The sequence below is a fragment of the Rhinoderma darwinii genome, chromosome 2 (genome assembly GCF_050947455.1).
Source record: "Rhinoderma darwinii isolate aRhiDar2 chromosome 2, aRhiDar2.hap1, whole genome shotgun sequence".
Classification (NCBI taxonomy): domain Eukaryota; kingdom Metazoa; phylum Chordata; class Amphibia; order Anura; family Rhinodermatidae; genus Rhinoderma; species Rhinoderma darwinii.
Window position 1 is genome coordinate 81,695,415 of NC_134688.1, and position 72,089 is coordinate 81,767,503.

The 72,089-nt window shown below is 41.1% G+C and overlaps 1 protein-coding gene across 1 annotated transcript; it reads right to left on the reverse strand.

Moving 5' to 3' along the window:
• Positions 1-16,242: 16,242 nt before the first annotated feature.
• On the reverse strand, positions 16,243-21,580 carry LOC142740674 (keratin, type II cytoskeletal cochleal-like). The gene is made up of 9 exons (XM_075850086.1): positions 21,080-21,580; positions 20,460-20,689; positions 19,984-20,044; positions 18,855-18,950; positions 18,544-18,708; positions 18,298-18,423; positions 17,437-17,657; positions 16,706-16,734; positions 16,243-16,490 (listed from the first exon to the last, which is right to left on the reverse strand). The coding sequence occupies exons 1-9, from the start codon at positions 21,578-21,580 to the stop codon at positions 16,243-16,245; spliced, it is 1,677 nt and encodes a 558-aa protein (XP_075706201.1).
• Between the last annotated feature and the right edge of the window lie 50,509 nt (positions 21,581-72,089).

Below are 72,089 nucleotides of genomic sequence, written 5' to 3' on the forward strand. Positions count from 1 at the left end.
TACTGCGGCATGCGGATGGGTCTTTTCTATCTTGGTTCCAATTTAGTGTAGTGTTTAAACGCTGTTTTCTGCAATCGGGATACGTGCGGCTGAGTATTCTTCGCATTATTTTCGTATTGGCGCTGCTACGGAGGCAGTGAGATGGGGGTTGGATGATGCAGGGGTTCAGCGTATTGGGAGATGGGAGTCTAACTGTTTCCGCACTTATGTTCGCCCTCATCTGATGTAATGCTGTTAGTTCTGCTAGGTTGTTGAGTTACGCTACTGTTTTATGGAGTGCGAGTTTGGATTCTAAATGTATGCATGTGTTTTTCTCTCTTTACAGGTTCACGCCCCTGTCTTGTGTGGATCTTTGGGCACTCCTTTGTGTATTGGGGTGCCCGGAGGGCGGATGTTCCCCCTGATGGCAGCCAACTTAGGATTACGCGGGACGACGCCGTCCTGCATTGGTTAGGGTTTCGAGGCATGGTCTGGAACAGGGTTTTGCCCCAATTTCAGGTTTATACACAGCTAGACCGGGTTCCTGGGATCCTAGTGCTGCATGTTGGGGGGAATGACTTGGGTGTGCACCCATTTCGTGATTTGGGGAGGGATGTTAAGCATGACTTGTTGTGCTTATGGGCTTTTTACCCGGGCTTGATCATAGTGTGGTGGGATATTGTGCCAAGAAAAACATGGCGTTTGGTCCGATCTGTTGACAGACTTAATAAGGCCCGAATTAAGGTGAATAGGTCTGCGTTTGTGGCACGAAACGGAGGAGTTGTGGTCAGGCACAGGGATCTGAAATCAGGGGAAGGGTGTTATTGGAGACAGGATGGGGTGCATTTAAATGAGGTTGGGATGGATTTATGGAGTCTGGCCCTGGCAGAAGGGATTGAAAGAGGGGTGTTGGTGTGGAGGAGCTCACAGTCTTGAGGTGGTCAAGGCCTATTTTGCAGTGGCGGGGGGAGTCCTATAGGTTGGTCAGTAAAAACTGGTGTGGGGGTCACATCAGGGGTATGCGTCCCCGAAAAAATATGTGGAAGGCTTCTTATGGTGTTACCCCTTTGAAGTGCTTTATGGTCAAAGCCATCTGCAGAGGTGAGCGGTGTCTCCGAGCCGGGTTATGGCTGGAGGTAAAAACAAGTGGTGGTGGCAGATGGCTATTTCTAATTTGCAGTAACCCCAAGGGCTTCCCCAGGTCATGTTATTGGTGTTATATATATATATATTGACCCTGTTAAAGGTTTGTTTTATGTGTATTTTGGAAGAATTCCAATTTTGGGGAATTCTATGTTAATTTGGTTAGCTTGGTTATGAAAATTTTTATTTTCTGTAAATTAATAATAAACGGCTGCTGTGGCCATTAAAATCCAACCTGAGTATCATGTGTTGTTCTTTATTAAGGGGGTCAAAGTAAATGTTATATCACACGACTCTACTTATCCAAGTCATGTACTGTAAGGACGGTCCAACTATCCCCGATACAGTATCTCCGGCTGAGGATAAGAAGAATTGCATACATTGGAGTTTAAAGTGTAGCTAAACGTTTGACAAACTTCTGACATGTCAGAAGTTTGGATTGGTGGGGGTCCGAGCACTGAGACCCCCACCAATCGCTAGAACGAAGCAGCTGAAGCGCTCGTGTGAGCCCCCACAGATTTGTATCTGTTCGGCTTTTTCCGGAAAGCCGATGTATCGGAGTACGGGCTCATAGATTTTCTATTGAGTCCATACACGATACATTTATTTCCGGAAAAAGCCGAACAGACACAAAGCGGTTGAGCACTCACACGAGCGCTTCAGCTGCTTCGTTCTAGCGATTGGTGGGGGTCTCAGTGCACGGACCCCCACCAATCCAAACTTCTGACATGTCACAAACCCGATTCCCACTCTCAACAAAAATGCATGGACGTTACAGAATGAGTTTGTTTGTCCTTAAATGCTTGGGTGGTGGTGGTACATGGGCCAGGGGTTGAAATTGGGTTGCTGACACTCTTTCTTGCTCGCAGTGGGATCATTTCCGTCAGCTGGCGCAGGGAGCGGATCGGATCGACAAGGCTTGCCCAGATCATCTATGGGAGCTGGTTTCACTGCAGCAGAAGCATTAATTGAGCGATCGTTGGCAAGGTCTACGTGGGTGTCATATATGGCTGGCTGGGCTCAATGGGAGCTTTGGGTGAGATCGTTGGGTGACGTCCGGTCAGACCGGGTACAAGTTGGTGGCTTTTTTGTATTGGCTGGGGGACGCGTATGAGTCTGTTTTTTCTGTGTCTAAAGTGAACAAGTTTGTGTCCGCTGTAGCGTTCGGCTTAAAATTACGTGGATTCAAGGCTGTGACCAAAGAATTTTTGGCATGTCAAGCGTTGAAAGGGATGCGGAGGGGGAGAGTGTCGGTAGATAGTAGGCGGCGAGTTTCCTTCCGGATTCTTTGCTTGTTAGGTACGGTGGTGGAGGCTTTCTGTAGTTCGGGGTTTGAAGTTCGGTTGTTTCGCCTGGCTTTTTCTTTAGCCTTTTTTGGGGCTTTTAGACTGCGTGAATTGGTCTCTCCGAGTGTGTCGCGTTTGGGCGGCTTGTGTCAGGATGACGTGGAGTTATTTGCTGATAGGGTGGAGACTGTGCTGCGTCGGTCGAAAACGGATCAAACAGGCAGGGGCAGGAGGATTGTGTTTGCTATTGAGTTTTCGGTGATGTGTCCAGTGCATTGTTTTTCTGCTTTTGGAGTACAGGTCGGGTTAGCGGGTCTTCCTTTACTGCGGCATGCGGATGGGTCTTTTCTATCTTGGTTCCAATTTAGTGTAGTGTTTAAACGCTGTTTTCTGCAATCGGGATACGTGCGGCTGAGTATTCTTCGCATTATTTTCGTATTGGCGCTGCTACGGAGGCAGTGAGATGGGGGTTGGATGATGCAGGGGTTCAGCGTATTGGGAGATGGGAGTCTAACTGTTTCCGCACTTATGTTCGCCCTCATCTGATGTAATGCTGTTAGTTCTGCTAGGTTGTTGAGTTACGCTACTGTTTTATGGAGTGCGAGTTTGGATTCTAAATGTATGCATGTGTTTTTCTCTCTTTACAGGTTCACGCCCCTGTCTTGTGTGGATCTTGGGGCACTCCTTTGTGTATTGGGGTGCCCGGAGGGCGGATGTTCCCCCTGATGGCAGCCAACTTAGGATTACGCGGGACGACGCCGTCCTGCATTGGTTAGGGTTTCGAGGCATGGTCTGGAACAGGGTTTTGCCCCAATTTCAGGTTTATACACAGCTAAACGTTTGACAAACTTCTGACATGTCAGAAGTTTGGATTGGTGGGGGTCCGAGCACTGAGACCCCCACCAATCGCTAGAACGAAGCAGCTGAAGCGCTCGTGTGAGCCCCCACAGATTTGTATCTGTTCAGCTTTTTCCGGAAAGCCGATGTATCGGAGTACGGGCTCATAGATTTTCTATTGAGTCCGTACACGATACATTTATTTCCGGAAAAAGCCGAACAGACACAAAGCGGTTGAGCACTCACACGAGCGCTTCAGCTGCTTCGTTCTAGCGATTGGTGGGGGTCTCAGTGCACGGACCCCCACCAATCCAAACTTCTGACATGTCACAAACCCGATTCCCACTCTCAACAAAAATGCATGGACGTTACAGAATGAGTGAGACTGTGTCCACTGAAAAGTTGGGATGGGACTTTATTGCTCTCAAGATCGATGGTGTCCAAGCTGGTGCAGTAAAAATTAATTTTGTTAAAATATCTTAAAATGGCAAACAAACATTTTAATCTACTTTGCTTTCAAACACTCCTCCGTTTCCCCGCCGTTGGTGTCCATGGATCACTGCCGCTTGTTTATTAGAGGACAGTGTGACCATGGAGAGCAATTATAGCCACTGGATATTTCCATCAATTACACAATTTAAATATTTCTCCACCTTGTAAAGGGAAGAGAAACATAAATTAACCCTTTCCCGCCGCAGCCATTTTACAGATATTCACTTTTTTTTTTTCCTTCTCACCTTCCAAAAGCCATAACTTTTTTATTTTTCCATAAATATTGCCATATGAGGGCTTGTCTTTTGCGGGACGAGTTGTAGATTTTCACAACACTATTTGTTGTACCATATATTATAGTGGGAAACTGGAAAAAAAATATATGCTGGGTGGAATAGGAAAAAAACTGTGATTCCTCAATCTTTTGGGTGGTTTTGTTTTTACGGGTTCACCATGCGGTACAAACTGCATGTTATCTTTATTCGGCAGGTCAATACAATTACTGCGATACCAAATTTCTATTGTTTTTTTAATGTTTTACTACTTTTACAAGGAAAAAATTATTGTTAAAAATAAAATTTGAGTTTTGCCGCCATATTCTGAGAGCTATAACTTTCACATTTTTCCGTCGATTTAGCGGTATGAGGGCTTATCTTTTGCGGGGCGCGCTGTAATTTATATTGGTACCATATTGGTATACATGAGACTTTTTCATCACTTTTTATTTCATTTTTTGTGGGAGATGAAGGGACAGCAGACTAAATAATGATATATTGTAATAGTTCAGACTTTTATGGACGCGTCGATACCAGTTATGTTATTTTTTTTTTTTAAATTGACGTGCTTGAGAGAAAATGGGAAAAGGTTTTTTTTTTAACTTTTAATTACATTTTTTTATTTTATTTATTAAAAAAAACGTTATTTGACTGTTTTTTACTTTTTTTACTGGTCCCCCTAGGGGATTTTAACCAGCGATCGTTAGATCGCTTGCACGATATATTGCAATACTAATGTATTGCAGTATATCGTGATTCTGACAGTTTACTATAAAGCCCTGCCGGAGGCGGGGCTTCATAGGAGTACAAAGAGGACAAACCTGGGGCCTTCATCAGGCCCCCAGGCTGCCATGCCAACCAATGGCACCCCCCGATCTCGCCGTGGGGGGGATCGTTGGAACGATACGGGGGTCGCTCCCCTGATTTTAGTAATTTAAATGCCGCGGTCACTATTGATCGCTACATTCAACGGGTTAAACAAGCGGGATCGCGCTCAAGCGGGATACCGCTCATTACCCGGAAGTGTTGGCTGAAACACACAGTCAACACGCTCCATACTCCCCCACCCGGTGTGCGCCAAATATAAACGGCGGATGTCGGGAAGGGGTTAAAGGCTAATATCTGATTTTATATTCCCTTCAACAATGCCTGGAGCTATTTAGCAAAGTCTTAGGATGTACTTGATTTCTCCAAGAACAACTTTTTCTATGTAGTTTTCACTTAGACTGAAACAATAATATTAATATTTTGTCGAAAATTTTGAACACAAATCTTTGGCACAAATGGTTTTACTCATTAGTCATGTCTCACACTCAAAGAACATACAGAACATAGTTTGAAATATTTTTGTTTCCTTTTTTCTTTTAATTTAATTTCAGTTAGCAAACAATGGGCTTGGCCAAGATGTGTTTGCCAGAGGCAACAACAATCATAATTTACTCTTCCAGACAAATACAATCCCCTCCGGCAATTATTTAATCCTGACATGTAAAAAAGAAAGAAAGCTTGATTTATTGACAACTGTGAGATTAGGAGATTAAGGGAATGTTCAGATCACACTGTTAGAAGCCTGCACCTATCAAGGATTGTTTTTTAAGAGATCTGTAGTTTACATTGTTTAAAAACACAAAGGATACATAATATATAATAATTATATAATAAAAAATATAAGAATTATATAAAATAACAAAATAAATAAAAAATAAATAAATAATAAATAAAAAATGAAAAAATAATAAAGTATTGAAGATGAAAATAAATATGAGAGAAAAAAGTGACAACATGTAAGATGACCCAAAAAATTAATGTAATATATTGTATAATAGGGGCCCCTATTATACATTATATTTTTTATTATATAATTATTATATATTATGTATTTCTCATTATTTATTTATTACATTATTATTTTTATTTTTATTTATTCATTTTTTCATGTTTATTTATTTATTTATTATTTTTTTCATAAATATTTCTTTATATTTTTTATTTTTTGTGTTTTGTTTTTTGTTTTCGTTTTTGAAGCTCTTGCTGGCACAATTTTTGTTTAGTGTCACATTTATAAATATTTATTCATTACTATTTTTCATCATTTGTTGATGTTGCACATTATCTTACACTATGTTATTTATTCCTATTTGTCGTTATTACTACAATTGTATATATGACTGTATGCGCTGGACAATATTATCAGTGTATGACATTTATCAATATCTATGTACCTATTCTGATCTATTGGCCATCCTTACCCTTTCGGGTTATTCACCATATTAGCCCCACTCCTGTCATTCATTTACTTGTCTTGTCACTGTCACTTCGGTTTCCTTAGCTGTGGTATGTGCACAGACGCTGGATTGCGCATGCGCCGTGCGACCCACATCCGGGAGTGCCGCCTAGCGTCTGACGTTGTCATGGTGACTCTCAGTTGAGGTCATCATGCGGCGCCTGGTCATCTGACGTGCGGCGCGTCCCGGGATGTGTGTGTCGTTTGGTGGGCGTGTCCAGCGCCAATTTGCGCCCGCCACAGCTGATGGTAACCTTAATCCTTTCCCATATAAGCCCCCCTGATTTTAGGTCACTCAGCCTCCTGACGAAGCCGGTCTGCTTGGCGAAACGCGCGTCAAGGCATCTTTCATCCTTCCTTCTGGGTCGTCTGTTCCGCTCCCCATCATGTCTCAGGGTATGTGTTGGCTTCGCTTTCCTGCATGACATCATTCCTGTTCTTTCATGTATTATTACAGGTTCACCCTGCCTTACCATCTCTGCCCAGGTATTGTGTTGGGATTCTATACAGCACACTTATACTTATTAGATGCATAGATATTTCCCATCAGATGCATAGATATTTTTCCTTATCTCTTCATCTATCTGGGCACTGCCATTCTGTATGCATGATCATTTCCCTGAGGGTTATTTGAGCGGTCTTTTGACTTCCCTAGGTTGGCTGACTCTGCATGTTCATGGTCTTTTACATCTGACCGCACTGTTTTTTATCTCCTTATGTGGTCCATTCGTTGTTTATATTCCGTTATACTTGTATCATTTCTAAATAAAGATTGTTCATTTTTTCTATATTATATAGTTGACTATCATTCTTAGGGCTATGTCCCTTTGTTGTTCGCTTTTGGTTGTCTACTTATATTAAGGGACCCCTTTTCATGCCATGCCATTGCTTTGGTTTGAGGTTTTTGTAGGTTTTTCAATTATTCTTGTCTGTTTTGCAGAAAATACCTCAGGATATATGGATTTCAGGAAACGAGATAAGGATTGGATTATACGACTTGGTACCATATTTGGAGAGAATCCAGTAGTAACTACAGAGAGTAGTAATACTAAGGGCTTGAAGCTTAAAATTCGTGATCTTTTAAAAAAACGTATTAAAGTTTGGTGGAACAAAGCAGCGTTAGAAAATTATCTACAGAGAGATATTTTACCTCGAGGTCTACGTCTGCAGGTTTTCCCAACCTTAGATTTTGAGGACCCCTCATTTGTATCCAAATGGGAGGAATCCCTTACAAGATGCTCCCGTACGCTCATTGAACTGCTCATTGGAGCAGATCGCAGAACCCTTGATTCCTTGGAAAAGGAGATTGATCTCCTCAAAGACAAAATACATCAGTCCCTTACTAAAGAAGAGATCGATGTTTTTGATAAAAAACTTGAGGAAGAATTGGTCAAGTGGGAAAGAGAGATACAAGATCTTAAAATCAGAAAATTTCAACGAGATCTGAGCGATTTCCAGTCTAACAAAGTATATCGTTGGCACACTAAAAGGGATAGAACCCGCTCCTTTTCCCGCTCTGTATCCTCTACTTCTCTTTTATCTGATGAAGAATGTGGCGGTTTTTTAGACAGACCACAGGCCGCAGGAGATGGAGACCCATTGTCCAACTCCAGAACACCGGCAGTAAAAAGAAAGACCAGGGGGGTGTTCAACAGGGACAAGAGAAACAGGAGGCTCTAAAGGTAATTAATCTTTCCACGCATATCTTATCACCGTCACAAATAGATGTTTTAGAAAGAGGTTTATCTTTCTCTCCTACTGGGAAATTTGATCTCTTCACCATTGTTAAAGATCTGGCCCTGTTCTCTAGGAAGCTCATACTTAAAGGCATGGTGTCGCCCGAAAAACATGTTTTTTTTTTAAAATTTAAACATTTAGTGTGTGGGTGATTAAACATTGTTCAAATTTTTTTTATTTTTTTCGCGAGTCAGGAAATATTATAAATTTTTTCAAATTTATAATACTACCCATTTTTGGTCACTAGATGGAGCTAGTTCCCAAAATTGCAGCATTGCAACATTGGGTTAAAAGCTCTCGCTCTAGTGAGCTCTCAGCATCCCCCCCTCCTTTATCCTGGCTAGTGCCGGGATAAACGAGGGGTTTGAAAGGTTTAACCTCCTACACTGTGTGTTGCCATTTTTTGAGCTAACACACAGTGTAGTAGGTTTACATACAGTAGTAAACACACACAAACACTAACATACATTGAAATCGCTTACCTGCTCCTGCCGCCGCGGCTCCCTCCGGCCCGTCCGCTCCCTTTGCTGCCGCTGTTCCATGTGCACAAGTCCGGAAGCCGCGACCGGAAGTAGTAATATTACAGTCCGGCCGCGACTTCCGGTCCACAGGAAAATGGCGCCGGACGGCGCCAATTTCGAATAGGACTGTGTGGGAGCGGCGCATGCGCAGTTCCCACACAGACGCCGTACACGGACGTGAATGGGACGGGAGCCGTTCACAGTCCCTATGGGACTGTGGCTGCCGTACTCCATGTCTGTGTGTGTCGTTAATCGACACACACAGAAATGGAACAAAAAATGGCAGCCCCCATAGGGAAGAAAAAGTGTAAAAATAAGAAACAGTAAAACACAAACACACAAATGAATATAAACGTTTTTATTACAGCACTAACATCTTTAACATATAAAAAAATTATTTGCCATGACACTGTTCCTTTAAGAAACACTTCAATAGAACTGACTACACGGTTCCTGCTGGTTCTCTGGCCGATAAGCAGGCTTTCGATGCTTTATTATCGCTTCTGGAGGAACAGGAAGAAAGGGTAGACCCCCGCCTTCCCATGCATCTGTGTCGCCGCTCACAATATTTCCCCCCTTTCGCGCTGTGCCCATCAGTGGATATCTTCTTTAAATTGGTCAAGAAAGATCTAGAGGGTATTGTAGATAAAAGGTTGTCCTGTAATCTCAACTTTAATCAAAGACAGGCAATTAGTGAACTTAAACAACTTAGGGATGTGGTTATTAAACCAGCCGATAAGGGGGGTAATGTTGTGATCTGGCCGGCACGGATGTATGAGAGTGAAGCTTTCCGACAATTGGAGATGAGACACTGCTACCAGCGGTTACCATCTGACCCTACCCAGACCTTTAAAAATGAATTGGATACCCTACTACAAAGGGGTGTAGATGAATTGATTATAAATTTGAAATTGAAGGAGGGACTTTCGGTCGACTTTCCTATTAAACCAACATTTTACTTATTGCCGAAAGTGCATAAGAATGCTACCAATCCCCCAGGTCGTCCGATCGTATCGGGGATTGGAGGCCTTTGTGAAAACATATGTAGATTCATAGACTTCTTTTTGCAAAAATGTGTAGAAACCTTACCATCTTATATTAGGGACACCACAGAGATGCTCCAGGATTTAAATGGGCTGCATCTTGATAGTGATATGTTCCTTGTAACATGTGACGTGGAGTCCCTGTATACGTCTATATGCCATGACCACGGGATGCGAGCTTCAAGATATTTTCTTCAGATGACCAACCATGACCCGGATCTGATTGAGTTTGTTTTATGCCTTCTCAACTATGCTTTGACTCATAATTTCTTTACGTTTAAGGACCACCTCTTCCTGCAGCTCCAGGGTACGGCGATGGGGGCGACGTGCGCGCCCTCATATGCCAATTTATTCCTGGGTCTGTGGGAGAGGGACATCGTCCAACAGACTCCGGGTCATGATGGGATACTCCTGTGGTCAAGGTATATAGATGATATTCTGTTCATCTGGCAGGGCTCCACGTCGCAGCTTGACTCATTCCTTAATTCCTTTAATGTTAACGACTTTAACATAAAATTGACGTGGAAATATAGTCAGACCTGCGTGGAATTTTTGGATATTTGCATTACAAAGGATGATACTGGATCCATTTCTACTGACATCTATAGGAAGAAAACCTCTAACAATGCCCTCCTTCATGCTTCTTCTGCACACTATCCAAAGGTTAAGAAGGCTATACCAGTGGGTCAATTTTTAAGGGCTAGGCGTATCTGCTCCAGTGACAGTAACTTTGAGCGTCAAGCATCTGACATGACAGCAAGATTTAGAAACCGTGGCTATAACCAGAGAGACATCAACAGGGGCTATCTTAGAGCGAAACATTCAATCCGAGATGGACTTCTGGTGAGTAAGCCAAAAAAGAAACATGTAGACCAAAACGTCAGATTTATTACCACCTTTAACCCACAATGGACCGAGATCTGCAACATTTTACAAAAACACTGGAGGGTACTACTTACTGATCGTGACTTGGCAAGTGTCTTGCCTAGCTATCCCTCCATTACTTGGAGGAGATCTAAGAACTTAAGGGATCTCTTAACATCCAGTCACTATGTCCCCAGTGCTCTTCCTAATCCCTTCGGTAGTCGTGGTCCCCCTTGGGGTTCTTATAATTGTGGGAATTGTTCCGCGTGTAAATACATCCCACGTGCCTTTAAGTTCTACAGTTCTGACAGAGGCAAAGACTATAAGATCGTTTATCATATCACATGTAATACAGCGGCTGTGATTTATTTCACTATCTGCCCTTGCGATCTCATTTACATTGGTATGACCAGTAGACCTTTGAAGGTACATGTGTTAGAACACGTCAACAAAATTAAATCGGCTGCTAGCGTTAGGGAACTTGATAAACTGCAACCTATAGCCCGTCATTTTCGCGAGCACCACTCCTGCAATCCCAGGGGCTTTGAGGTTCGTGGCATAGATAAGATCTCTTTGGGGTATAGAGGTGGTGATATACGGTCGGCTCTTTTGAGAAGGGAGATGAAATGGATCACGCTTCTTAATACCACGGCACCATTTGGTTTAAATGAGGCCACTAGCTTTAAGCCCTTCCTATAAATTACAGCTATGCCTGAATTTTATTTTCCTAGGGTGGCTTTTTTGTTTTTATTTACATGTATTTTTTGTTTTACAGAGTGTTCATTTATTTGTGTGGGACTATTTCTATATGTACCCTACTGGATTGGTGAAGATATCGAGATTATCATCTAGATCTCCTGTGATCAATGAAGATTCAGACATAACTGCCTGTTATATGTCTACTGTACATGCATTATTTTTATTTTTATTTATTTATTTTTTATTTACTTCTATTTACTATTATCATGTACATTATTTTCTCAGTTTCAGACATATGTGTCTATTACCTATCTAGTGTATGTTTATAATTTGGTACAATGGTCTGTTATGTGTTTTTTGTATATTTATTATTTTTTATGTATATATCTTGGATATAATTTCTTGTATGTTCACTATATTTATATATAATATATTTTATTTTAATATGATATTGGTTGTCATTATTTGTATTTGTATATACTGTATATACGTACATGTATATATATATATATATATAAAAAAAAATTTTTTTTATTTTTTTTTTCTCATTTTTTTAATTAATATATATTTTTTTTTATTATATTTATTATAATGAATTTTGCACTACAAATGTTATACTGTTGTATAATATTTTATATATACATTTTTGTTATTTCTAGCACTTCACTTTTCTCTCTTTTTTCACTTTTCACTTTATTCCATGCCCCTATTATACAATATATTACATAAATTTTTTGGGTCATCTTACATGTTGTCACTTTTTTCTCTCATATTTATTTTCATCTTCAATACTTTATTATTTTTTCATTTTTTATTTATTATTTATTTATTTTTTATTTATTTTGTTATTTTATATAATTCTTATATTTTTTATTATATAATTATTATATATTATGTATTACTCATTATTTATTTATTACATTATTATTTTTATTTTTATTTATTCATTTTTTCATGTTTATTAATTAATTTATTATTTTTTTCATAAATATTTCTTTATATTTTTTATTTTTTGTGTTTTGTTTTCGTTTTTGAAGCTCTTGCTGGCACAATTTTTGTTTAGTGTCACATTTATAAATATTTATTCATTACTATTTTTCATCATTTGTTGATGTTGCACATTATTTTACACTATGTTATTTATTCCTATTTGTCGTTATTAATACAATTGTATATATGACTGTATGCGCTAGACAATATTATCAGTGTATGACATTTATCAATATCTATGTACCTATTCTGATCTATTGGCCATCCTTACCCTTTCAGGTCATTCACCATATTAGCCCCACTCCTGTCATTCATTTACTTATCTTGTCACTGTCACTTCGGTTTCCTTAGCTGTGGTATGTGCACAGACGCTGAATTGCGCATGCGCCGTGCGACCCACATCCGGGAGTGCCGCCTAGCGTCTGACGTTGTCATGGTGACTCTCAGTTGAGGTCATCATGCGGCGCCTGGTCATCTGACGTGCGGCGCGTCCCGGGATGTGTGTGTCGTTTGGTGGGCGTGTCCAGCGCCGATTTGCGCCCGCCACAGCTGATGGTAACCTTAATCCTTTCCCATATAAGCCCCCCTGATTTTAGGTCACTCAGCCTCCTGATGAAGCCGGTCTGCTTGGCGAAACGCGCGTCGAGGCATCTTTCATCCTTCCTTCTGGGTCGTCTGTTCCGCTCCCCATCATGTCTCAGGGTATGTGTTGGCTTCGCTTTCCTGCATGACATCATTCCTGTTCTTTCATGTATTATTACAGGTTCACCCTGCCTTACCATCTCTGCCCAGGTATTGTGTTGGGATTCTATACAGCACACTTATACTTATTAGATGCATAGATATTTCCCATCAGATGCATAGATATTTTTCCTTATCTCTTCATCTATCTGGGCACTGCCATTCTGTATGCATGATCATTTCCCTGACGGTTATTTGAGCGGTCTTTTGACTTCCCTAGGTTGGCTGACTCTGCATGTTCATGGTCTTTTACATCTGACCGCACTGTTTTTTATCTCCTTATGTGGTCCATTCGTTGTTTATATTCCGTTATACTTGTTGTATCATTTCTAAATAAAGATTGTTCATTTTTTCTATATTATATAGTTGACTATCATTCTTAGGGCTATGTCCCTTTGTTGTTCGCTTTTGGTTGTCTACTTCTATTAAGGGACCCCTTTTCATGCCATTGCTTTGGTTTGAGGTTTTTGTAGGTTTTTCAATTTACCATTTATAGTCTGACTTCCCTAAAGACCCTTTTACACAAGTCAATGATCGGGTGAATGAACGTTCGCATGACCGCTTGTTCACGAACATTGCCCTGTGTAAATATGGCGGCGATCAGTCGATGAACGAGCAAACACTAATTCGTTGGCTGATCAGATCTTTTATGCAGCCATAAAAAATGGCTGCTAATCGGCAAAACATTTTCCCGTGTAAACAGGGGATGTGCTGCTAACAAGATTCTAAGTAATTGGAATGAACAATGGTACGTAGTAAAGATCGTTCATTCCCATACTACAATCATTGCACCATTTGAATGGATCAAAAGAGCGACAATTAGTAAGCTGTATTGTCAATCAGTGCTTGCAGAAGTGGTTAATCATGGGCAAATATCTGCCCCTGTACTGTAAAACCAATTTAGGCAGATTCTCAATGTCCTCGTCAGATTAGCAGTTTATCTAAATTACCCGTTCATCCCACAAATACCTCCATATAATGGCATCCGAAGGAATGTGAAAATATGGCGTATCATAGCTCTGTACAATTTGGTCATTTGAGTCCTTTAAATCTTGGAAACTGGCAGTCTTGACCACATGTTGCATCATTGACAGAGGCGTAACGTGAAGCTCCTGAAACCCAACACAAATTCTGTAACAAGGCCCCTCATCTGCCATGTGGCATTTATTATACTAGTGTCTTCTTATATGATAGAAAAGCCTTTCGGCCCCCTCAGACATCAGGATCCGGATGCAACTGTTACCTCTGCACCCCCTATAGTTACGCCCTTGATCAATGGCATATGCTTTCATTCTACAAATGTGACTTTCTCTTTGTTATGTTTTTAGACTAGACGGGCTAGAAACATAATATATAATTACGGCACGTTGTTTTGTGTAAGCAAGGAATGGCAGCACTATATTTTTTAATTTTAGTCCGTCCTTTTGCTGACTAGGTTCTGATCAGCCCTTTAGGTTAGATGGATTTTTCATAAAGTTGTGATTCATTTTTCCTTTAGTTCTAGTTGGTTTTTTTCCTGATACTTTTGAATCTGTATCATATTTACATATATTTTAATACTTCATTGATTCATTCACATTTATTACAACTTGAAGTGTTTAAGATTATTACACATTATTGATATTATTCTGGTGTCCTGAGCTGATACATCTGTTGCAATATGGTAACTGCTTAGCCATCCCCTTTGCTTTAAACCATTGATTTATATGAAAAATGTCACTATATTTTTTGACATCTTTATGCCAATGTTTGGCAACGGGCAAGTCTATATTGATACATAAACCTAATAGAGTTTTTCATATAAGGTTGACTACAATGGGGGGAGCAAAGCAAATAATGAATGTATTACTGTGTACAATTCAAGCTCCGAGCTGTACAAAGCCATAATCCGGGCCCTGTAGAAGTCTATGAGGCCCTACAGTCTGATTTCACATGAAGGCATACAAACGTAGGGGAGAATGTCTTCATAATACGGTGCCATACGGAGACGTCATACCCTACCCCGTGTGCCACTGTACAGACTCTGTTGTCTACATGATGCCTAAGACTGAATTCATCTGTGTTTGATTTGATTCAGCAGGTATTCACCCCAGCAAAAACCAGTGCTGCAAAAATGTGTTAATACATTTAGTTTCGCTCCAGTCTTAGTGTAGTGTGTTTGTTTTTTCCTTGTGACCTTTTCAGATCACAGGATTATGACTGCAAGTTTTAAATGACCATTTTTATGTAATTTTATGCAATTTTTACATGTACATTTTCACCTTTTTTAAGTCAGATTGTGGAAAATTCCTCAAATAAGTGAGCCACAAAAACTATATGGTTCTAAAAGCACCAATCACTGCAATGGAATATTTTTCTTATACAAAAGTGCACTAAAAACTGCATTTACAAAGCAGTATCACAAGTGTTACATTTTCTAGACCATAAAATGACATGAATATGAATGATGGACTCAGAGCTGAATGAGGAAATATTGGTGTTAAAGGGTTTTCACCCATCGCGACAACCCGTCCATACACCTTATAAGGGTACATGGATGTCATAGAGGGGTTCCCCACTGATTGGGTCTCCCTCTATGAGCCAGATCAGAGAGCCACTGTGTATTAGTGGCTGCTACTCTGGTGGATTTGGCCATTCATTTGAATGGCCACCATGTAATGTTACATTGTCATGGTGAGACAACCATTTTACTGAAGTAATTACAATATTACTAATAGTGTACGAGATACAAGAACAATGTCCCATTCGCTCACATGTTATGCTGAGGCAGATATTTTGAGTACATAACTTTGCAAATAATTTTGTGAAGAATAATAATCAACCTGTACATATTGAATTGACAGTGAAGCCATTGATTTAGTTTACACATGGAAGAATTTACTTTATTTGTGGCATAAACATTTGGTAAATCTTTGTATACAGTTTCTCCTTTCAGCCATAACGGTTGTCATGTCTAATTATTGCATGTGTTATCATTATGATATGTGTATGCAGGATAAGCTTGGTCTAATCCCTAGATAAATTGTTGGGACTTATATCAAGGCTTTAGCTAGGGGGGGCTTTAGGCTCATGGGCCCCAGATGGTAGGTATTAAGGACTAGGTACAACAAACTATTCTGCCTTGGCTGCGGTATTAAGATACAGGGCTAGGGAGACAAACTAAAGCACTCCCCCGAGTGAGGAAAAGCCTAGCTATGTCACTGCTTATGTAGATGTACTTAAAACAGGTCATTTCAAATATATCTGACTTATTTGGGAGCACAAAATCAGGATCCGGAAGGAGAAAGATTTCATTACAATGTATTTTTGCAAGCAGGAGGTATATTCTGGGGTATTACAATGGCACAGCCTCTAACTTCTGTAGCTTGACTGGCTGGATAAGAATCTTATGCTGCTGCTGCCGCCACCACCACCACCACCACCGCCGGAGGACATGCCATAGCCTGAGGAGCTACCAGAGCTGAATCCACCTCCTCCATAAAAGCCTCCTGCTCCACCACCTCCTCCTCCAGAACTAAAGTTATAGCTTCCACCTGCGCCACCGCTGCCGCCGCCACCACCACCACCAGATGCCAGGCTTGTTTTTCCACTGACGACAGCTATAAAACAGAAGAATGGTATATATGTTATCTAATAAAATCCATATTGGAAATATATACATAAATACATAAATGGAATAATAATGAGACAATATCTTAAAGTTTGTATAGTATTCCAGTTCATGGTATTATTAAATTATATTCTGCATATACATAGAAACAGGACACAAACTAAAACTGTCTGAAAACAATGTATTATAATAAGTAATACTTACAGATGCTGACAGTGCTGTCTGTAGACAACCTACAAGTTTCAGGGGAAAAAATGGAAATCATTAATTTAAATGACACAATTAATAATCATTTATTATCATTTATTTCCCTTAAAGTGGATATCAAAGACCATTTCCCTCACTCAATGTGTGACAGTTTCCTGTTACTCTTCTCTTTCTATAACGAGTCTACCATTGCAGTAATAGAAATCACCTTCCTGGTGAGTTTGCACACAGCAGTTAATCTGTACAAGCAGAGATGCAGTGTAAAGCATGGAGAGAAGTCAGAGCTACAGACTGATTCTCTGATAAGACATGATGTGGATGGGACATAGCTGTGCCCTAATTGAGTGGAGCTAAAAATCAGCTATGAAAAAACACTAAAGGTAGACATTACCCAAAGCATATTCTATTTAAAAAAAAAATAAAAAAAATAATATATATATATATATATATATATACACACTGTATAACTGAATACAAACTCCATATTTAGCTTTCAATGCCATGTTAATATAATGCCCTATAGAATGTATAGAAGAATACTTCCAGAATGAACAATATTCCCTCATGCAACCCAATGGCTACACTACACATGAAAACAAAGTGATTACAATAATATATTTTCGTCAATCGGGAGCTACAATCTGCAGTAAAAACAAAAATGCATCTAATTTACTTTAGCTTATATGACATATTCACCAACAATAAAATCACATTATAGCAACTCTTACCTTGTCTCTTCTCCTTCAAGCAGTTTCCTATAAGTGGCAATTTCAACATCCAAAGCCAATTTGACATTCATCAGTTCCTGGTATTCACGGAGCTGACGAGCCATCTCTTGTTTGGCACTGTGCAGAGCAGCCTCCAATTCTGCCAGTTTAGAATGGGCATCTTTCAGGACAACCTCACCACGGTCTTCTGCTTCAGCAATGGCTGTCTGAAGTTTAGCGTTCTTAAAAAAAAATACATTTAAAAAAAAGGATTTAATAACAATATAAAACTGCAATTTTTATGGCCTTACCTCTTTATAAAATTTTATTTCTTGCAAATGAGTTCCCTAAATTCTGCAAGCAACACTCTAATCTCCCTAGATTTGCATTCGCATCTGGATGTGCTGGGCATAGTACCGATTTATCCACCCTTAACTTTTTTTGAATTACATTAAGTTATACAATTTGTCATGATTCCAATTCAATATAATCTCGCGACATCCAATAAAGAATGTTATACGTAACGTATATGTTTTTAAAAAAAATATGAGAGTCTATAAGCAATGGATGGCCAAAAGGGCAACAATGGGTGGCATCCATCACAGCCGTCCAAAAAAAAACATATACGTTAAATGAATACACCTTTAAAATGGGAGTCTATGGGCGACAGATGGCTGATGAATGGCAACCATGGGAGGCATCCATTGGAAGTATACTTTTTTTTTTTGTTTGTTTACCATCTTGTGCCACACATCTCGGGATATGTTGGGTTTAGAGCTAAGTTAAGGGAGGCCACTTTTGTATATACTGTACCCACAGAAAAGAGCATCTGAATATAAGAAAACTAATGAGAGCAACATAAATCCTATTTGTAATTTTTACCTGTTTCTTCACATTTTCGATTTCAGCTCGGAGCCTCTGAAGTTTGCGGTTTAGTTCAGAGATCTCATTCTTGGTGTTGCGCAGGACATCACCTTGTTGGCCAGCAGAAGCTTGCAGTTCTTTAAACTGTCATAAAATATAGAATATTAGATGTAATTTTAAAAGACTCTACACATAAATTCTAGGAAATATTTACACTGTCAACCTCATCTATTATCCTTAATTTATTCTAAATAGTGCACTTACCCTGCCTTGGTAAGCAGCCTCAGCTTCTGATCTGCTCTTTTTGGCGATATCCTCATACTGAGCCTTCACCTCAGCGATGATGCTGTCCAGATCTAAAGCTCTGTTGTTGTCCATAGAAAGGATGACTGAGGTGTCTGAAATTTGGGCTTGGAGTTGTGTCATTTCCTGTAAGACACAATAATAATCTTAGCGCACCATTCAAAACTGACGCTTTTATCAATGAGCAACTTTATTAAATTATAGATTTCTATTTTATGAATTGAAGAATGCCAAAATCCCTTCAAACCGACAGATAGTAAAGTATAACTTACTTGATCATATAGGGTCCTGAGGAAGTTGATTTCATCAGTCAGAGCATCAACCTTGGCTTCCAACTCTACCTTGTTCATGTAGGCAGCATCCACATCCTACAAAACATGACAGAGAACATTACTTATCCCCTTCCGTGTGGTTGTAAGCCCTCGTGGGCAGGGTCCTCTCTCCTTCTGTACCAGTCTGCCACTAATTAAGCTCATGTTTATTTTTCTTATTGTCTTGTGTTATGTGCTTAAACCCTTCTGTATTTCCTATGTACCGCACACATAATAATAATAATAATAATAATAATAATAATAATAATAATAATAATAATAATAATAATTTAAAGAAAAAGAAGAAGTACTAAAGAAATGAGAAAAGAGTCAACTATCCTCAAATTTTTAGCAAATTTATAATTAATATCATAAGGAAAATATGAAAGGCCTTGCCTAAATAAATCCACGTCACAACCCCAGAGAAAGATATGTTCAAAGTTACATTTGAAGAAGATGATAACCTGAATGTAGAGCCTGAATGTCTGAAACTCAGAATGTCCACACAGCCCAGAAGTCAGGTCAGAACATCAGTTTGAGCATAATTTAACAATCAGTGTATATTTTTCCAAGAATTTTGAAATTAGAGTTTTTCATTCTAAAAAGTTGCTACTTAAAATATAAATGTGTTTGTGTTGTTTCTTTTTTTTTGTCCGTGAGCTATGTTTGGTATTGCAACTCAACGTCATTTAAGTGAAAAAGGCTTAGCTGCAATATCAGACACAGCTCATGGACTGTTCTGAAATAAAAAGAAGCCCCCTACATTTCTGATCTTGGACAACCCCTTTAAGCATGAGTTTAACACTAGTGGTAACCACTAGAGACAATGCTGAGTAAGAGTAAGCACTAAGTGAGTAAGAATCATAGTATGTAATCTATGAACCTTCAATGGCAATGGTATAAATAAGTCATTTGTGTACATTTTGCATTTTCACTTGACATTAGATTTTTTATTATTATTATTATTATTATTATTATTATTATTATTATTATTATTATTATAATTATTATCATCATTATCTTGTACTTCAATATGGCCTCTTAAAAAAGTCAGTCACTTTTGCCTGTATTTGTTTTGTCCTCTACTTACTTTTTTGATCACAACAAACTCATTTTCTGCAGAAGTCCGCTTGTTAATTTCATCTTCATATCTACATAGATGAAAAGGGATGAGAAGATTGAATCATTTGGACCCAGTGACAACATATTATCTAGTGGAGAATCCATTCAATTTATTTTTATTCACTATCCTTCATTAACAATTGAGTACATAAGCTGGTGTTTGCCACATATCAGGTCCACACCCCATTTTCTTCAGAATATAGCACAGGAGAAATTAATAAGTGCCCACAGTATAAAGTGCCACGCCCTATTCTTGTTCCTGCTCAGTATAACAAAAAATGATGGCCAGAAACCTCCATCAGTGCCACACCCCAACGTATTGCAATTCAAAAGTATAGATAGCCACAAGTACAATAACATTTTTACTTTCGTTGAAAGAATTCATTGGTCTCGTAAACCAAAGACAATGCAACATGAAATGTTCTTATCAATTATTGAACTTACTTGTTTTTGAAATCATCCACCAAATCTTGCATATTTCTGAGTTCTCCATCCAGTCTATACTTATCATTTTGGAGAGCATCCAGTTGTCTCTTTAAGCTGCTAGTGTATGCCTCAAAAATAGCTTCAATGTTTCCTTTGCGGGATCCTCCTCCCTTAACTTGTCCTCCCTGTTCTTGTAAGAGGCTCCATTTTGTTTCAAGTACCTTGTTTTGTTGCTCAAGGAAACGTACCTAATGTCAAAATATAGAAATGTTTTCAAATTATCGCCTGCACACAAGTATATGTTCTGCAAAGTATAATTTACATCACCGACCACGTAATAGTTAAAGAGCATAACATTGACAAAGGTCTTGCACATCTTACAACTACAGGACATCTTACATGTATATAAAATACAATTGTTTTCCAAGTACAATGCTGTAAAAAAACAAATTACATCAATTATATGGAGGATTGCTTAAAAAGTTCAGCAGTGCCTGCTTTCTTAGAGGTCAAGTAAGCATGATATAGAACAGATTAGTATTGACATCTAGTGATCAGAAGTCTGAATATGCAACAGTCTCAGAATACAGTAAATTATTCCAGTTTGGCACAAATCTCAGAGATTGAAAGAACATTACCTTGTCGATGAATGAAGCAAATTTGTTGTTCAAAGTCTTGATTTGTTCTCTTTCTTGAACTCTGACTTTTTGTATGTTTGGGTCAATCTCCAAATTCAGTGGGGCAAGAAGACTTTGGTTGAATGTAACTTCTTGAATGCCAGCTTGGGCACCTCCTGGAAAGCCAGGGCCTCCAAAGGAACCATATCCTCCAGCTCCACCTCCATAGCCACCACCAAATCCAGCTCCTGCACCGAAACCTCCTGCACCATAACCTCCTGCACCAAAACCTCCTGCTCCACCTCCATATGCTTGGCCACCTGCAGTGCTGATGGAAATGGTCTTTCTACCACCTATATTATATAGGCTTCTGCTACCAAAGCCTGCACCGCCAGCTCCACCGGCGCCACCAGCCCCACCAGCTCCACCAGCAGCTCCAAAGCCTCCACTGCTTCTGGATACAGAGAATGAGCTGAACCCCTTCTTTTGGACTCCACCACCGAATTGCTTATATTGGCTCATTGTGGCTTGGAAGGAGGTGAGCAGACCAATGGGAAGAAATGAGAAGAGTGGATGAGACTGGACACCACTGTGTTCAGGCGTTAGAAAATTCTCATTTATATACCCTGTGTCCAGTGTATATTAGTGGAAGGATCAATTTACAAGTTACGTTTGCTTGACATGCCTTTTCATGAAAATAGTATTTCAGGAATGACATTGCTTCCAGGCACTAATTTTACAGATGTAGCAGGTGAAAAGAAAACTTAGCAAGAGTGACCTGAACACCACTTTTTTGATCAATTGTAAGATAAAATGATGTATATTCCTCCATTGAATAATTATGTCTAAAGATGGTAGAAGCAATTTACCAGGTTTGAGACTGGCACCAAATCAAAATGATTTCCATCGTGGAAATCCTATAGAGTTCAACTCACTTGGGGTGTTTAATAGCTGGCACTGATAACCTGCCATAGTTATAAAAAAAAAAAGAAGAAAAAAAGTGCATGTTGTTAAAGAGAATATTGGTCAGTTGGTCTATCGTCTCTCTTCAGTCAGCCATAATCTGTTATTAGGGTATGTGCACCGTTTTTTTGCTTTGCAACTGATCTAAACTGACTGGAAACTGATGACGAATTGAACTTTTTTGCATTGGCCTCAGTCCCATGGAAATGAGTAGGATTCGTCATAAACTGTTTGTTTTTTTTTGTTTTTTAACAAACTATGCACATGTGAATATAACCTAAATTGGGTTTCTTATTATGACAACCCCTATTCAAATTGGATTTAGCCTGGCAATCAGTTTAAAAAAGCCATGGCTAATAGAAGGGGGCCCGAGTGGGGTAACCCAGCTTCTAAGGTTGTGTTTTTAAACAGACCCTTAAAAATAGGGTATTCAGGTTTCAGCAAGTAAAGGTAATTCTTTGTATAATGAAAAGTTTTATGATTTTCCAATATTTTTTCTGTATCAAGTCCTCTTGGTTTTCAAGATCTCTGCTTGCTTTCACTCAATAGGAACCTGCCTTTTTAGAGTTTCATTACAGTTATTAGAGCTCTGTCTTGTAATGAGTCGAGCACCTGTGTGACCATTTCATGACCAGGACAGATCTTTATCCACTCGAGGTAAACAGTGAAGGTTCCTATTGAAAGACAACAAACAGAGAACCTGAATGTATACTTATATATTTTTTTTTTTAAAAGTACCCAGGAACCTTGCGATAATCACAAAAAATCGAAATGGGTTGGATATAGTTTTACGATTTTCACAGGGTCGCTTGCAACATTCTTTCCAATAGGGAATCATGGAAATCACTGGACAACTAGATATTGCTATAGAGCCCAAGACGTAAAGCGGTTGTCTCATCACAGACAACCTTTTAATATGGGAGCCACCACAGCGATCAACTGATTGCCGCAAGTTCGGCACCAAGACCCCTGCCAAAAACAACTGTTTTGGGAGACTGTTTTCTATGAGTCCATTCATAATGAGAACAATAAACACCTATGATGAGTTAATAATACCTCTAGAGTTGGCGATTCACTATTTTCCTTTGCATGCATTTTGGACTGTAGAGGTCTGTCTTTTTAGGGTTCTTTCACACATGGCAATTTTACTGTGCCTTGGCCACTGCCATAAAATCATTGCAGGCTGTGGCACAGAGTACTTAAAAATATATGACGCAGATTTGTATCGCATATTTCTTTGCTACGTACCAAAATGCGCTATCCGTTACACCTCCCATCAAAATGAAGACTAATATTTTATCAGTGAGAATGCTTACCTGACTCATTCCACTGCCTCTGCCATTTTATTACCTTTTTAGTCACAAAGAGATTATGTGAAGCTCAAGCATACATATTCTTTTACCAGTAAAATGGAGCACGGAAGCAGCACTCAAAGCAAAAAATTGTTAAATTGATTAAATTTCAAATTTTTTTGCTTTGAGTGCTGCTTCCGTGCTCCATTTTTCTTATATATCATATGGGGAGACATCACTCCTCAACATTTGAATCCTAGCGCCAGCCTATTTTGGTTTTATTGACACGGTGCTGCTCCTACTTTATGCTTTATCTTCTATTCTTTTACCAGTGTCGTACATAGAAGAGAGGGGCCCCATAGCAAAGATCAAAATGTTTCCAGGTTATAACACCCAGGACAGGAGGACAATGTTTTTTGTAATCCAGAATGGCTTACTACCCTTTCTTTGACCCATGGGCCAATTTACCCACCCCTTTGTTTGTAAACAATGCAGTTTCTCTAAAAAGAGAATTTCAGTACAGGTTCTTGTCACCAAATACCAAGGTGATGACAGTAAAGGGGGTTTTACACTGGGCAATTATTGGGCAAACGATCGTTCATAGAATGCCCGTTGCCGATAATTTCCCTGTGTAAACAGGACAGCGATCAGCAGATGAAGCGCAAACGCTCGTTCATCTGCTAATCGTATCGTTCTAAAAAAGTAAAGTATTATCATTGTCGGCAGCACATTTCCCATGACGTGCTGCCAACATGATAATAATATATGGGGACGAGCGATTGGAGTAACGAGCACTCGTCCCCATACTAGCTCCTTGTGACAGGAGCAAACGAGTGACGATCAACGAGCTGATCGTCGCTCGCTGCATCGGCCAAAAATCAGTCAGTGTAATAGGGCCTTAAGGCCCTTTTACATGGGCCAATTATCAGGAAAACTACCGTTTAAGGAATGCTCTTTCCCGATCATTGCCCTGTGCTGCTGACATGATAGAAATGTATAGGGACATAGCTCCTTGTGAAAGGAGCAAACGAGTGCCGATCGGCGCTTGTTTACAAGGCCCACTTCCGGCCGTGTAAGAGGACCCTAACCAGGGCCGGGCCCCTTCTCTCCGAGGAACCCATTGCAGACCCATAATCTGACTCTATGGTATGTAGGCGATTGCCTTGCTTTATTACTCTGGGTGAATAAAAGATATATTTGAAACTTGAATTTTACCTTGTGATAGTGCTATTATATGGTCACTACAGCAGCCTCTTTTATAGTGGCATTAAATGGTACTAATATATGGGCACTATGGTTGGTATAAATGTATGGGCAATCTATAGAGTAATGAGAGATAGACAACCAGACTTTTACTCATCAGAAAAGGGTCTAAATCTCTTCTAACACAAGTTCCTGACAGAATTTGACTGCATTGTTAACATAGTTTTCATAACACGTTCCTTCTTGTTGTGATCAAAGTGTTCTTTGTTACCTGAAAATAATATATAGTAAATCTTCTCTTTTACGTATGACCTCTGGTTATATAGTCCATGTAAAAAAGACCCTCAACTGCCTTAAACTCTGTATTTATTAGGTTTATTATTACAGGGTATTATTACAGTGTATAATAATAATAATAATCTTTATTCGTATAGCGCCAACATATTCTGCAGCACTTTACAATTGAGAAGGAACATGTACAGACAATATCAGACATTACATAGTGATAAAGCTATTTTGAAACAGGAGTGAGGGCCCTGCTCACAAGAGCTTACAATCTATGAGGAAATAAGGGAGACACAAAATGTAAAAAGTGCTTATTAAGTACAATGGTCCAGCCATGTTTTATACACATGGGGTAGTACATATAAAGTTGCAATGACCAGCCAGTGTCTGTACGTGACAGACATGAAATGCATTACAGTGCAGGAAGAGTGGGGGATACTGATGAATGAAGGGGTCAGGTATTGAGGAATAATGGTGGGAAAAGGCAGTCAATTTATGGAATACAGACATGAGTCAATTTATGGAATGCGATAGCCTTGTCTAAAATTATGTGTTGTAAGGGCCTGTTTAAAACTGTGGATATTGTGAATTGATCTGATTGTCTGTGGTAGCGCATTCTAGAGAACTGGTGCAGCATGAGAAAAGTCTTGAAGACGGAAGTGGGCGGTTCGGATTATGAAGCAGGCTAATCTTAGATCATTGGCAGAAAGTAGAACCCGAGTAGGGTGGTAGACAGAGATGAGGGAGGAGATGTAAGGAGGTGCAGCACTGTGGAGAGCTTTGTGGGTGAGAGTAATGTTTACATTTTATTATCAAGTGTATGGATAACCAGTGCAGTGACTGGCACAGTGTAGAGGGAATGTTGTAGCGGGTGTATATAGGGTGCAGGGTCTCTGTCCAGAATAGCTAATAGACCCCAGCGGCTAATTTGTTGAGAGCGAGTCGTTGATCATAGGGAACCTTCCTCATGGTACTTTGGAAAAGCACTGCCCAATTTCTCTAAGGGCGGGTTCACACATAGCGGAATTTCACTTAAATTCCGCTGCGGACACTCCGCAGCGTTAATCCGCAGCGGAGCCGTTTCTCCATTGACTTTCACTTTAATTTAGCAGTGTTCGTTTACACGATGCGTACAATTCCGCTGCGGAGCATAGGCTGCGGAGCGGAATTTGGTGTCCGCAGCATGCTCTGTCTGTTGCGGAGCAGTGGCGGACTGGTTGCGGACTCATGGCGGAATTTCTCCATTGACTTCAATGGAGAGTCAAAATTCCGCAATGAAGTCCGCAGATCTTATGTGTGCTGCGGAGCGTATTGTTTTTACTACCATGACATTTCTTCATTCTGGCTGGACCTATGTATTTCTAGGTCTACAGCCAGACTGAGGAAGTCAATGGGGCTCCCGTAATGACGGGAGCGTTGCTAGGAGACGTCTGTAAATAGTCACTGTCCAGGGTGCTGAAAGAGTTACGCGATCGGCAGTAACTGTTTCTGCACCCGGGACAGTGACTACCGATCTCAATATACATGTATCTGTAAAAAAACATATAAGTTCATACTTACCGAGAACTCCCTGCGTCTGTCTCCAGTCCGGCCTCCCAGGATGACGTTTCAGTGTAAGTGACGGCTGCAGCCAATCACAGGCCAAGCACAGGCTGCAGCGGTCACATGGACTGGAGCGTCATCCAGGGAGGTCGGGCCGGATGCCGAAAGAGGGACGCGTCACCAAGACAACGGGCGGTAAGTATGAATTTCTTTGACTTTCACTAGGGAAAGTGCTGTCCCTTCTCTCTATCCTGCACTGAATAGGGAGAAGAGAAGCACTTTTCCTGCAGTCCGCAGCGGCCAGTCCGCATCAATTTTCTGCACATTTTGTGCAGATCCGCTGCAGAATCTGCAACGCAGATTCTGTGCGGCATTGATGCGGACAGTTGCGGAGGAATTCCGCCATGTGTGGTCATGCCCTTAGGGTATGTTCACACGTAGTCAACAAAAACGTCTGAAAATCCAGAGCTGTTTTCAAGGGAAAACAGACCCTGCTTTTCAGACGTTTTTTTACCAACTCGCATTTTTCGCGGCGTTTTCACGCCGTTTTCGCGTCGTTTTTTACGTCCGTTTTTGGAGCTGTTTTCATTGGAGTCTATGAGAAAACAGCTCCAAAAACGTCCAAAGAAGTGTCCTGCGCTTCTTTTGACGAGGCTGTATTTTTACGCGTCGTCGTTTGACAGCTGTCAAACGACGATGCGTAAATAACAGGTCGTCTGCACAGTACGTCGGCAAACCCATTCAAATGAATGGGCAGATGTTTGCCGACGTATTGGAGCCGTATTTTCAGACGTAAAACGAGGCATAATACGCCTCGTATACGTCTGAAATTTGGCCGTGTGAACATACCCTAATGGAACACAATTGGCAAGTAATTTTGAAGTGTTGGAATTATTAGTTGAGGTTCTTCCTACATAACCAATATCACTGTAAGCAGACCATAGGGGAAACATTGATATTAATGCAAGTAACTCCATATCACAGATAATAAATAGTCATTAAAAATAACTTTTAATATCCATCATTTAAATATATAGAAAAAGTGCACATATAAATAATGCAAAAAAAAAAAAGAAAGGTGAGACTGTGGGATGGTTTCCACGCAAGATAAGAAAAATTTTGTCAGGTGTTAGAGAGAAGGGATGTGGACAGGTCTCCCTTAAAGAGGCTCTGTCACAACATTATAAGTGCCACATTATACTATCTCCTATATAATCTGATTGGCGCTGTAATGTAGATAACAGCAGTGGTTTTTATTTTGAAAAACGATAGTTTTTGATCAAGTTATGAGCAATTTTAGATTTATGATAATTAGTTTTAGAATAGACAACTGGGCATGTTTCACTTTTTACCAACTAGTCGTTGTACAGAGACGTGTTTGACGCTGACCAATTAGTGACCAATCAGCGTCATACACTTTTCATTGTTCCAGCCCATTGTTACAGTGGATTATGCAGTGAAAGAAGCTGGGCTGGAACAATGAGAAGTGTATGACGCTGATTTGTCACTGATTGGTCAGCGTCATACACTCCTCTGTACAAAGCCCAGTTAGTAAAAAGTAAAAACACGCCCAGATGTCTATTAAGAAACTAATTAGCATAAATCTAAAATTGCTTATTACTTGCTCAAAAATGATCGTTTTTCAAAATAAAAACCACTGTTGTTATCTACATTACAGCGCTGATCAGATTATGTAGGAGATAGGGCATTTATAATCTGTTGACAGAGCCTCTTTAAATATGCCTACACTGCCCCTATTTTAACCTCTGTATTTGCTCTGAAAATGGAAGACTCCACAAAACTGTTTTGCACAAAATGCTATAGGTTCATTAAGTGCTATAACTAATAGTGGCACGTACAATATGTTACTAGTTCCAAACGTAGTGACTGCACCAAAAAAATAAAGTGTGGGGAGGGGTAAAAATGCACAGTTGTGCAAAAAAATCAGAGACGGTCTATGGTCTGAGGTTACCCCCTACCGACTGCACTTTTTCTATATGTTTTAATGATGGATATTAAATGTTATATTTTATTAAGTTATGTTAAGCAGTTCAATCCCTAATGAAATCTTATATAGAATATGACGTAGTTATTTTCTTTTTAATGCGTATAGTGCCCCTGTACAGCAGCATAGATTGCACACAGTCGGGCAGATTTACTATTCAAAATTTGACACAATTCTGGCGTACATTCTGTGTACCCAGTTTATTAAATATTTTAGACTATTTTTAAACTATATTATTTTTCAACATGCTCATCAAGGGGCGTGAATTAGTGGGAACGAGGCCGTAATTGAATAACAGGGGTGTGGCTTAAAATGTAACACTGTGCACTATAAAGTGTCTAGCATGTCCAGCTAGATGCGCCAAATTTATCATACAACATGCACCATATGGATAAATTTGTCTAAGTTTACACTGGGAAGGTGTCACAAATTATTATATTTTTTTTATACAATATTGCTTTTAGTTTGATATTAAAATAAATTTTATTTATTTGTGTTCTTGTGTTGTACTTTTTACTTTATTCTTACCTTTACTTCTCTATGGGGGCTGCCATTTTTTTTTTCATCTCTGTATGTGTCGATTAACGACACATACAGAGATGGAATACGGCACATACATCTCCATAGAGAATGCGAACGGGAGACGTTCCATTCAATATAGCATATGCCGTCTGTGTGGGAACGGCACATGCGCCGCTCCCACACATACCAAAAGGAAGGTCTTTGGCAGAGTGGAATCCGGTGCCATTTTCATGGCTTCCGGCCATATATTCAAGGCAGCGAAGATGCAAGTAATAGGAGCGGAGGCGGCAGCGGCGGCAGGAGCAGGTAAGTTATGTTTGTGTATGTGATGTGTGTTTTACATTCGTGTATGTTTGTGTTATACTGTCTGATTACCAATGTATCTAATCCTCCTACACTGTGCATTTGCTCAGAAAATGGCGGCACACAGTGTAGGAGGTTTGAAGATTCAATCCCCTCCTTCTCCTGGCACTAGCCAGGATAAGGGAGGGGGGATTGTGTGAGGACACTAGAGCGAGTGTGTCTACCCCAAATTTGCAGCATAAAGCAATGAGGTTGCTTTACCACATTGCCAATGCTGCAATTTTGGGAATTGCTCCCTCTAGTGACCAGCACATGGAAATGTTATAAATTAGAATCTAATTTATAATATTTCTTGACTTGTGAAAAAATGAAACAAATTAAAACAATGTGTAATCACTTATATACTAACTGTTAACTGAAAAAAAATATATAAATAATAATTTCTAGCGACACATTCCCTTTAAAACTTAGGCAGTTTTAGTAAATCTGCTCCAGTATGTCTGCCCTTGTATTATTAGTATTGTATATTGGATTTTATTAGAATTTTGGAATTGCATTATTGCTTACACATTATAAACATATAAAACATAACAATGCATTTATATTGAGCTGCTCTGTGTCCAAATATTTTTATAAATGAGACAATCTCTACCATTGACCTGTGCACTGAACAAGAAATTCTCATAACCTTGTACCTTGAGAATAGGAAGTATCTGTAGCACATTTTTTTGTTTAATCTTAGATGCAAAATATTAGAAAAATTATCCCTCTACAGACTCTGTAATAGTTCATATTGTCACCCAGCACTAACAGAAACAACTAAGAAATAGTTGAATATGATATGTACTAACAAAACAAATTAAATCTCATGAAGTAGATATAATTAAACCAGAGTCGTAGCTAGGGGTTTAGCACAGGGGGGGGGGGGGCATGTCTGAGTGGGTCCCAACCCAGTGAATGCATGTTTACAACTAAAGAGGCACATTCTAATTATATACCAGCCATCATCCCTGAATATAACACCCAACATCTCTGTTTATAACCCCCATCATCTCTGAATATACCAGCCATCATCCCTGTATATGACCCCCATCATCCCTGTATATACCAGCCTTCATCCCTGTATATAACCCCTGTCATCTCTGTATATACCAGCCTGGCTAATATATACAGGTAAGATGGGTATTATAAACAGAGATGATGGCTTGTATATACAGGGATTATGGGGGTTATATAAGGGGATGATGGCTGGTATACACAGGGATGATGAGGGGTTAATGCAGGGATGATGGCTGGACTACCCATCATCCCTATATATAACAACCATCAATCCTGTATGTAAACCCCATCATCCCTGTATATACCAGCCAGGCTAGCCCTGCCGTATAGGTTTGTACGGCGTAAAACTACTGCTCCCAGCATGACCTGAACAATTGTTAGGATATGCTGGGAGTTGCTGTTTCACAAAAAAAACAAAACATACCACCCATCATCTCGTTGCAGATCATACAGTGACTACAGTTCTGATTAGAGGCAAAATAAACATTTACATTAAGTGACTTACTGGTGACGTCTTTTCAAATTCTAGTTGTTCTTTTTCTCTTTTCCTCTCAATCTGGTCCAGACCTCTATGATGACTTCTCCTGTCAAAAGCCCATTTCTGCAGTTTGCCGCTCAGATGTCTTCAGCTTCTCACTTTTGAAACATTTCTGCACCTGTAAACGAAGATACAATTCTTATGGTACCACACACTACGCATCTAAATATAATAGCGCCATACACTGAACCTTTGATTATAATAGCACAATACACTTTGTTGCCGATTATAATAGCACCATGCACTGTGTCCCTGATTATAATAGCACCATACACTGTGTCCCTGATTATAATACCACCATACACTGTGTCCCACACACAAGCATAGTGCTCCCTGTAGATACTGCCTCCATAGATCCCCCTGTAGATAGTACCCACCTACATCCCACTGTAGATAGTGCCCCACATATAGCCCCCCTGTAGATAGTGCCCCACATTTAGCCTCCTGTAGATAGTGCCCCACATTTAGCCACCTGTAGATAATGCCCCACATATATAACCCCCGTAGATCGTGTCCCACATGTAGCCCCCCAGTAGATCGTGCATTACATATAGCCCCACTGTAAAAAATGCCCTACTTATAGCCTTCCCTGTAGATTGTGCCATTCAAACTTTTAAGTGAAAAAACAACAACTTTACATACCTTGATCCTGTCCCAGCACCGTCCTGTGTCAAAGCAGGCCTGCTCTTTTCTGAGCATGTCAGCTGGGGCTGAACGACGCTTGCATCGTTGAAGGGCGCTGATTGGCAGGGCAGAATGTCTTGCCCCGCCAATCAGCGCCTTTCAACAACAGAAGCGCAAGCGTCGTTGAAAGGCGCTGACTGGCGGGGCAAGTCATTCTGCCCTGCAAATCAGCGTCCTTGGGCAGGTGGGGCATGTGCCCCGGGCTAAACTGAGAGGGAATGTGGGGATTGCCAGAGCCGCATCGACCATGACGGCGGCCAGCTGCCTCTCTGATTGGGCGGTGGTGCCACTGAAACCCCGCCCAATTGTGTCCCTGATTATAATAGCACCATACACTGTGTCCCTGATTATAATACCACCATACACTGTGTCCCACACACAAGCATAGTGCTCCCTGTAGATACTGCCTCCATAGATCCCCCTGTAGATAGTACCCACCTACATCCCACTGTAGATAGTGCCCCACATATAGCCCCCCTGTAGATAGTGCCCCACATTTAGCCTCCTGTAGATAGTGCCCCACATTTAGCCACCTGTAGATAATGCCCCACATATATAACCCCCGTAGATCGTGTCCCACATGTAGCCCCCCAGTAGATCGTGCATTACATATAGCCCCACTGTAAAAAATGCCCTACTTATAGCCTTCCCTGTAGATTGTGCCATTCAAACTTTTAAGTGAAAAAACAACAACTTTACATACCTTGATCCTGTCCCAGCACCGTCCTGTGTCAAAGCAGGCCTGCTCTTTTCTGAGCATGTCAGCTGGGGCTGAACGACGCTTGCATCGTTGAAGGGCGCTGATTGGCAGGGCAGAATGTCTTGCCCCGCCAATCAGCGCCTTTCAACAACAGAAGCGCAAGCGTCGTTGAAAGGCGCTGACTGGCGGGGCAAGTCATTCTGCCCTGCAAATCAGCGTCCTTGGGCAGGTGGGGCATGTGCCCCGGGCTAAACTGAGAGGGAATGTGGGGATTGCCAGAGCCGCATCGACCATGACGGCGGCCAGCTGCCTCTCTGATTGGGCGGTGGTGCCACTGAAACCCCGCCACTGAAGCCGCCACCCCCTCCTGCACTATAGGCGGTGAATGGCTGGATACATTCCGTGCCCGGCCATTCAGCGCCTTTAAACCCGTTACCACGCCATCCAGTGGCAACGCAGACCTGCTCTCTTCTGAGCAGGTCTGCTGGGATTGAACGACGCAAGCGGCGCGATGACGTCATCGTGTCGCTTGCGTCGTTAAAAGGCGTTGATTGACAGGGCAATTCATAGTGCCCTGCCAATCAGCACCTTTCATAGACGCAAGTGGCGCGATGACATCATCGCGCCGCTTGCGACGTTCAATCTCAGCAGACCTGCTCAGAAGAGAGCAGGTCTGAGTTGCCACTGGACAGCGCGGGAACGGGATTAAGGTGAGTATGTAAAGTTTTTTTTTTTTATCCTAATAAAAATGTGAGTGACAGTATCTTCAGGGGGCTATATCTACAGGGGGGGCTATATACAGGGATGGGCTATATGTGGAGCACTATAGGGGGAGCTATATGTGAGGCCCTATATACAGGAGTGGGCTATATACAGGGGTGGGCTATATGTGGAGCACTATAGGGGGAGCTATATGTGAGGCATTATATACAGGGGTGGGCTATATACAGTGGTGGGCTATATGGAGCACTATAGGGGGAGCTATATGTGAGGCACTATATACAAGGGTGGGCTATATGTGGAACACTATTTGTAGGTGGAGATATATGTAAGGCATTATACAGGGGTGGGCTATATGTTGGATACTATATACATGGGTGGGCTAAATGTGGAGCACTATCTACAGGGGGGTTATATGTGGGGCACTATCTACAGGGGAGGCTACATGTGGGGTACTATTTTCAGAGGGGGGCTATATGTGTGGCACTTTATAGAGGGGGCTATATGTAGGGCACTATCTACAGGGGTGGCTATATGTGGGCACTATCTAGAGGGTGGCTATATATGGGACACTATCTACAGGGGGCTGTATGTGGGGCACTATCTACAGTGGCTCTATTGGGCTCACTATCTACAGGGGGATCTATGTAGGACACTCTACAGGTGGCTCTATGGGGCCACTATCTACAGGGGGCACAGTGTGTGGGGGACACAGTGTATGGTGCTATTATAATTAGAGGTGCAGTGTATGGCACTATTATAATCAGGGACAGTGTATGGTGCTATTATAATTAGAGCTAAAGTGTATGGTGCTTATATATTCAGCGGCACAGTGCCTGGCACCATGAGAACTTTATCATTATTTATAGGTGCAGAAATGTTTAAAAAGTGAGAAGCTGAAGACAGAGTTGCAAACTGCAGAAATGGACTGTAGCCAGGAAAAGTAGTCACAGAGGTCTGGACCAGATGGAGAAGAAAAGAGAAAAATAAAAACTAGAATCTGGTATAGTCACCTGTCAGTCACTTATCTTTATTTAGCCTCTAATCAGCACTGTATGATCTGCAGCGAAATGGTGGTATGATTTTTTTTGTGAAACAGCATCTTCAAGCATATCCGTACCATTGTTTGGGCCATGCTGGGAGCGGTATATAATTTAGTGTTAACCTATATGGCAGGGGTTGCACTAAATTGAGCTGTATTTGTTCTGGTGCTGTATTTATGTACTGAGCTTTGTTCTGGTGCTGTATATATGTACTGAGCTTGGTTCTGCCCGGCCACTTAGCGCTTATGCATGTAATTGTATCTGCGTTCTATAGACGCAGGTACAATTAGTGCAGGAGGTGGTAGCGGCGGTCATGGCGAGGGTGATGGCGGTGGTCCCCACCATCTCAGTGGGCCCGGGGCCACCCCCCCTCCCACTAGCTACGATACTGAATTAAACGTAATCATACGATACGCCACTTTATAGCAGAAAAAATTGTGAACTGGGCCTAAGAGATGATCATGGCGGTTACCATACCACACAAATTTGAACTATCAACTTAAATCTTAAGCCCCCTGCGCACCGGACAGAAATGCTGTGGATGGTCGCACAAAAAAAATCTTCAGCTAAATACAGTACCAGTTATGTGGATGAGATTTTAACAAATCTCACTCACGCTACAGAACATTTGTCGCATGTAAATCAGTGCATGCTTCAGATTTTCTGTGGAAATTTCTCTGAATAAAATCAGTTCCATTTATCTAGAATTAACAAATAGAGAAAAAACCACGGCGCCACATAGTGAAGTAGGTTTGGATAGGCTAATGGAGGATAGAAGATACCATGCTCACCAGAAAGCCATAGGTAATGCGCGAGGAAACAGAGTCCACAGGTGCTGCTGCCAGATCCGGACCGGTGACCAGAGGTACCGCTGGTGTATAGTGGATAAAGGTAAAAAAAAAAGAGGGGATCTATATTGGCGCTGCTGAGTGGACCAGGTACGATGGAGAAACGAGTAGTCTCTTCCTTGGTTTAAATAGGTGCTTTATTGCAACGCGTTTCGACGCCGAACTGGCGTCTTCATCAGGCATAAAATTTTAGTTTAAAACATGCTGGTATATATATACAACACTGGTTACTGATTGGCCCAGTTCAGATGGAACAGAATTAGCAAGAAAAACCGCCAAAACATGGTGGGTCAAAGTTCAAACAAATATCAGGCAAAATAACAGAAATAGTCAAATTGAATTACGATTAGAATAGGAACATATAGTTAAATGAATAAAAACTCGGGATATTAAAATACAGAATAAAAGATGTTTTACGTGATTTTTATATAAGTCAAATGTTGTAGCGGCACCGAGAACGTAAATATTTTAAGTAGAGAGATTTTTCTCATAATGTGGTCGGCAAAGGTTTATTTTGCGTTAGTAATACTATAGCATAAATGTATTACTTTTATTCAGTGTTTTTATTGATGTAGTAGATGGGGATTTGTTTAGGTCAATGCGGGCCGTAGTCATGGAGATTATTTAAACTACGGAAGCCGAGGCGGGCCAAAACTAGGTGGTGGACCGCATACGGTGGAGCGCATGGTGGAACGCAAAATGGCACGCAAAGTCCGGGGAATAGTGTGGGATGTCATTACGTACAGGGATGGACCGAACTATTGCTGAAAAGGTAAGTAGAGATTTGTCTGAACGAATTTTACTTCACAATAAAGGGAAACTGACGATAAGTAATCTGTGAGTCAGAAGTTTTTTTAGTTGAGACGATTTGAATGGTTTATTCACATATAGAGGTTAATTAGAAGATCGGGAGAAGACGGTATTTGATTGTGTATGTGATCGCTAGGTTATGATAAGGAAATCATGAAGGTATATGTATGTGCGTCTTGGTGTGTTTACTAGACGGGTCAAGGCATATCTTAATTAGGAGAATTAGTAACTATTGGTAGGACTAGTCCAAGGACGACTCTGAGATGTCGTTCAGGCCTCTGGGGTGTAATGTATCCATTTTAAATATCCAAAAATTCTCTCTTTGTTTCAACTTATTGAACCTGTTTGGGACATCGGGGTGAATATGTTCAATAGGAGTAATGCGGATTTCATTAAATTGGTAATTGTGTATTTGAGCAAAGTGGCGAGAAACACTGTGTTTTAGAAAACCAGTTTTGATATTGAAACGGTGGTTATTAACCCGGGTCCGTAGGCATTGCGTAGTTCTGCCTATGTACTGTAGTTGACAGGGGCATTCTATAAGGTAAACGACATACGAGCTGCCGCAGTTGAGAAACGTTCTGATTGGAAAATTCTCATCGGTAACTGAGGATGTGTATGTATGTTTGTTATGATTAATAATGTCACAACATAAACAGCGTGGCCGACCGCATTTGTATGAACCTTTGAGATCCGAGAGGAAGTTAGTTTTGGGTATTAGAGGTTTTTTGATTCTACTAGGAGCCAGGATATTTTTAAGGGTGGAGGACCGCCTGAAGGTAATAATCGGTTTTATGGGGACCAGGTCTTTCAAGTAAGGGTCATTTTTGATAATGTGCCAATGCTTACCTAAGATAGCTCTGATTGACTTATTACCTTTGTTATAGGTGGTAATAAAATTGGTATTGAAATTCTTACTAGGTCCAGGATTTCTAGGGGGCGGGTTTAGGCAGGAATCTTGTGTTAGTTCAGTGGCCTTCTGTCTAGCACCTTTTATTAATTTCAGAGGGAAATGTTTGTCCTTAAATCGTTGCTCAAGGACATTGCACTCCTTGTGATAGTGAGTGTCCGTACTGCAATTTTTCCTGATTCTTCTAAATTGTCCGAATGGTATGTTTTTCAACCAAGGGCGGTAATGGGCGCTTTTAAAATCGATGTAACTGTTTACATCTACCAGTTTGAAATGTGTTTGGGTAATGAATTTATTGTAAATGCTATCATAACTAATTGTGAGGTCTAAAAAATCGATGGAAATCGGGGAGAAGGTGTGCGTAAATGTTAGTCCATACTCATTATTATTCAAAGTCTTGATGAAAAGGGAGGCTTCATCGATACTTCCTCTCCAAACAAGAAAAAGGTCGTCAATAAAGCGTCGGTATAATATTATATTGTCTTTAAATTGGTGTGAGCCATGAATGTGTGTTTTTTCAAATGAACCCATGTAGAGGTTTGCGTATGCTGGTGCAAATCTGGTGCCCATGGCGCATCCTTTAACCTGGTTGTAAAAGTTATTGTTGAAACTGAAAGTATTGTGGTAGAGGATGAATTTAATGCAATTGATTAGAAAAAGGACTTGTGAATCAGGAATTAGGGTATTGGATGAAATATAGGAATGGACAGTTTCTATGCCCTTACTATGAGGGATATTACTGTACAAAGCGGTAACATCTGCTGTAAGGAAACCAATTTGGGGTAGGGAGGGGTCAAAATTCAAATTATTCAGATCTCTAATTAATTGTGTAGAGTCTTTTAAGTATGATGGTAGGGTCAATACAATGGGCTGGAGATGGAGGTCAATAAAATGGGAAAGGTTACTGGTAAGTGAACCTATCCCAGAAATAATAGGGCGTCCTGGGGGGTCAGTGAGTGACTTGTGTATTTTAGGTAGGTGGTATATGAAAGGCATATTTGGGAATGGGACAGATAGGAACTGTTTTTCTTTTTTGTTAATTAGGCCTTCAATGACAGCAGATTCAATAAGATTTTGATATTCTGATATATAGGAGGACAGTGGGTTGGTGGTTAATTTATTGTAAAATGAGGTATCACTCAAAATCCTCATAGTTTCGCCCAAGTAGTCGGTTCTATCCTGGATAACTATGCCCCCTCCCTTATCTGCCGGGCGGATAAATATATTTGTATTATTCTGGAGGGTTTTTAATGCCTTTCTTTCGTAGGAGGTCAGGTTGTCTGGGTGATGTGATGGTGTTTCAAATGACCTAAATTTGTTGCTCACTAAGGTGGAAAAGGTTGCTAGCATAGGTCCTTGGTGATAGGTTGGGTAGAATGTTGATTTGGGTGGACTTCTACTGGAACAGCGCTTGGAGAGGCCCTGTTTGGGGGTTCTTCGGTATTGTAAGTTGAAGAGGTGGTGTGTTTAGCGATAGCAAAATGTCTCGTCAAAGTCAGTTTTCGTATAAACCTATTCAGGTCCATAAATAACTCAAAGGTGTCGACTGGTGCTGTTGGACAGAAGGAAAGTCCTCTATTTAGTAGGCTACATTCATGAGTGTTTAGTGTATAAGATGATAGGTTAAATAATTTTATTGTGGGACAAGGTTCCTCTTTTTGCTGAGAGATAGGTGTTGATTTGTTTCGGTTCTTTCCCCCTCTCCGTCCTCTAGGTCTGTAGCCAGCTTCCTTTTTGTAGAGATTTTTTGTAGTTTTGGAAAAAAGTTTGTGATCGACTGAGCTTTGGGGCTCATAATGAAAGGGATCAATATGTCTTGACTCATGATCGTGGGGGTTAGAGGTGGCCTGACTAGTTGTGAGGGGAGCCCTAAAAAAGATGTTGCTGCAAAAGTGAAGTCTAGGGTAGAAAGGGCTAGGTTCGTATCTGGGTTGATGATAGTACACTCCTGGGGTAAATTAGAGGTCTCTAGCGGTTCATGAAAAAGAGTGTCTGGTGAAGTTGGATTGGGTGACTGAGGAGGGTTGTGAATTGATAGTTGTAGTAGGGACGAGATATCATCCTCTATGCAGTCGTTAAAGGAAAAAGTAGGGGAGTTGTTAATGAGGGGTATTTCCATTTGTTCAGTTATAGAGGGTAATCTAGAAAGGTGAAGTTCCAGATCTGAGGATTTAAAAGCGTTGATAGGTACTTGGTGAATTGTAGGTCGTTGAGAGCAAGATTTGTTTGTTACAATGGTAGGGGGTGTACCATCAACCAATTTGTTAGGGATGTTGGTCAGAAGGTGGTTTTTGTTCATGATAATGTCTTGGGGTTTTGTTAGGGAGATTGACCCGTTGGTTCGATTAATAGGTCTAAGTTTCAGTTTCAACAATAACTTTTACAACCAGGTTAAAGGATGCGCCATGGGCACCAGATTTGCACCAGCATACGCAAACCTCTACATGGGTTCATTTGAAAAAACACACATTCATGGCTCACACCAATTTAAAGACAATATAATATTATACCGACGCTTTATTGACGACCTTTTTCTTGTTTGGAGAGGAAGTATCGATGAAGCCTCCCTTTTCATCAAGACTTTGAATAATAATGAGTATGGACTAACATTTACGCACACCTTCTCCCCGATTTCCATCGATTTTTTAGACCTCACAATTAGTTATGATAGCATTTACAATAAATTCATTACCCAAACACATTTCAAACTGGTAGATGTAAACAGTTACATCGATTTTAAAAGCGCCCATTACCGCCCTTGGTTGAAAAACATACCATTCGGACAATTTAGAAGAATCAGGAAAAATTGCAGTACGGACACTCACTATCACAAGGAGTGCAATGTCCTTGAGCAACGATTTAAGGACAAACATTTCCCTCTGAAATTAATAAAAGGTGCTAGACAGAAGGCCACTGAACTAACACAAGATTCCTGCCTAAACCCGCCCCCTAGAAATCCTGGACCTAGTAAGAATTTCAATACCAATTTTATTACCACCTATAACAAAGGTAATAAGTCAATCAGAGCTATCTTAGGTAAGCATTGGCACATTATCAAAAATGACCCTTACTTGAAAGACCTGGTCCCCATAAAACCGATTATTACCTTCAGGCGGTCCTCCACCCTTAAAAATATCCTGGCTCCTAGTAGAATCAAAAAACCTCTAATACCCAAAACTAACTTCCTCTCGGATCTCAAAGGTTCATACAAATGCGGTCGGCCACACTGTTTATGTTGTGACATTATTAATCATAACAAACATACATACACATCCTCAGTTACCGATGAGAATTTTCCAATCAGAACGTTTCTCAACTGCGGCAGCTCATATGTCGTTTACCTTATAGAATGCCCCTGTCAACTACAGTACATAGGCAGAACTACGCAATGCCTACGGACCCGGGTTAATAACCACCGTTTCAATATCAAAACTGGTTTTCTAAAACACAGTGTTTCTCGCCACTTTGCTCAAATACACAATTACCAATTTAATGAAATCCGCATTACTCCTATTGAACATATTCACCCCGATGTCCCAAACAGGTTCAATAAGTTGAAACAAAGAGAGAATTTTTGGATATTTAAAATGGATACATTACACCCCAGAGGCCTGAACGACATCTCAGAGTCGTCCTTGGACTAGTCCTACCAATAGTTACTAATTCTCCTAATTTAGATATGCCTTGACCCGTCTAGTAAACACACCAAGACGCACATACATATACCTTCATGATTTCCTTATCATAACCTAGCGATCACATACACAATCAAATACCGTCTTCTCCCGATCTTCTAATTAACCTCTATACGTGAATAAACCATTCAAATCGTCTCAACTAAAAAAACTTCTGACTCACAGATTACTTATCGTCAGTTTACCTATATTGTGAAGTAAAATTAGTTCAGACAAATCTCTACTTACCTTTTCAGCAATAGTTCGGTCCATCCCTGTACATAATGACATCCCACACTATTCCCCGGACTTAGCGTGCCATTTTGCGTTCCACCATGCGCTCCACCGTATGCGGTCCACCACCTAGTTTTGGCCCGCCTCGGCTTCCGTAGTTTAAATAATCTCCATGACTACGGCCCGCATTGACCTAAACAAATCCCCATCTACTACATCAATAAAAACACTGAATAAAAGTAATACATTTATGCTACAGTATCACTAACGGAAAATAAACCTTTGCCGACCACATTATGAGAAAAATCTCTCTACTTAAAATATTTACGTTCTCGGTGCCGCTACAACATTTGACTTATATAAAAATCACGTAAAACATCTTTTATTCTGTATTTTAATATCCCGAGTTTTTATTCATTTAACTATATGTTCCTATTCTAATCGTAATTCAATTTGACTATTTCTGTTATTTTGCCTGATATTTGTTTGAACTTTGACCCACCATGTTTTGGCGGTTTTTCTTGCTAATTCTGTTCCATCTGAACTGGGCCAATCAGTAACCAGTGTTGTATATATATACCAGCTTGTTTTAAACTAAAATTTTATGCCTGATGAAGACGCCAGTTCGGCGTCGAAACGCGTTGCAATAAAGCACCTATTTAAACCAAGGAAGAGACTACTCGTTTCTCCATCGTACCTGGTCCACTCAGCAGCGCCAATATAGATCCCCTCTTATTTTTTTTTTTACCTTTATCCACTATTTATCTAGAATTGGGATGTTTCTGCAACAAGCATATGGATTTCTGCAAGTTTCATATAGATGAATGGAAATGATTTTTAGTCACAGACATTTCTGCAACAAAATCTGCTAATTCAACCTTACGTATTGTATATTGTACTCTAAACAAATAAACATGAATAAAGATCAATTATCTAAAACAACTAGGGTCCTGTGGAACCCTGGTAATCTTTGCAACCCAGTCAGGGGTTCTTTAAAAGAAAGGTTCACTTTAAATGCAGGAAATTGTGGATTGATATTCAGTTTATTTAACCCCTTAGTGACCACTAATACGCCTTTTTACGTCGGTCACTAATGGGCTTTAGGCTAGGCTGACGCCTTTTCACGTCAGCCTAGTCTAAGTCCTGCACGGGTCTCCCGTGCAGGCAAGAGCCGGGGCTCTGCTGTCTGATGACAGCTGAGCTCCTGCTCCAACGCCCGCGATCGAAGTTTACTTCGATCGCGGCCGTTTAACCCGTTAAATGCCGCCGTCAATAGCGACCGCGGCATTTAACTTTGTTTACAGAGGGAGTGCGCTCCCTCTGTCACCCATCGGCGGCCCGCGAATGCAATCGCGGGTCTCCGATGGGGTGTCATGGCAGCCGGGGGCTTGATAAAAGCCCCCAGGTCTGCCCTGGACATATTCCTGTTAGGACGCGCCGGAGGCACGTCCTAACAGATTGCCTGTCAGATTTACACTGACAGGCAATAATGCTCTGGTATACGAAGTATACCAGAGCATTATAGCAGCGATCGGAATATCGCACAGTAAAGTCCCCTAGTGGGACTAATAAAATCAGTTATCAAAGTGAAATAAATATTATTAATAAAAAGTACAGTAAAAAAATAAATAAAACCATTTTTTTCCATAAAAAGTGGTTTTATTTAGTAAAAGTGTAAAAAAATAAAAAAAAGTACACATATGTGGTATCGCCGCGACCGTAATGACTCCATTAATAAAGTTAATATGTAATTTAAACCGCAAAGTGAACACCGTAAAAAAAAAACGCAAAAAACCATGGCGAAATTGCAATTTTTTTCCATTGCCCCCCAAAAAAGTCATAATAAAAATGAATCAATAAGTCTCATGCACCCCAAAACAGTACCATTCAAAACTACGTCTTGTCCCGCAGAAAACAAGCCCAAAAAATCACTACATTGATGGAAAAATAAAAAAATTACGGCTCTTGGAAAGCGACGATGCAAAAGCAAATCATTTTAGTTCAAAAGTGTTTTTATTGTGCAAAAGTCGTAAAACATAAAAAAACCTCTACATATGTGGTATCGCCGTAATCGTACCGACCCATAGAATAAAGGTAACATGTTATTTACGTCGCATAGTGAACGGCGTCAATTTAAAAACGCATAGAACAATGGCGGAATTTCTGTTTTTTTTTATAATCCCCCCAAAAAGGTTAATAAAAGTTAATATAAAAATTATATGTACCCAAAAATGGTGCCATTAAAAAGCACAACTAATCCCGCAAAAAACAAGTCCTCATACAGCTATGTAGACGAAAAAATAAGAACGTTATAGCTCTTTGAATGCGACTATAGAAAAACGAATAAAATAGCTTGGTCATTAAGGCCTAAAATGGGCTGGTCACTAAGGGGTTAAAGATGTTTGGCACGGAAAAAATAAAACATTCAATTCTAAGTCATTTTCTCAACTTTCACATTCGCATTGACTTATGGTGAGAAGATAACTGCAATGTATATTGCGATAAATTTGGCACAATGTTTTGTCAAACAGCAGAATAGATGGGAGAATGAGAAGTTTAGGTTGTCCATACAATGGGGCTCTGAGTGAGCACTGTAAACAAGGAGATGTGCTGCCGACATGATGAAAATGTATGGGGACGAGCGATCGTCCCTATACATAAGCAATTATTGCTTCTAGTGGAAGGAGCAAACGAGCGACGATCAACAAGCTTTCTTATTGTTCAGTGCCCGTTTTCACGGCCCATATCGGGCAGTGTAATAGGAGCTTAAGGTCTTCCTCGGAAATAATTATTCTTGCAATTTAAACTGCATCAAAAAAAGCTTCTAAAAATGCTAACGTTATTAAAGAGGCTCTGTCACCAGATTTTGCAACCCCTATCTGCTATTGCAGCAGATAGGCGCTGCAATGTAGATTACAGTAACTTTTTTATTTTTAAAAAACGAGCATTTTTGGCCAAGTTATGACCATTTTTGTAGTTATGCAAATGAGGCTTGCAAAAGTCCAAGTGGGTGTGTTTAAAAGTAAAAGTCCAAGTGGGCGTGTATTATGTGCGTACATCGGGGCGTTTTTAATACTTTTACTAGCTGGGCGTTCTGACGAGAAGTATCATCCACTTCTCTTCAGAACGCCCAGCTTCTGGCAGATCACGCTGTGACGTCACTCACAGGTCCTGCATCGTGTCATACGAGCGAGGACACATCGGCACCAGAGGCTACAGTTGATTCTGCAGCAGCATCGGCGTTTGCAGGTAAGTAGCTACATCGACTTACCTGCTAACGCCGATGCTGCTGCAGAATCAACTGAAGCCTCTGGTGCCGATGTGTCCTCGCTCGTCTGACACGATGCAGGACCTGTGAGTGACGTCACAGCGTGATCTGGCAGAAGCTGGGCGTTCTGAAGAGAAGTGGATGATACTTCTCGTCAGAGCGCCCAGCTAGTAAAAGTATTAAAAACGGCCCGATGTATGCACCTAATACACGCCCACTTGGACTTTTACTTTTAAACACACCCACTTGGACTTTTGCAAGCCTCATTTGCATAACTACAAAAATGGTCATAACTTGGCCAAAAATGCTCGTTTTTAAAAAATAAAAACGTTACTGTAATCTACATTGCAGCGCCGATCTGCTACAATAGCAGATAGGGGCTGCAAAATCTGGTGACAGAGCCTCTTTAAAGTGTAACATGCATTTTTTTATGGCTTTTTAGTGCCTTTTTTTTCATTTGGAGTCATTTTGCACATGCATTTTTCAAGCTCTATAGAGATGGCTATGAGAAAAAGACCTACAAATCCCAGAACATGCTGCGTTTGAAAAGTAAACATCACTGACAATCAAAATTGCCTCAAAAACTGAACAAACCTAAACGCAGTTGTGTGTGGTGCATTTTACTACAGACTTTAATGTAACATCTGGCTGCACTAAAAAATGCAACAAAAACGCCATTAAAAATGGCACAAAAAAAAAAAACACAAAAACTCAGTGTGCATAATGCAGCCTAATTGTGGCTTGTGCAGTTTTACTTACAGGAAATCAATGGATCATTGTGCAGCCCCCATGGGGTAGCTACTGGACTGTATGTGGAAGACTCATTATCCTGGGCCCCTGAATCTCACCTATACTGCCCTGATAGCAGCTGTGAGTAGGGGTTCTTCGGCATGGAAAAGTGTTTCCCAAGGGTTCCCCAACAGTAAAAAGGTTGGGAATCACTGATCTAAAAGCAGATCTATTTTAATGCTCGAAGGGTAAACCTCTTATTAGTAATAAGTCACAAGCTGCCAAAAGAGTAATTACCTTGGCTTGATGGTTTGATCCAATTTAATGAACAAAAGGGAGTGTTTGCCCAATAGCTACAGGTTTTAAACTATGTTGTTAATAGTTATGTATGCAAAGATAGCCATAATTGTGTAATGATTAATTGGTTTATTAGCTATCACATTCATCAAATATACAAGTGTCACTGAGCCATTGTAAACGTATAAAATATGGTATATATAGTATTCCAATAAACAGATTTTTCAATTTTCTTTATACAGTAAAATTGCAAATGGTCTGCAGGACCAGAGATACACTGGTTTAGTCAATGTTACATGGTATTGTGTGCTTTTAAAGGGGTTTCCAGAGTTAGAAAAAAAAAAGGGTCTGCTATTTTTCCTTTAACATTGAGGCCCCATGCACACGGCCATAGCCGTAATCATGGTCCGTGATTACGGGCACAGCCGGCCGCGGACAGTCACCTACATTATAAAGTATGGGAGCATGGATAGTCACTACTGCACATAAGAGAACACTTCCAGGTCTCCAGCTTCCTTAGTAAGCCCCATGAATGTCCCTCAGATTTGGGGAAGGATTTATATTACTGATGTACTCTAGATTCTAGACTCTGGGGTATGATCCCTTTTATGTCCTTCTCAATGATTGCGATGCTAACCAGCTTTTTTTTAATTGTTTGGTTTTTTTTTGGAAGATTTTAGCCTATTGGTGAACTAAAGTACTGTAATCAGGAAGGAATATATTAAACACAAAGGAGTCGGTAGAACAGATAATTGGATCACCAACGTGATTTAGAAAGAAAGATTGAAATTGTAGATGCCTAATATATTATGTATTGGCTACAGGTGAAACTCTTCAGACAGGTGAGCTCTCTTCTTCGGACAATGTGTGGTACAGAAACCAAAATGATAGGGCTTCTGCGCACATAACGAAATTGCTGCAGAAAATTTCTGCAGAAACTAACAGAATTTCTGCTGCGATTAAACCACACCATTTCCTGCGTTTTTTTTACTGCATAAAATGTTGCAGCAATTCAGTCCACTTTCCGCAGCAGGAATAACACGCACCGCAGATTTGTTAAATCTCAACCACTTTGCTGCTACTGTATTCCGCTATGTGTGGACAAGACCTTACAGTATTTATGTAAGTGGACAAAACAGCAAAAAGATTTTATCAGTTTGATGTATATCAGTCTCCAAAAAAATATGATTTAGATCCATTTATCAGAATGCAGAAGGTTAAAGGACCATTGTCACGAAAAAAATATTTTTTATATCAATTTGGGTTTAGTGTTTTATTAAAAAATGTTTATTTATTTGTGTGTTTGTGTTTTACTTTTTTTTATTATTTCACTTTTTCTTGTCCATGGGGGCTGCCATTTTTTTTTCCATCTCTGTATGTGTCGATTAACGACACATACAGACATGGAATACGGCACATACATCCCCATAGTGAATGCGAACGGGAGCCGTTCCATTCACTATGCTGTACGCCATCTGTGTGGGAACGGCGCATGCGCCGCTCCCACACAGTCCAAATTGAACTGTGCAACGTCCGGCGCCATTTTCTTGTGGACCGGAAGTCGCGGCCGGACAGTAAGATTACTACTTCCGGTCGCGGCTTCCGGACTTGTGCACTTGGAGTGGAGGTAGCAGACGGAGCGGACGGACCGGAGGGAGCGGCGGCGGCAGGAGCAGGTAAGTTAGGTCTGTGTATGTGCGTGTTTTACTGTGTGTTTACTAGTGTATGTAAACCTACTACACAGTGTGTTAGCTAAAAAAATGGCGACACACAGTGTAGGAGGTTTGACCGTTCAATCCCCTCGTTTCTCCCGGCACTAGCCAGGATAAAGGAGGGGGGATTCTGAGAGCTCACTAGAGCGAGTGAGTTTTCTCAATGCTGCAATTTTGGGAATTGCTCCATCTAGTGACCAGCACTGGGGAATATTATAAATTAGAATCTAATTTATAATATTTCCTGACTCGTGAAAAAATGAAAAAAATTAGAACAATTTTTAATCACCTATACACTAATTGTTTAACTAAAAAAAAAATAATAATTTTTCTAGCGACACATTCCCTTTAATGTTGTTGACACCTTGATGTGAAGAGAGGACAGTCTGAGGCCAGTCGATTTTTACCATGCAGATGTCATTGGCTTGCTGTTGGCTTGTTGTGCATGGTCTTTTTGCATAAATTTAAACCCTTTCCACCACATTAATTTTTCGGATATTCATTATCTCCTCCCCACCTTCCAAAAGCTATAACTTTTTTTATTTTTCCGTCGATATAGCCCTATGTGGGCATGATTTTTGCTGGAAGAGTTGTCATTTTTTATGGCACCATTTTTTGTACCATATAATGTATTAGAATAATGCAAAGAGAATTGCCAAAGGCAATAGGAGCCCGTTTTTTTTCCAACTTCTTTTGATTGATAGAACTAGTTTAAATATATAAGATAACTTTATTGCTTAACAAAGGACATACAACATCAATTTTAAAATTACAATGTGGGCTGGCAAGTAAGGTAAGTGAACTGACAATCCATTCAAGTGGTTTCTACTAGGTGTCAGCGACTAAGTTATAAAATGTTCAATTGTATTTGCCAGCTAAGATAGCATTGAGCTAAAAGAATTAATACAGCACCCCCGACATGTTTCGATACAGATGTAGTGTCTTCAGGGGTTATGGAGCTAATAACGGCATGCTCCGAAAAAATACACCTCTTTATAAGCCACCAATAGGGTGGGGGATGGTGTGTCCCTCGCCAATCTGAACCATGTATAAGGAACGAGCCCTATTCCCTACTTGATGAACATGCAAAGTGTCCAATAGGGGGTTGGCGCGATGCAGCCAATCAAAGACGGACACCTGCGCACTTGTGCATAGGATTGTCAGTGCACTTACCTTACTTGCCAGCACACCTTCTAATTTTAAAATGTATGTTGTATGTCCTTTGTTAAGCAATAAAGTTATCTTATATATTTAAACTAGTTCTATCAGTCAAAAGTAGTTGGGGAAAAAACGGGCTTCTATTGCCTTTGGCAATTCCCTTTGCATTATTCTAGTTTTATACAATTTTTCAGTTATATAATGCATTAGGAAATGGGAAAAAATTCTTTGTGGGGTAGAAAATGAAAAGCACAACAATTTCTCCAATGTTTTTGCTCTTCGTTTTTACTGTGTTCACTGTGCAATTGAAGCGACATGTTTATATAGTTTTCGTTATACTTTACTAATTTTACAAGGAAAAAAATATTTTATTTTCCATCAATTGAGCAGTATGAAGACATATTTTTTGTGGGAGCATTTTGGGGTACATGCAAGTTTTTAATTACTTTTTAGGGTGTGTTCACATCAGCGTTCGGTTCCGTTGATGGGTTCCGTCAGACCTTTCCGTTGGAGGAACCCATCAACAGAAAGGCAAACAGAAACCATAGCTTCTGTTTGCATTACCATTGATTTCAATGGTAATGCTTCCGTTGCTAATGGTTTCCGTTTGTCTCTGTTCCGTAAGGTTTCCGAGTTTTTTGCCGGAAAAAATAGCGCAGTTGACTGCGCTATTGATTCCGCCAAAACAACGGAAACCTGTAATTGTTCACGTCTAAGTTATGAACTTAGATGTAATGGCTAACCTGCTGACACTAAACCCGTCAGTCCCACTGACCTGACGGATTCAGGTCTTAGCACACGACACAGATGCTCTGTATACAGATTACAAAGCAGCTGTATCTCAAAAAGTTAAAATAAATGTAATAAAAACTAATTATAAGGGGGACGTGGCCAACTGCTAATGTGAGAGGACGTGTGCGGCGGTAGCTCTGGGCCAGCGTCCTGCTTACTTTCATCCTGAGACTGTAAATCCTGCCAAAATTCCATACCAACTGTGAAAGAAGGGAAGGAAATCTCCTAAGAGAAAAATGGGTCCAACTAAAGCCAAACTTAAAAACTTAAATCTTATGCCCACATAGTGCACCAAGATGACGCCGGTGGGCGCTCCTCTATGCAGACATTAGCGAAGGTAACAGCTGTGGTAGAAGATCCTCTACCTACCGCCTCAGATAAAGGGATGACACTACAAAAGGCGTCTGAGAAGCTCTTAACTGCCATTCTAGACACCCGCACATCACTCACCGCGAAGATTGATGAGGTGAGGGTGGATGTGGGCCTGCTGCGCCAAGACCTTCAAAATCTGAGGAAGCCGTGACTGAGGCGGAGGGCCGAGTATCCTCCCTGGTGGACCGCACTGAGGACATGCCGGCTGCTATACAAAACCTACACCGAAAGGTCGATTTGTGGCGACAGAAGGCGGATGACCTGGAAAATAGGTCGCAACTAAATAATCTCCGGATTGTGGGCTTGCCGAAGAATGCTGAGGAGCCACGCCCTGGGGAATTTGTGGAAAAATGGCCTAGGGAAACCTTCTCTGCTGCTTAATTTTCTATGGCTTTTGCGGTGGAGAGGGCGCATCACGTACCAGCTAGACCTCCCATACCGGGAGCCCTACTGAGACCCCTGCTAGCCCATCTGCTAAACTGTAAGGACCATTATACAGTTCTCTTGGAGGCCCGCAAGGCTGGAGGGATCCGGTTTGACAATATTTCAGTATCCATCTATCCTGATTTCTCACCTGATCTAGAGCGTCAAAGAGCGTCCTATGCTCAGATTAATCGAAGACTTCGGGACTTGCAGATCCCATATTCAATTGCATATCCTGCTAGACTCCGGGTTGTGGATGGAGATCGCGCATTATTTTTCACTATTTTTCACTGTCTGAAGCTGATGACTGGCTCACTAAAAACAGACGTTCTCCTCGTCGCTGATCCTAATCGATGTTCCTGTTGGGTGACTATAGCTGACATATGGAACTCATGGTTATCCAGTATTGTTTGCCATATATGTTACTCCTGATGGTTGAAGCCATGTGTGCTGTTGCTACAGAACTGTACATTGTTATTTACTGCAGAAGGTTAAGTGGAATCCATAGCACTGGTTACTTAGTAAGGATATTTATATTCCTCACCTTATTATTCCTGTGGTTGGGATGTAATTGGCCAAATATGGGTAACTAATTGGTGACCAGTTATACATATGTCCAGATTTTCCTGTATAAAAGGTGCTGGCCAGGAGAGAGGCGTTGCAGTATTCAGATACTCTTGAGTCTTCACGGCAGAAGTTACGCTAGCTGTAGAGACTACCCCCCTAGATTCTAGGCTGCGAAAAGTTTGCTCCTGTTGAGCAATGTGTTTTACCGGCTACGTTATACGAATTTATGGGTCAATTAAGAAGGCTTCCGACATGTATGAATACACACTACATATATTGCGGATAATAAGTTACAACTACTGGATCAGGCATTTTGATGTTCAGATATTGGTCCGTGGGGCTTTGGGGTATAGCTCTCAGGAAAGTCGCAACAATGGGAAATGGTGGGATTACAGTTAATGTGCTGGAATATGCAGGGTATGGGCAGTGGCGGATCCTCATATGGGGGGTTCGGGCGGCCGCCCGGGGCCCAAGGCTCCCAGGGGGCCCATGGCTGCCTAAACCGCACATGAGTTAAAAAAAAATATCCAGGGCTGCTGCCGGCCGCATTCGGTCATCGGTCCCACGTGCTGATGAAGAGGAGGAGGAAGGCATGTGCAGGGGGAGTCAATTGCGGCCAGGGAACAGGGGCACAGCACATCAGCTGTAGAGAGCAGACTGTCAGAGTGTGATGGGCAGGTGCTGGAGTCTCCCTGACAGTCTGCTCCTCTGTGCTGCTGTGCACTGTCCCTCCTGTCTAAACCTTCAGCAGCTGCCTGATAACGGCAAGACTGCAACTAGAAGGTGAAGGACCTGTGGTGACGTCACAGTCACATGATTAAGGTCCTGGAGGCTGCCAGAGCACCGCAGAGGAAGAGGCTGTGGTGAGTGTGTGTATAGTGTATATAGTGTGTGCTGTGTGTATATAGTGTGTGCTGTGTGTATAGTGTATATAGTGTGTGCTGTGTGTATATAGTGTGTGCTGTGTATATAGTGTGTGCTGTGTGTATTGTGTATATAGTGTGTGCTGTGTATAATGTATATAGTGTGTGCTGTGTGTATAGTGTATATAGTGTGTGCTGAGTGTATATAGTGTGTGTTGTGTGTATAGTGTATATAGTGTGTGCTGTGTGTATAGTGTATATAGTGTGTGCTGTGTGTATAGTGTATATAGTGTGTGCTATCTGTATAGTGTATATAGTGTGTGCTGCGTGTATAGTGTATATAGTGTGTGCTGTGTGTGCTGTGTGTATAGTGTATATAGTGTGTGCTGTGTGTGTATAGTGTATATAGTGTGTTCTGTGTGTGTATAGTGTATATAGTGTGTGCTGTGTATAGTGTATATAGTATGTGCTGAGTGTATATAGTGTGTTCTGTGTGTATAGTGCATATAGTGTGTGCTGTGTGTATATAGTGTGTGCTGTGTGTATAGTGTATATAGTGTGTGCTGTGTGTATAATGTATATAGTGTGTGCTGTGTGTATAGTGTATATAGTGTGTGCTGTGTGTGTGTATAGTGTATATAGTGTGTGTTGTGTGTATAGTGTATATAGTGTGTGCATAGTGTATATAGTGTGTGCTGTGTGTATAGTCTATATAGTGTGTGCTGTGTGTATAATGTAAGTCTATATAGTGTGTGCCGTGTGTATAGAGTTTATAGTGTGTTAAATGTAAGTCTATATAGTGTGTGTATGTGTATATTGCATATAATATGTGTATAGTGTGTGTGTGTGTGTGTGTGTGTATATATATATATATATATATATATATACATAGTGTGTAAATAGTATGTGCTGTGGGTATAATTTAAGTCTATATACTGTAACTCTATATAGTGTATATAGTGTAAGTCTATATAGCATGTGTATAGTGTATATAGTGTAAGTCTATATAGTGTGTGCTGTGTGTATAGAGTTTATAGTGGGTATAATGTAAGCCTATATAGTGCAACTGTGTGCGGGTAGTGTGTGTGTGTGTGTGTGTGTGTGTGTGTGTGTGTGTGTGTGTATAGTGTGTGTGGTTTGAATATATAGTGGGTGGTGTTAGTGTCTATTGTATATAGGGTGTTTCGTTTCAAAATTTTTGTGTGTGAAATTATTTCCCACCTATAGAGCGCTCTGCAGTCAGATGCTCAGAACCCTCCCTCCCCCGCCTTGCAGTATAATATCCCCCATAGAGCCCTCAGTAGTTATTATACTGCAAGGGGGGTCATCAGAGCGTCTGACTGACTGCTGAGGGTTCTATGGGGGGATAACTCCTCCCACCCAGAGCCATAAGTGTCAGACGCTCAGACCCTCCCATAGAACACTCATCAGTCGGTCAGAAGCACTGGGGAGGGGTGTCTGACTGCTTAAAGGGTAACTAAGCTTTTTTTTAAAATTACATGTCATAGTGACATGTCAAATGTTCTGATCGGTGGGAGTTCGGGCACGGAGACCTCACCATTCGCTAGAACAAAGTGGCAGAAGTGCTCAGGTGAGTCTCCTCTGATAGCCGAGGAAGCGGTGTACGGGCACAACAGAAAGTCTATGAGTCTGCACAGCTCTCCGAGGAAAGATAATGAGAAATTAAGTGGAACAGCGTTCACCCGAGCACTCCTGCCGCTTTGTTTTAGTGATCGGTGGGTGTCTCAATGCTCGGACTCCCATCGATCAAAATTTCTAACATATCATTATGACACGCGAAAAGTTTTTTAAAAGTTTAGTTACCCCTTGGTGACTGAATTTATTGGTCTGAGTTAATGTATGGCCCTGGGGTCTTAATTTGCTTAGGGGTCTGGGGTATAAGACAATTTATGGTGTTTCATTTCTGAATTTTTATGTTGCTATAGACGCTGAAAATGGCTACAGAATCGAGGGGCAAAGATTTCTCATAAGGAAACTCTGCAGTCATCAGGGGAAGTCGCCATAATGGTCTGTGTCAGATGGAGAAGAAAAGAGAACGACCCATCAGTGAAGACATCACCTGTGAGTCATTGCATCTATAGATCTGTCCCCTCACCTGACATGTCTGTTATAGGAAATCCTTGTATTCCACATAAAGTCTTTGTGTACCCAGGACTAATAGACAAATGCGTGTTACCATTCCCATTGTCAGGAGGATGTGTCCCTACAGAGTGTGATACAATCAGCGATGGTTGGAGACTGTCAGTATGTAGGGACACAGCCCTTTGACAAGGGGAACCATAACACTCATTTGTCAATGCTCACACAGAAAGGTGGTGTTTAATATAGACACGACGTGGCAGCGCGGTGGTGGAGAGGGGGGCCCAAGCTTGTGGAACAGCGCATGGCCTATGGTCTACTTAATCCGCCACTGGGTATGGGCTCCACTGAAAAAAGACTTATGATTTTCTCTGTTTTCAGACACCAACCTCATTTGACTTGTTTGCAAGAAACGCACATGACAGATGACACGGTTCATGTTCTGAATAAACCCTGGTTACAATGGGTTGGGCATGCATCACACACATCTTATTGTTGGGGTGTGGCCATCCTGGTGCATTCTAGTCTCAGATGGAAACTGCTCCAGTCCAAAATTGATCCTCTTGGCAGATTAATTTTTATGCATGCAGTCATTGACGAGTGTCCCCATTACAAATGGGGATTCCTAACCCCCCCACTGGTCACACTGGAGATCATTCAGGATGCAATGAGATTTTCGTCATCATATCCGGGATTCCGTATTATATTAATGGAGGATTTCAACCTTCTTATGGACCGTTTACACTGTCCCGTGGGACACAGTTCAAATAGGTCGTCAAAACTGAGCCTTCTTATGCGAGAAATGGGGTGCATAGATTTATGGAGAGCTACTCATACTGGTATTAGAGAGTTTACGTGCCATACCCCACAACACAATGCACTATCTAGAATAGACTATGTTTTTGGATCTCCTGTCATCTTAAGAGAAGTGGACTATATATCACATTTACCAAGAGGGATTTCGGACCATAGTCCAGTACTGGTGAAATTGCAACAGACACAGGTTAGTCGGAGGGGAGTGTGTAAAATCCATCCTTTTTGGCTCCAACTCATCCGGCAGAATGACCGGATACCCAATCAATTGTCAATATTTATAGATGCCCATTCTAAAATGGAGAATCCCATGCTTGTTTGGGATACCCTTAAAGCCTATTTGAGGGGATGTCTCCGGTCCTTAATATCGTATGTTAAACGTTCTTCAGCCCTTCAAGAGGAGGACTTGGCACAAAGGTGCTCGCAATCAGAGGCGAGATTTGTACAAGATCCATCCCCGTCGAATAGACATGAATGGTTAGGTTTGGGTAGACAGTACCTTCAGGTTCTGAAAGATAAATCCTCGCGTAAATTGTTTTTTTGCAAGCAATCCCAATTTGAGCTGGGAAACCAGTCTAGTAAACTCCTTGCTCAAGTAGTTAGGAACAACTCTACATCTCCACCTGTCCCCGGAGGACATCCTTAATCAATTTGCACTATTCCATGGTCAATTATATTCCTCTCGGGTTGATTATGAGCCGGGTGAGTTGGAATCGTATTTGGATGGGGTGTCTTTCCCTATATTGACGTCAGAGCAGGTGCAGATGTTGGATTCCCCTTTCACTGTGGAGGAGATATTGGGTGGGATGGCATCAATGTCTAAAGGAAAGGCCTCTGGGCCGAACGGGATCCCACTTGAGGTCTATATACAATATGGGGAATTGCTAGCTCCTCAACTGTTGACCCTTTTCGGGAATCTGCTCTCCCAGACTCAATGTGTGATACAACCATAGTAGTTTTATTAAAACCTGAGAAACACCCTGAAGATTGTGGGTCTTATAGACCAATATTGCTGTTAACAGTAGATTATAATATATTAACCAAGATGCAAACTAATCGTTTATGTACAGTGATACAGGATGCCATTTCCCCAGATCAATCTGAGTTTATACCTGGCAAATCCACTTCTCAGATTATAAGGCAATTGCAGATTGCGTCGCAGATTGGCTGGGATGAGCTGCTGGACTGGGCCTTGGCTTCCCTGGATGCGGCGAAGGCATTTGACTCAGTCGAATGGCTTAATCTACTGGCAGTGCTATGCAGATTTGGATTAGGGGAAAGTTTTATTAAATTGGTATCTATGTTGTACCGGTCTCCTAAGGCTCAGGTGTTGGTGAATGGGGTGCTATCCCCTTTCTTTTGCCCCATAGGGGCACGAGGCAGGGGTGCCCCCTTTCGGCACTCCTATTTGCACTTGCTATAGAACCATTAGCTCTTCGGATTAGACAAGATTCCGCATATACAGGCATTAGAATAGGCTCTAGTGAGGATCGTATAGGCCTGTATGTGGACGACATGGCACTCTTTATAGCTAATCCCAATGCTACTCTCCCTAGAGCTGTATCCATTATTAATATATTTGGGAAATATTCAAGTCTATTGACTTCAAATATTTGGGAATTCGTATTGCTAGGGACACCACTTGATACAATGATTTAAATGTCACACCTTTACTGAAATACCTTAGGGATAAATTCCAAGCGTGGAAACTTTTGCCAGTGACGGTGGCGGGACGAATAAATCGGATGAAAATTATGGTGTTGCCCAAGCTATTGTATATACTGGAACATGTAGATGTAATTGTACTTAAACGTTTTTTCAGAATGTTGATCTCACTATTTGTGCCGTTTGTGTGTGTGTGTGCGGGGGGGGGGGGGTGGTTCTAAGCTTAAACTTTCAACTCTTCAGAGACCTAAGGATGAGGCTGGAGCTGCGTTGCCGGACGTATTTCTGTATTATCTGGTGGGTCAGCTTCGATACCTGGTGACCTGTGTCTCTTCCCCCTTGACGTCTAATACTAAACTTCACCTAGCTCATGTGCTGGGCTTAAAAACTTTGTGGCCAGTGTTGGAACCACATGACTTTAGCCACCTCAACTTGCTACCCTTAGACAAATTGGCAAGACGGGTTTGGCAACAAGCTAAATCTGTAACGGGATTTTCTGGGGTAGTGGCTGATGTCCCATTATGGGATAATCCGAGCTTCTCCTACCTCCTGGGTATACCTGGTAAAACCTACTGGATATCTAGGGAGGTACATACCTTGTTACAACTTCTTAAAGCGGATAACACTGGCATGTCGGTGAGTGAGATTCGGGAGGCCTTTAACATACCACCAGGGTATACATTAGATTGTATGCAATTCCATCATGCAGTGGCTAACCAGTTTCCACCAGCATCCACAACATTCTCTAGTTGTCTTCTAGTGGCACTTTTAGGTACCCAGACAGCGAAAGGGTATGTATCTCTAATTTACTCTCATTTGTTGGATACTAAAATGCGACTAGAACCCATGGTAGCAGAGAGTAGATGGAAGGAATTAATCCCCTCGATGTCTGAAGAGGATTGGAGGGAGGCCCAGAGATCCTATTTGCTAGTCCATCCTGCTGCTAATAATAAATTGGTGCAATTATATATAATACATCAATGTTACTTAACACCGATCAGATTGAGACACATGGGAAGGATAGCATGCTCTAGCTATAGGGCTGAATTTATACATCTAATGTGGCAATGTCGGAGGATCTCTACTTTTTGGGAAGATGTAGTAGCCTTACTGAAGTGTCAGGGAAAGAGGTTCAACTCAAGCCCGATGTATGCTTGTTGGGGTTGATGTCGGAGGAACAGTGGTGGGTGCATGAGATAATTTTTCTTAGGGAGTCACTTTTCATGCCAAGGAAGGCTGTGGCTATAAGATGGATGGCTGATAGGAGGTCGACGATAGCTCAATGGCGTAGATTGATAAATTACATCCTTCCATAGGAGAAAATTGTATATAAACATTGTGATCGTTCGGCTAAATTAAATTTAACCTGGGGTGGTTGGTGCTCCTCGAATCTCACTCACTGTACAATTCAAGGATTGACTGATTCTTTGGCGAATGCTCTAATTGGGAATGGTCAAAGTGTATTGGTGGGATGACATGTACTCTCTTGGACACATAGTTATAGATCAATGTATGGGGTATATCATTCATATCTGATCATGTATTTGTTCTAGTAATTCTGCTGCATTTGCTTACCTTTATTTGTATCTCTCTGTAATGCTATGTGGCTTATGAACAATTGGTTTACATTGTGTCATTTTGTATGCATAGTGGCTGCTGTTCCTTAAAGTCTTATGGAATACTAGATGCATATTGTTATTCTAATGTATCTGTGCAATTGACTCTGTTACTTTATTTTTAATAAAACGAGTAAAACAAAAAAACGAATTATAAAGTTGCACAAAACACACTGATAGACATTTTTATAAAAAAAATAAAAATAAATAAATCACTCTCAAAGGGTGTACATAGTCTTTCACTTTTTTTTTTTACTAGTTAGATCGCTTGCACTATATACCACAATACTAATGTATTGCAGCATATCGTGTCTCTGACAGGCACCTATTAAGCCCTGCTGGATGCAAGTCTTAAAATGAGTATAAAGATGGTAGACCTGGGGGCCTTAATTAGGCCCCAGGCTGCCATGCCAATCATCGGCACCACGCGATCGCGTTGCAGTGGGGGCTGATGGTCTGTTAGTGGGAGTCACCAAGCTATTTCGAACTCTTTAGATGCTGCGGCCGCTGTTGACCGCGGCATCTAAGGGGTTAAACTATCAGGATCACACTTCTCCTACCTGACTATTTTCCATCAGGTCTGTACACCTAAAGTCCTCTAAACTGTTGTTTCTTTGATAGAAGTGTACTGGAACTGGAATGTTTATATTCCCATGAGTTATGCTTGACCTGTGACCGTTCATCCTCTGTGTCTGTCCAGTTTCTCCCATAGAGTCTGTGAGGCATTAAACACACGTGATCAGATTGACCACATTGTATGGGCTACTAGTAAACTCCGCAAAGCTCCCCTTAAGAGTAAGTTCACACGTAGCATAAATAAAGATTTTCCGCAGCGGATTTCATTGCGGAAAATCCGCAGTATAATACGGAAGCAGCAGAGTGGATGAGATTTGAAAAAACCTCATCCACACGCTGCATAAATGATATACCTGGTTTAATAACCACAGTATCACTGGGCTTGATTGGCCAGCAAATTCGCCTGACCTAAGCCCCATAGGGAATCTATGGGGTATTGTCAAGAGGAAGATGAGAGACACCAGACCCAACAATGCAGACGAGCTGAAGTCCTCAAAGCATAGTTACATAGTAAGTACGGTTGAAAAAAGACACATGTCCATCCAGTTCAACCAAGGGACGGGAAAAGGGAAGGTAAAAATTTCTACACATAGGAGCTAACATTTTTTTGTTCTAGGAAATTATCTAAGCCTTTCTTAAAGAGGCTCTGTCACCAGATTATAAAATCCCTATCTCCTATTGAATGTGATCGGCGCTGCAATGTAGATAACAGCAAAGTTTTTTTTTTTTGCAAAACGATAATTTTTGCCCAAGTTATGAGCAATTTTAGATTTATGCAAATGAGCTTTTCAATGGACAACTGGGCGTGTCTTCTCGTTTTACCAACTGGGTGTGTCTTGTGTTTTTACCAACTGGGCGTTGTGAATAGAAAAGTATGACGCTGACAAATCAGCAACAGGTCCTTCAACCTTGGCGTCGGAGGAGAGAAGATACATCGGCTCCAGGCATCCGAGAGGGTAATATGCTCGTTTCTAGGGAGTTTACTATGCTTACCTGCACACGGTGATACTGCCGCAGATTCAACTGTACCCTCTCGGACGCCTGGAGCCGATGTGTCTTCTCTCGTCCGATGCCAAGGTTGAAGGACCTGTGGGTGACCTCATCGTTCCCACCGAGCTTCTTTCACTGCAGACACACAGCGTGACATCACCGACAGGTCCTTCAACCTTGGCGTCGGACGAGAGAAGACACATCGGCTCCAGGCGTCCGAGAGGGTACAGTTGAATCTGCAGCAGCATCACCGTGTGCAGGTAACACATAGTAAACTCACTAGAGACGAGCATATTACCCTCTCGGACGCCTCGAGCCGATGTATCTTCTCTCGTCCGACGCCAAGGTTGAAGGACCTGTGGGTGACGTCACGCTGTGTGTCTGCAGTGAAAGAAGCTGGGTGGGAACGATGAGAAGTGCATTACGCTGATTTGTCAGCATCATACACTTCTATTCACAATGCCCAGTTGGTAAAACGAGTAAACACGCCCAGTTGGTAAAAACACAATACACGCCCAGTTGGTAAGACGAGAAAACACGCCCTGTTGTCCATTGAAAAGCTCATTTGCATAAATCTAAAATTGCTCATAACTTGGGCAAAAATTATAGTTTTTAAAATAAAAAAAAAACACTTATCTGTTATCTACATTGCAGCGCCGATCACATTCAATAGGAGATAGGGATTTTATAATCTGGTGACAGAGCCTCTTTAAAGCCATCTACTGTCCCTGCTGTCACCATCTCCTGCGGTAGACTATTCCATAGATTCACAGTTCTCACAGTAAAGAAGGCTTTTTGCCTCTGCAGGTTGAACCTTTTTTTCCCCAGACGGAGGGAGTGCCCCCTTGTTTTTTGAGGGGGTTTTACATGGAACAGAATTTTACTATATTTTTTGTATGTGCCATTAATATATTTATATAAGTTAATCATGTCCCCTCTTAGTCGTCTCTTTTCAAGGCTAAATAGGTTTCATTATTTTAATCTTTCCTAAATACTTAGATTCTCCATGCCCCTTATTAGCTTCGTTGCTCTTCTTTGTATTTTTTCCATCTCCAGGGTATCCTTTCTATGAACTGGAGCCCGGAACTGAACTGCATATTCTAGATAACGCCTCACTAATGCTTTGTAAAGTGGTAATATTATATCCCTGTCCCGCGAGTCCATGCCTCTTTTAATACACGACAATATCTTGCTGGCCTTTGAAGCAGCTGATTGACATTGCATGCTGTTATTTAGTCTCAAGAAGTGACTCCTCCAGTGTAGCTCCCGCTAGGACATATGTTGCATGCAGGTTGTTGGTACCCAGGTACATATCTTTACATTTACCTACATTAAACTTAATTTGCCAACTGGATCCCCAAACACTTAGTTTGTTAAAATCCGCTTGCAATTCACGAACATCTTCCATAGACTGAACATTACTACATAGCTTGGCATCATCTGCAAAAATAGAAATAGTGCTATTAATCCCATCCTCTATATCATTAATAAATAAGTTGAATAATAGTGGTCCCTAGCACGGAACCCTGGGGTACACCACTTATAACCGGGGACCATTCAGAGTAGGAATCATTGACCACAACCCTCTGGATACGGTCCTTGAGACAATTCTCAATCCAATTACAAACTATACTTTCTAAACCTAAAGTCCTTAATTTATCCATTAGACGTCTATGAGGGACAGTGTCAAATGCCTTTGCAAAGTCCAAAAACACTATATCCACAGCGGCCCCTCTGTCTAGGCTTCTGCTCACCTCTTCATAAAATCAAATCAGGTTAACCTGGGCTTTCATAACACCTCAGCAGTGCTACAGGCTGATCGCCTGCAAGCCACGCCACATTGATGCAGTAATTCATTCAGAGTCAGAGCCCCTAAGTATTGAGTGCATATACTGTACATACTTTTCAGTAGGCCAACATCTCGGTAGTAAAAAATCATTTTTGAAATTGGGCTTATATAATATTCTAGTTTTCTGAGACACTAAATTTGGGGTTTTCATTAACTGCCATAATCATCAACATTAAAAGTAAAAAAAATGCTGTAAATAGATCACACTGTGTCAAATGAATCTAAATAATATATAAACAATATTTGAGTTTCATTTTTTTAATTGAATTACTGAAATAAATTTAACTTTTTGATGATATTCTAATTCATTGAGATGGACTAGTAAACACTGTGTTCCAAATTATAATGCACATTGGATTTAAGTGTCATAAACATTTAATTATTAGTTTTTCAATTAAACTCATGGATGATATTGTGTCTTAGGGCTCTTTGGATCATTGTAATCAATCTCAGACACCTGTGATAATTAGTTTGCCAGGTGTGCCCAATCAAAGGAAAACTACTTAAGAAGGACGTTCCACATTATTAAGCAGGCCACAGGTTTCAAGCAATATGGGAAAGAAAAAGTATCTCTCTGCTGCGGAAAAGCGTGAAATAGTGCAATACCTTGGACAAGGTATGAAAACATTGGATATTTCAAGAAAACTTAAGCGTGATCATCGTACTGTGAAAAGATTTGTGGCTGATTCAGAGCACAGATGGGTTCGTTCAGATAAAGGCATAATGAGGAAGCTTTCTGCCAGACAAATTAATAGGATTAGGAGAGCAGCTGCTAAAATGCCATTGCAAAGCAGCAAACAGGTATTTGAAGCCGCTGGTGTCTCTGGAGTCCCGCAAACTTCAAGGTGTAGGATACCCCAGAGGTTTGCAAGTGTGCATAAAGCTATTATTCGGCCAACAATGCTCACAAGCAGAAACGGTTGCAGTGGGCTCAGAAATACATGAAGACTAATTTTCAAACTGTGTTGTTTACTGATGAGTGCCGTGCAAACCTGGATGGTCCAGATGGATGGAGTAGTGGATGGTTGGTGAATGGCCACAATGTCCCAACAAGGCTGCGACGTCAGCATGGAGGTGGCGGAGTCATGTTTTGGGATCATGGGGAGAGAGCTGGTAGGCCCCTTTAGGGTCCCTGATGGTGTGAAAATGATCTCTGCAAAGTACAGGGTGGGCCATTTATATGGATACACCTAAATAAAATGGGAATGGTTGGTGATATTTACTTCCTGTTTGTGGCACATTAGTATATGGGAGGGGGGCAACTTTTCAAGCTGGGTGTTGACCATGGCGGCCATTTTGAAGTCGGCCATTTTGTATCCAACTTTAGTTTTTTCAATGGGAAGAGGGTCATGTGACACATCAAACTTATTGAGAATTTCACAAGAAAAACAATGGTGTGCTTGGTTTTAACGTTACTTTATTCTTTCATGAGTTATATACAAGTTTCTGACCACTTATAAAATGTGTTCAAAATGCTGCCCATTGTGTTGGATTGTCAATGCAACCCTCTTCTCCCACTCTTCACACACTAATAGCAGCACCGCAGAAGAAATGCTAGCACAGGCTTCCAGTATCCGTAGTTTCAGTTGCTGCACATCTCGTATCTTCACAGCATAGACAATTGCCTTCAGATGACCCCAAAGATAAAAGTCTAAGGGGGTCAGATCGGGAGACCTAGGGGGCCATTGAACTGGCCCACGACAACCAATCCACTTTCCATGAAACTGTTCATCTAGGAATGCTCGGACATGACACCCATAATGTGGTGGTGCACCATCTTGCTGGAAAAACTCAGGGAACGTGCCAGCTTCAGTGCATAAAAAGCGAAACACATCATCATGTAGCAATTTCAGATATCCCGTGGCCTTGAGGTTTCCATTGATTGTCTATGCTGTGAAGATACGAGATGTTTTTTTTTATTCACTGTGCAATAGTAAATATACGTGGTTTTTCCCTTGAGTAATATATGTGTTTCACTGGATGAATACCAATGGGAATTTTTTGGTTAGAACCTAACCTTTAATGTGAGATTTATTTCTTTTTTTAAGCAATTTCAGATAGTGATACAATTGTATCCATAAGGTTCGTTCACTAGCGCTTGCGCACTTTACATTGACATATGTAATAAGTTCAGACAGGACAAGGATGAGATTTAAATGGTTAATACCATCACACTCTAGTATTTATAATTTATTTTAGCATTTTCCTGGTTTTTATTTATTTTTATATTTTTATATTTTTTTATAGTTATTCAAAAAATATTATGTTTAAATATTTTTGTTCCAAGTTGGGACCGGTACCCTCCTTGTCACAAGGTGTGTGCCAGGAACTGAAGCAACATGAGCAGCTGCTCTGATGAATTACTGCAGAGTTACTTATGAGTAAGGAAACGCGTAGGGCTAGATAACTACAGATAGGCAGGATTAGTGTGTTGCTAAACACGAGATCCTCACAGTGGAATCCACAGCAGCAGCAGCTGAAGCTGTATCAGCTACTGGCACACACTGGGCTTGATAAAGCAGCTGATCTGCTAATAAGAGAGCTGCACAGACATCTCTATAGCAGCAGTAGCTGAAATACAAGAGATTCATATAGAGGAACTCCTAGAGCAGCTGCTCATGTTGCTTCAGTTCCTGGCACACACCTTGTGACAAGGAGGGTACCGGTCCCAACTTGGAACAAAAATATTTAAACATAATGACCCGGAAATCCTGTTAATGACCGAGGCAGAGAAGGCTGAGCCGAACGAATCTGCACGAGGCATCAGTTTTGACACTCAGGGTCCCACTGGAGAACCTCTTCAGAATTCCAGTCCAGGACTGGGGCATGTAGTCAGAGCCAAGGCAGGCCCCCAACACAGGGTTAGGCTTTGGATAGGACATAGAACGACAGAAGTTCGGAGTGAAGAGCCCCTGCTTGGAGCCTCAGTGGCTTGGTCACAGCTATAACTGAGTCTGGCAGAGGTAATCCATTTACTGAATCAACTGTCAACGGGCTCTCCAGAGGGGTGGTGGGTAATTGAAGAAGGTCCACCCGGTCTCTACGGATGAAATTAGCAGCAGATCCAGAGTCCAGATACGCAGAGACCTGATGAGTTCTCTTGCCGGACACTATGGTCACAGGTATGGACAATTTAGACAGAAGTCCTTTCTTACCCAAGGTTGTCACTCCTAGCAACCCTAGGCTTTGGGATCATTGGGGACACAGGCGCAAAAGATGGTCACCGAGGCCGCAATATAGACGAGTCCTGTAGTGCGTCTGCATTGTCTCTCCTGGGGGGATAGCTTACATTGGTCCATCATCACAGACTCCTTAGAAGGATCGACATCTGAGGACAGCAGGGGTTGCTGCAAAGTAGGGACCAGGCTAGGAAGGCCTCCTTTCCGATGAACCTCTTAGAGGCGTTCTCGGATCCGTATATCAATCCGGGCAGATGAGGTAATCCTGGGTAGACGGCAGAACTCGAGCGGCAAGTTCGTCCTTAATTTGAGGAGCCAGTCCATGCCAGAATGCAGCCACCAGGGCCCCATTGTTCCATAACAGCTCTCCCACCAGGGTGCGGAAGTGGATGGCTTACTCACTCACGGAGGTGTCTCCTTGGCGTAGGTTAATCAAAGAAGCCTCTGCAGATGAGACTCGTCCAGGCTCCGCAAACACCATGTGAAAAGTCTGGAGGAAGCCTTCGAAGTCACGGGTCTCTGCTCCTTGTCTCTCCCAGATAGGGTTCACCCATGCAAGAGCCTTTCCGTGAGGAGGGAAATGATGAAAGCGACCCTGGCACCATCAGACGAAAATGTCCTAGTATACAGGCTGAAGTGGATCTGGCACTGATTCAAAAATCCACGACAGGTACTTGCGTCTCCATAATAGCGGTCAGGAAGTGGCAAAGAAAAACGCGGGTTAACACTGCCAAGAAGTGTAGTCTGAGGATCAACATTGCCAGGAGGTGTAGTAGGAGAAATGGCAGCTTGTGCCTCCTGCCGACGTGCAAGAATGTTAAATGCCTGGAGGAGTTGGTCCTGTCGAGACCGGAGGTCTAGCATATCCGCCCGCATCTCTTGTGATGTCGTCATGGTCTTGAATCGACCAGCGGGGTCCATGGCCTGAGTGTACTGTCCCATAGGATTTCTAGTCCCACTGGGCCGTACCACCTTGGCGGTATGGCAGCTGGCCAACAGGGTGCAGGTCAAAGTATATAGTTCATATAGGGTACCTGTGGCAGCTCGAACAGTAGCAAGGCAGGCTCAGCTGGGACTAGGCAGCAGGCAGAAGTCAGGCGCGTTATACAGCACGGCACGACTTTGGCTCAGCACAGTACTCGACCAGGATAGTACAGAATGCAGGTAACAGGAACAGGAACAAGAACACACTAGGACCATTGCATAAACAAACTTAGGGCAAAACAATAACGCTCAGGCATAGAAGCAAGGGGCTGAGCCCCTCTTATAGTCAAGGGACTAAGAGGCTGATGGATCATCAAAGTCCGGGGTGGGCGCTGCCCCTACGGGATCCGACTGAGGTGAGTGGAAGCGAGCGCTGGAATCACCTGAGGAGGAGACTGCGGTCAGCGCTCGCCGACTCGTGGCTGTGGCAGTCATGGGGAGAGTGGCACTGACGGCCCGCAGCCACGGACATGACAAGAACATTCACTAAAGATGAGCAGTGTAATCCTGAATATATACCAGAACATGCACTAATGATGAGCAGTGTAATCCTAAATATATACAAGAACATTCACTAATGATGAGCAGTGTAATCCTGAATATATACCAGAACATTCACTAATGATGAGCAGTGTAATCCTGAATATATACCAGAACATTCACTAATGATGAGCAGTGTAATCCTGAATATATACCAGAACATTCACTAATGATGAGCAGTGTAATACTGAATATATAACAGAACATTCACTAATGACGAGCAGTGTAATCCTGAATATATACCAGAACATTTACTAATAATGAGCAGTGTAATCCTGAATATATACCAGAACGTTTACTAACAACGAGCAGTGTAATCCTGAATATATACCAGAACATTCACTAATGATGAGCAGTGTAATCCTGAATATATACCAGAACATTCACTAATGATGAGCAGTGTAATCCTGAATATATACCAGAACATTCACTAATGATGAGCAGTGTAATCCTGAATATATACCAGAACATTCACTAATGATGAGCAGTGTAATCCTGAATATATAACAGAACATTCACTAATGATGAGCAGTGTAATCCTGAATATATACCAGAACATTCACTAATGATAAGCAGTGTAATCCTGAATATATACCAGAACATTCACTAATGACGAGCAGTGTAATCCTGAATATCTACCAGAACATTCACTAATGATGAGCAGTGTAATCCTGAATATATAACAGAACGTTCTCTAATGATGAGCAGTGTAATCCTTAAAGGAACAGTGTTACCACAATTTTTTTTTTAATATGTTAAAGATGTTAGTGCTTTATTAAAAACGTTTGGATTAATTTGTGTGTTTGTGTGTTACTTTTTCTTATTTTTACACTTTTTCTTCCCTATGGGGGCTGCTATTTTTTTTTCCATTTCTGTATGTGTCGATTAACGACACATACAGACATGGAATACGGCAGCTCCAGTCCCATAGGGACTGCGAACGGGGCCCGTTCCATCCACTAATATGTACGCCACTGTGTGGGAACGGCGCATGCGCCGCTCCCACACAGTTCAATTTGAAATGCGCGCCGTCCGGCGCCATTTTCCTGTGGACCGGAAGTCGCGGCCGGACAGTAAGATTACTACTTCCGGTCGCGGCTTCCGGACTTGTGCACATGGAGCAGCGGCAGCAGACGGAGCGGAATGACCGGAGGGAGCGGCGGCGACTGGAGCAGGTAAGGGATTTCTATGTATGTTTGTGTTCAGTGTGTGTTTACTACTGTATGTAAACCTTCTACACTGTGTGTTAGCTCAAAAAATGGCGACACACAGTGTAGGAGGTTAGACCGTTCAAACCCCTCGTTTTTCCCGACACTAGCCAGGATAAAGGAGGGGGGGATGCTGAGAGCTCACTAGAGCGAGGGCTTTTTACCCAATTTTGCAGCATAAAGCAATGTGGTTGCTTTACCACATGCAATGCTGCAATTTTGGGAATGGCTCCATCTAGTGACCAGCAATGGGAAATATTATAAATTAGAATCCAATTGAATCCAATTTATAATATTTCCTGACTCGTGAAAAAAAAAATTAGAACAATGTTTAATCACCTATACACTAATTGTTTAACAAAAAAAAAAAATAATCATGTTTTGCTGGCAACACATTCCCTTTAATATATAACAAAATCTTTACTAATGATGAGCAGTGTAATCCTGAATATATACTATAACATTTACTAACAATGAGCAGTGTAATCCTGAATATATACCAGAACATTCACTAATGATGAGCAGTGTAATCCTGAATATATACCAGAACATTCACTAATGATGAGCAGTGTAATCCTGAATATATACCAGAACATTCACTAATGATGAGCAGTGTAATCCTGAATATATATCAGAACATTCACTAATGACGAGCAGTTTAATCCTGAATATCTACCAGAACATTCACTAATGATGAGCAGTGTAATCCTAAATATATACCAGAACATTCACTAGTGACGAGCAGTGTAATCCTGAATATATACCAGAACATTCACTAATGATGAGCAGTGTAATCCTGAATATATAATAGAACCTTCACTAATGACGAGCAGTGTGATTCTGAATATATACCAGAACATTTACCAACAACGAGCAGTGTAATCCTGAAAATAAATCGGCAAGTTCACTAATGACGAGTAGTATAATACTGAATATATTTAATAACGTTCTCTAAAGACGAGCAGTGTAATCCTGAAAATGCACTACCGTTCAAAAGTTTGGGGTCACCCAGACAATTTTGTGTTTTCCATGAAAACTCACACTTAGGCTGCGTTCACACAACCTATTTTCAGGCGTAAACGAGGCGTATTATGCCTAGTTTTACGCCTGAAAATAGGGCTACAATACGTCGGCAAACATCTGCCCATTCATTTGAATGGGTTTGCCGACGTATTGTGCAGACGACCTGTAATTTACGCGTCGTCGTTTGACAGCTGTCAAACGACGACGTGTAAATGGACTGCCTCGGCAAAGAAGTGCAGGGCACTTCTTTGCCACGTAATTTGAGCTGTTCTTCATTGAACTCAATGAAGCACAGCTCAAGATTTACGAGCGTCTCAGAGCGTCTCAGATGCCTCGTAAATTACGAGGAGGAGCATTTACGTGTGAAACGAGGCCGCTGTAAACAGTCTGTCTTTTCACACGTAAATTTCTCTCATCGTGTGAACATACCCTCATATTTATCAAATGAGTTGCAAAATGACTAGAAAATTAAGTCAAGACATTGACAAGGTTAGAAATAATGATTTTTATTTCAAATAATAATCTTCTCCTTCAAACTTTGCTTTCGTCAAAGAATGCTCCATTTGCAGCAATTACAGCATTGCAGACCTTTGGCATTCTAGCTGTTAATTTGCTGAGGTAATCGGGAGAAATTTTACCCCATGCTTCCAGAAGCCCCTCCCACTAATTGGTTTGGCTTGATGGGCACTTCTTGCGTACCATACGGTCAAGCTGCTCCCACAACAGCTCTATGGGGTTGAGATCTGGTGACTGCGCTGGCCACTCCATTACAGATAGAATACCAGCTGCCTGCTTCTTCCCTAAATAGTTCTTGCATAATTTGGAGGTGTGCTTTGGGTCATTGTCCTGTTGTAGGATGAAATTGGCTCCAATCAAGCGCTGTCCACAGGGTCTGGCATGGCGTTGCAAAATGGAGTGGTAGCCTTCCTTATTCAAATCCCTTTTGCCTTGTACAAATCTCCCACTTTACCAGCACCAAAGCAACCCCAGACCATCACATTACCTCCACCATGCTTGACAGATGGCGTCGGGCACTCTTCCAGCATCTTTTCAGTTGTTCTGCGTATCACAAATGTTCTTCTGTGTGATCCAAACACGTCAAACTTCGATTCGTCTGTCCATAACACTTTTTTCCAATCTTCCTCTGTCCAATGTCTGTGTGCTTTTGCCCATATTAATCTTTTCCTTTTATTAGCCAGTCTCCGATATGGCTTTTTCTTTGCCACTCTGCCCTGAAGGCCAGCATCCCGTAGTCGCCTCTTCACTGTAGACGTTGACACTGGCATTTTGCGGGTACTATTTAATGAAGCTGCCAGTTGAGGACCTGTGAGGCGTCTATTTCTCAAACTAGAGACTCTAATGTACTTGTCTTGTTGCTCAGTTGTGCAGCGGGGCCTCCCACTTCTCTTTCTACTCTCGTTAGAGCCTGTGTGTGCTGTCCTCTGAAGGGAGCAGTACACACCGTTGTAGGAAATCTTCAGTTTCTTGCCAATTTCTTGCATGGAATAGCCTTCATTTCTCAGAACAAGAATAGACTGTCGAGTTTCACATGAAAGCTCTCTTTTTCTAGCGATTTTGAGAGTTTAATTGAACCCACAAATGTAATGCTCCAGATTCTCAACTAGCTCAAAGGAAGGTCAGTTTTATAGCTCCTCTAAACAGCAAAACTGTTTACAGCGGTGCTAACATAATTGCACAAGGGTTTTCAAGTGTTTTCTAATTATCCATAAGCCTTCTAACACAGTTAGCAAACAAATTGTACCATTAGAACACTGGAGTGATGGTTGCTGGAAATGGGCCTCTATACACCTATGTAGATATTGCATTAAAAACCAGACGTTTGCAGCTAGAATAGTCATTTAGCACATTAACAATGTATAGAGTGTATTTCTGATTAATTTAATGTTATCTTCATTGAAAAAAACTGTGCTTTTCTTTCAAAAATAAGGACATTTCTAAGTGACCCTAAACTTTTGAACGGTAGTGTATAGCAGAACATTCACTAATGATGAGCAATGTAATCCTGAATATATACCAGAACATTCACTAATGACGAGAAGTGTAATCCTGAATATATACCAAAACGTCCTCTAATGGCGAGCAGTGTAATCCTGAATATATACCAGAACGTTCACTAATGACGAGCAGTGTAATACTGAATATATAACAGAACGTTCTATAATGATGAGCAGTGTAATCCTGAACATATACCAGAACATTCACTAATGACGAACAGTGTAATCCTGAATATATTCCATAACGTTCTCTAATGACAAGCAGTGTAATCCTGAAAATATATCAGCACGTTCACTAATGTCGAACAGTGTAATCCTGAATATACACCAGAACGTTCACTAATGACGAGCAGTGTAATCCTGAATATATACCACAACGTTCTCTAATGATGAGCAGTGTAATCCTGAATATATACCAGAACGTTTACTAATGACGAGCAGTGTAATGCTGAATATATACCAGAACCTTTACTAATGATGAGCAGTGTAGTCCTGAATGTATACCAGAATATTCACTAATGACGGGCAGGGTAATCCTGAATATGTACCAGAACATTCACTAATGACGAGCAGTGTAATCCTGAATACATTACAGAACATTCACTATTAATGAGCAGTGTAATCCTGAATATATACCAGAACGTTTACTAATGACGAGCAGTGTAATGCTGAATATATAACAGAACCTTTACTAATGATGAGCAGTGTAATCCTGAATGTATACCAGAACATTCACTAATGACGAGCAGTGTAGTCCCGAATATATACAAGAACGTACACTAATGATAAGCAGTGTAATCCTGAATACATACAAGAACGTTTACTAATGACGAGCAGTGTAATCCTGAATATGTACCAGAACTTTCTCTAATGACGAGCAGTGTAGTCCCGAATATATACAAGAACGTACACTAATGATAAGCAGTGTAATCCTGAATACATACAAGAACGTTTACTAATGAAGAGCAGTGTAATCCTGAATATATATCAGAACATTCACTAATGATGAGCAGTGTAATCCTGAATATATATCAGGACATTCACTAATGATGAGCAGTGTAATCCTGAATATATACCAGAACATTCACTAATGATGAGCAGTGTAATCCTGAATATATATCAGGACATTCACTAATGATGAGCAGTGTAATCCTGAATATATACCAGAACATTCACTAATGACGAGCAGTGTAATCCTGAATATATACCAGAACATTCACTAATGACGAGAAGTGTAATCCTGAATATATACAAGAACATTCACTAATGACGAGCAGTGTAATCCTGAATATATACCAGAACATTCACTAATGATGAGCAGTGTAATCCTGAATATATACCAAAACGTCCTCTAATGGCGAGCAGTGTAATCCTGAATATATACCAGAACGTTCACTAATGACGAGCAGTGTAATCCTGAACATATACCAGAACATTCACTAATGACGAACAGTGTAATCCTGAATATATGCCATAACGTTCTCTAATGACAAGCAGTGTAATCCTGAAAATATATCAGCACGTTCACTAATGTCGAACAGTGTAATCCTGAATATACACCAGAACGTTCTCTAATGATGAGCAGTGTAATCCTGAATATATACCAGAACGTTTACTAATGACGAGCAGTGTAGTCCTGAATGTATACCAGAATATTCACTAATGACGGGCAGGGTAATCCTGAATATGTACCAGAATATTCACTAATGACGAGCAGTGTAATCCTGAATACATTACAGAACATTCACTATTAATGAGCAGTGTAATCCTGAATATATACCAGAACGTTTACTAATGACGAGCAGTGTAATGCTGAATATATAACAGAACCTTTACTAATGATGAGCAGTGTAATGCTGAATATATACCAGAATATTCATTAATGATGAGCAGTGTAATCCTGAATGTATACCAGAACATTCACTAATGACGAGCAGTGTAGTCCCGAATATATACAAGAACGTACACTAATGATAAGCAGTGTAATCCTGAATACATACAAGAACGTTTACTAATGACGAGCAGTGTAATCCTGAATATGTACCAGAACTTTCTCTAAATGACTGAGTGTTGCCTGACCTGAGGGTGTATCTGACCTTAGGTGTCTCAATGAGTTGGTTTACTGCTGATCCTCAATGTCTGGTCCGGTCCTGGAAGCCTGGATAAGTTTTATGTTTTACATGGACACATGTATTTTTTTATAGAAACACTGTGAATTTATGAATGGTTGCCAACTCTACTTCTGACCTTGGATGTGTGGACAAGTGAGTGTACGCCCGGCCCTGTATACCTGGACAAGAGAGTATACTTCTGAATCTGAAAGAGTGTGGGAGCCTATGCCAATTTTGTTTACTACATGCCATTATTACATGTGCACTGCATGGCATTATTATTATTTGCTTATCATATGGCACTGCTATTTGTACACTTTTTGGCATTTCTTTTTGCAATATGTAAGACGCTATTACTTTATTTGGCTTGGATGTTTGGGCATCGTATAGAACTGTTATTTACACAATATTTGGCACTGTTATTTGCTCACTGTTTGTTACTATTGGGACTCTCAGAAGGTACTGATTCCCCTTGCAGAGACCTGGAGTGTAAGGGTTAATGCTCCCTCTGAAAAAGTAGAAGAAAACTGTTTCTTTAGTAGGAATCAATACCGATGTAGCCTGTGCTATTCATTTAGTCAAAACAACAAAACCGTTACACAACGGTGACAAACGGAAACCATTGGCACTGGATTCGTCACCATTGAAATCAATGGTGATGCAAATGGAAACCCATGGTTTACGTTTGTTTCAATTTGGATTCCGTTCATGGGTTTCCCTGATGGAAAGGTCCGACGGAACCCATGAACGGAGTCCTGACGCAGATGTGAACGAAGCCTTAGCTTGTTCCACCAGGGGTCAGTGGGGGTTGCAGCTTCAGCCCCAGCTTTAGGGTAAGGCCACATG

Coding starts and splice junctions, on each gene's coding strand:
- LOC142740674 (XM_075850086.1), bottom strand. CDS start 21,580: ATGAGCCAATATAAGCAATTCGGTGGTGGAGTCCAAAAGAAGGGGTTC. Junction 17,658..18,297: donor TCGAAAATGTGAAGAAACAG/GTAAAAATTACA, acceptor TTTTTTTTTAAG/AACGCTAAACTTCAGACAGC. Junction 16,491..16,705: donor AGACAGCACTGTCAGCATCT/GTAAGTATTACT, acceptor TCTGTTTTATAG/CTGTCGTCAGTGGAAAAACA.